General features: G+C 42.4%; 2 protein-coding genes across 2 annotated transcripts; one reads left to right on the forward strand and one right to left on the reverse strand.

Moving 5' to 3' along the window:
* Positions 1-2,341: 2,341 nt before the first annotated feature.
* On the forward strand, positions 2,342-28,929 carry LOC123389807 (nucleoporin p58/p45-like). The gene is made up of 12 exons (XM_045072406.1): positions 2,342-2,387; positions 6,983-7,145; positions 11,054-11,196; positions 12,671-12,706; positions 15,134-15,283; positions 18,685-18,795; positions 23,151-23,175; positions 24,294-24,359; positions 24,680-24,842; positions 25,619-25,691; positions 27,295-27,542; positions 28,767-28,929. Exons 1-11 carry the CDS (start codon positions 2,342-2,344, stop codon positions 27,327-27,329), a joined length of 1,011 nt encoding a protein of 336 aa, XP_044928341.1. The 3' UTR covers positions 27,330-27,542; positions 28,767-28,929.
* A 404-nt stretch (positions 28,930-29,333) lies between these two features.
* On the reverse strand, positions 29,334-40,827 carry LOC123389808 (ral guanine nucleotide dissociation stimulator-like). The gene is made up of 8 exons (XM_045072407.1): positions 40,693-40,827; positions 40,186-40,293; positions 38,594-38,787; positions 37,948-38,007; positions 36,813-37,012; positions 36,159-36,561; positions 30,075-30,165; positions 29,334-29,384 (listed from the first exon to the last, which is right to left on the reverse strand). Exons 2-8 carry the CDS (start codon positions 40,276-40,278, stop codon positions 29,334-29,336), a joined length of 1,092 nt encoding a protein of 363 aa, XP_044928342.1. The 5' UTR covers positions 40,279-40,293; positions 40,693-40,827.
* Positions 40,828-62,146: the final 21,319 nt, after the last annotated feature.

The raw sequence follows: 62,146 nt of genomic DNA on the forward strand, positions 1-62,146 counted from the left end.
TACGATGTGACGTTTACAGATGAGGGTATACAGTACTTGTATACATTGTACTTTCTTCCTCAAGTATGATATTTTCACAATTGGGAAAATCTATGGAGTAGGAAATTTGAACTTTTCCCCAAAATAATATACGATGCTTTTAAAAGTTCAAGAGTAGCATAAAACTTATAACAAAATGTGGTTATCTCATGCTTCATCGCTATTCCTACTTCCCCCAAAGCACTCATTTTGATTTTTGCCTTTTTCCTCTTTTTTTTTTTCACTTCTATATGTCTAAGTAACTTGTTATGGGACTCTTTCCTTTTTTTTTTTTTTTTCTGTTTTAGATAATCTTCATTTACTTCCTTCAGTGAAGGTCAGAATTTCAGTATCTTACAACATAGGTACCTGCTCCCAGACTTATACCTATAAAGGTATTCCTATAAAGGTATGCAGACACTTTACAGTGGAGAAGTTTGCTTAGTTAGCATGAATTCAGAGCAAGGGAAAAAATGATGTAGATAGGCTGTTCTCATTCAGCCAAAATCTTGATGCATCTGTAAATCCCATTGGGAGGAATCAACTGCAGGACAAGATAGTAGTGTTTCTGGGCCAGGGAAACCTCTGGAGGTAGCCCTGAAGGTTCATTATTATAGGGGTGTATCAAGTAAGCCTAATTTAGGCTTTATTGCCGAAAAAGTCTCCTTCTGAGGGTCCTGTTGTTTCTTTAACTACACCATTTGGCCAACTAAGTTCCTGTAAGTCATGGTCTAGACACCAAACTGTGTCTTTCTATGGAGTCCTTAAATGTTAGTTCTTTGATAAGTTTTGTTTGGTTGCATCTAGTTATAACTTCCTTTGTCACCCAAGTTCTAGGGGACACCTAAATTTTTCCTTCTTTGTGCCAACAAAAACAACTTACAATAGGGATGTGACTATTGTTATTGGATGACTTTAATGAAATGGCATTTTCTTAATTAAAGATGGTAGTTTTTTGCATCAAAATTAACAAACACAATAAAGCATTAAATAAACAATCATGATACTTTGAAATAATGAGGAATCAGAATCTCCTGCATTCCTTTCTCCCTAATGCTTGTTGTTTGAACACTCTTAAAAAAAAAAAAACCAAAACACTTACTTCCCCTACAAAATGTGTGAGAGTTGTCTGATACTATGATTCATGTGAGATAACATTAATATTTTAAAAGCAAATGTTGTTGCTTTTATAATTATGTTTACTATTTGCCACCTAATGAGACATCATAAGAGCAATTATATTTCTTAATTTGGTTGTTTCTTAAATAAACATAAGTCATTGAAAGAATAAGAATATTTCATTTGGGGCGCCTGGGTGGCTCAGTGGTTTGGGCTGCTGCCTTCAGCTCGGGTCATGATCTCAGGGTCCTGGGATCGAGCCCCGCATCGGGCTCTCTGCTCCGCAGGAAGCCTGCTTCCCTCCTTCTCTCTCTCTCTCTCTGTCTGCCTCTCTGCCTACTTGTGATCTCTGTCTGTTAAATAAATAAATAAAATCTTTAAAAAAAAAAGAATATTTCATTTAACTCCATTTCTTCACTTTTAGTTTTAGGTATATTATTGCAGAAGATGAAATCTATGGTCAGAATTCTTTCTGGAATCAAAGCTATCTAAATTCAAATCCCATTTCTGCTGTTCACTATCTGTGTGAGCAGATATTAAATTATTTAATTATTTAATTACCAAATTATTTACTAGTTATAATTTAATAATTACAAAATTATTTAATTTTTCTAACTCTCGTTTTACTTATTGGTAAGTAGTAGTACTTACCATCGTCTTCTCCACTAAGTTATTTGTGTTAGTTAAATGATGTAATGAAGAGAAATGCTCAAGCTTAGTGGCTGGCCTCAACGAATGTTCAATAAATAATAGGTGTGAGCACGTGTGTTTTAAGAATGCATCCCAGAATGCCTGGAGATGTCTGCGTGCTTGCTGATCCTCATCCTCCTCTTCAGCCCGGGGTTTAGGAATTTATATGGATCAGGCTGTGTTAATTGAGGAGAATGGGTGATGGAATAAACATTTGTTCTTATCAGAGTGACTGTACATTGTATGCAAGTGATCACACTCTGTATTCTTTTTTTTTTTTAAGATTTTATTTATTTATTTGACAGAGAGAGATTACAAGTAGGCAGAGAGGCAGGCAGAGAGAGAGCAGGAAGCAGGCTCCCCGCCGAGCAGAGAGCCCGATGCGGGACTCGGTCCCAGGACCCTGTGATCATGACCTGAGCCGAAGGCAGCCCCAATCACACTCTGTATTCTATACCTGCGGGTGAGGACGTACACCTGGCCCAGCAAAGTGCACGTAGCCAAGTTAGCCGATATGCCTCAGTCTCATACTTGGAGGGAGAAATATTATATTTCCAAAGGTTAGTATAACTCTCATTGTCTCCGGATTTGAGAGTTCGGAGGCTGGCTTGCTCCTCATTCTGTCATAAAGAAGATAACTCATCATTTTTCACTGTATCCTGAAGGTGTGACTTTCTCTCTGAATCCTTTAGATGAGCAAATATTGATGATTTGCCCAAGTGGTATCCATGTCTGATCTTTCTGTCTGTTCACACTGGTTATTAACATTGGTGGATACAGTGGTCAGTCGTGCTGTATTCTGCATAATCCCTTCATTGAACACTGGATTCTTATGGGGTGAAACGGGCAGTAGCTTTTTCTTCACAGTTACCCTTTAAGGCTGTTTTGTTGGTTCTCCTTTTACCTCTCAATAACTGTGTATGATTACTCTGGGTTTTAGAAAAAACTTTTAGAAGTCAAGAGTTTAGTTTAACATAAATATAAATTTGCCCCTCTAACCTATTCAAAGATTCTTTTTCCCTTTACTTCCCTGGTTTGATAACAGTGGGGTTGGATGTAGGGACAGGGTTGGGGGGAAACTGTTCTGCTACGTTTGTTTCACTTTCTCCGCATTTGTTTACTGGCCTTTTCTCCTTGAGAGCTGGGTCTCAGATTCTTGTGTGGCAGATGCCTGAATGCCCCTCTGTTTCCCTTGGGCACTCAACCAGTTAGTTAATCCTTCCCCCATCCCCTGGGACCTCCAGATCTTCTCAGTTCCAAAATAAGTGCAACTCTTCCCTGTTCATTTCTTATGAACTGTCTAGCTGTCACTTTCTGATATACTTGAGGCCTGGCTATTCCTTTTTGTGGGAGGCCACAATAAGGCTTGAGATGAGGACCAAACCAGGCCCCGACTTGTGCCTCCTTTAAAGGCTGAAGAGCCTAACAAAAGCCTTAGGTCGATAAAATCAAGTAGCATTGAGAAAGGGTCTGTGCTATGTGTTATGTGCTCGCCTACCTGACTTCCCACATGCTTGCTAAAATTGAGAACAATTCAGTTGGGGTCATAAGTTTGTGGCTGGTTCTTGCTGCCCTAGTACAGCCCATAAATTACTTTCAGGTTTGCTGTATCAATACAGAACAATTGTACCAGTGTCAGCCATTTGGTGTCACAAAGTCTGCTTATAGTTTATTGTGAAACTTATTATGGGAACTTGTGGTTGTTTAACTAGACACAGATGTATTGCTTCTCCTATTATCACTCTATATATGGCCTTAATGCTTTGAATAAACTTAGCACTGTTGGACATCCTCCTCAGCGCTCCTCCTGCCCCCATCTCTCTGCTTCTCGAGTTCTTTTCTTCATCCTCTTACCCTCACGTTCCTGGTCGATTTGTCACACCAGCCGTGACAACTTTTCCTCTAGATTCACTTGAAACTTCTCTGTATTCCAAGTCTGTCTCCCATGTCTCAATAACAAGACCTACCAGTAACTCTGTCTTCCCACATCTCCCTGCACATGTATACACAGTTGTGCTTAAGCTACTTTTAGAGGATTTCTATTCCTTGTAACCAAAAGAGGTCTAATCAAGCAGTGGGAAAACTGGTCAAAGAGAATTGAGGAAAATTTTGTGCATGCTATGGAATAGTCTTGTGAATGTATTTCTGCTCCATGACAGTGCATACTGAGTCCATCAGGTACCATGAATTGTTTTGTTAAAATGTGAGAACAATAAATGCAGATACTCCCTCTTTGGCTCGTATGATTTTGAGACTAGAACTCAACTGTGCTCTCTGCTAGCAGAATAAAATTAGATAATAGGATATTTTGTTTTTGCCTTTATCACTGTATAGTGATGCTATAGATAATCTGGACCTTGGTTCATCATGGCTATTTCCTGTTTCTTTAGTAACACATACAAAATCTATCTTTTAGTGTGGGTTCCTACTTAAACTGGTATATTAAGTTTAGCTATGAATAACAGAGATCCAACTATGATAACTTTTTTTTTTAATTTTTTATTTTTTTATAAACATGTATTTTTATCCCCAGGGCCAACTCTGATAACTTAACACAGAAGTTGATTTTTTTTCTTTCATTTAAAAGAAGTCTGAAGGGGGAGCTGGGTGACTTAGTTGGCTGAGCATCTGCCTTAAGTTCAGATTGTGATCCCAGGATCCTGGGATGGAGCTCCATGTCAGGCTTCCTGACCAGTGGCAGAGTCTGTTTCTCCTCTCTCTCTGTCCCTCCCCCTGATTGAGCACTCTCTCTCATTCTAAAATAAATTTTTTTTTACAAAATCTTTTTTTTTTAAGATTTCATTTATTTATTTGACAGACGGAGATCACAAGTAGGCAGAGAGGCAGGCAGAAAGAGAGAGGAGGAAGCCAGCTCCCTGCTGAGCAGAGAGCCCGATGAGGGGCTCGATCCCAAGACCCTGGGTTCATGACCTGAACCGAAGGCAGAGGCTTAACCCACTGTGCCACCCAGGTGCCCGGCGTTGTGATTTTGAACTCCACGTTGGATGTAGAGATTACTAAAAAAAATTTAAAAACAAATAAATAAAATTAGCTTCATGTAAGACTCTCTGTATTGCTTTTCCTTTCTTTTCTTTTTTATTCATTTCTTGGGAGATGAGTGAAAATTTTATCAGGAAACAGATCATTATTAGATCTATTCTTGGAAACTTCTGTTTTAGATTTAGGCTCCAATTTTTTAGTATGAAAAATTTCAAACCTGTAGGGAATTTCAGAGAGCAGTACAATGAACACCCATCTATCTTTCTTGTAGAGTCAGCAGTTATTAACATTTGGTCGCATTTTGACTGTTGATATATCTTTCTATAAATTTTGTTGTTGTTGGATCTTTTGAAACTTTAATAGGATTTTTATAAAAAGTTAGGACACTATGTAAAACTTTAAGGTCAATAGATCACCAGGAATAAATGCAAGACAGAGGTCAACTGATCATATATAGGCTTTAAATCATAATTTCTTTCTTGGTTATTTCAGAGGATCAGACCATATATATTGCGGATCCACTTAAATAGACTTAAGGTTCCAGCTTCTTTTCTATGTTAGAACTTCTCAAATGATGCTTCTCAGAGTTATCCTGATCTGAGCATACCACGGAAACAAGCTTCTTTAGCCATTTTAATGCAAGTTGAAATTAATTTTTTTTTACAATGCTATTGCCTTTTGGATTATTCAGTTTGCTTCTGACATTAGCAACATCACCATACAGCCAGTAACTCTGCAAAAGATGGTTTTCTTAGCATGATTCACATAATTTAAAAAACAAAGGGAAGGAATGTGGTTTGTTACATAATTTAGAATCTGAATCATTTGCTTCCTCCTTGGAAAGTGGTAATTCCCATAGAATGGATATACGGATTCAGGTCCCCCAATGTCAAAGAGGAATATGGGAAACATCCTTTGGAATAGAATGTGTTATTCTAAATAAGGACAGTTAAGCCAAATGACTGTGCTGCATGGTTTTGCCTGGATGCATAGACTTTAGGCTTAAATAGGCATGAAATTTAAATTTACATGAACATTTTACATCAAGCTTTCCATTTAATAACCACATTGCTGGCTTATAGAAACTGCTTTCTTTGGAGTTCTAGTTCTGTAGAATAAAGGAGGTAAAGTGTTTGCTTTTTGCTAATATGACAAGCAGAAGAATTTATATGAGAAAAGGTCTTTGAGGTCCAGTCTTACACTCGGTGTATCTGGAGTCATGTTATAGATTGTAATAGTCCGCTTTCCATCCCTGCAGCTCTCCTCTCTATGGCAGCTCAGGGGTTACTGCTGCACAAGTTAAACTACTCTGCTAGATGGAAGACAAAAATGTCATACTAAAACTTTTATGAAGTTAAAGGAATACTTTATCAATTTGAATGGCTCCCCCCAAACTCAAACTTTTATCTAACTCAAACTTCTCACTTTCTTTTATAAACTTATATTTTATTTATTTAGCTTTTTAAAAGTAGACTTCACACCCAACATGGGCTTGAATTCACAACCCTGAGATTCAAGAGTTGCATGCTTTACCAACCAATCCATCCAGGTGCCGTTGATAAACTTATTTTTAAAACTGTTTGATTTACAGAATGATTGAGAAGTTAATTCCGATATGGCCCACATCAGTTTCCCTTATTATGAATATATATTAGTCCCTACAACATTTTTACATGCAATTTTCTTCCAGCTAACCTTACATGTTTTATTAATCAACATATAAGCTGTATGTGCCAAGCATTTTTTTTACAATATTTTATTTATTTATTTAATTGACAGAGAGATCGTGAGAGAGAGCGCCGGCAGGGGGAGCGGCAGGCAGAAGGAGAGTGAGAAGTAGGCTCCCCGCTGAGCAAGGAGGCTGGTGCTGGGCTCCATCCCAGAACCCCGCTGTCCAACCCTTTCCCCCCCCCCCGCCCCCGCATCCCGCCCCCTCCTAGGTTGCCCTGCGCCGGCGTGATCCACTGCTCCCATCCCAGGTTGCCTTGCGCGGCGGGCTCGCTCCCGGTTACGTGCGCGCGGCGGGAGCCGGAACGTGCTCTCGGGTGGTTGCCCCGCCCACCTCGGCCTTGTTTGTTCAGCCTCTAGGTCTTGAATTTCCCGCCAGGTCGCGGCTGGGCAAGAGCGATGCTGCCTGGCCGGCCTTGGCTTTGAGGAGAGAGGAACGTCCAGAACCGCTGCAGCTTCCTTTCGGCGCTGAACCCCGCCCGCCATGTCCACGGGGTTCTCCTTCGGGACCGGCACGCTGGGCTCCACCACCGTAGCCCCCGGCGGGACCGGCGCAGGCGGCGGTTTCTCCTTCGGGACGGGGCATCTAGGTAACTGCGCTTCTGCGCCTTCCCGGCCTGGTCCTCTCCGTGAGATCCCGTGGGTGGGCCCGTCCCTCTCCCTTCGCGCTGGGTTCCTTTCTAGTGGGTCTGCGAAAGAGAAAGACAAACTTGACTTGCGCAGCGCCAGCCTCATAGTCCTGCCGTTCGGGTGCCTGGTCGGGAGGGTGGTCATAGGGTTGTGAGTCCCCAGAATCCACAATGGTTCACCCAGTGTCCCTGTCCAGTGGGGTCTGGCTGGGTGAAAGGGCCTGGGATTTCACGCTGAGCCCTAGCAGTGCGGCAGTCTGAGGCACAGAAGGAATGAACGACATTGTGGGTCATTCTGGGGTTTCAGAAAAAGACAATAGAAAAATTTTAAGGGGGACAATTAGAGTTTTATCGCTGATAATTCAGAATTCATTGCAGGATATACGGCTTTCGACATTCCACTGCTTTAATGATTTCGTGGTATTCTAAACGAGCTCACCTCTTGGTACCTCATGGAACCCTGTCCTTTTTTACTGCAGGTTTTTGTTTTAAATACGTGTTGCAGCATTTCTTGGTGGTCATTTTGAACAGTGTGCGTAGTAGTATTCGTGAGTGTTATGGTGGAATGACTCACACTGTCTTCTAGTTACACTGAAAACTGTAGGTAGCATATTTATCGTTTTTGTGCAACCTGCTAAATCACCGCTTCAGGCGATGACGAAATACAGCCAGCAGAGGTTTAGAAAGAGACAATAATAGTCAAAGGTCATTTTCATGGTGAGAGATTTAATTTTTAGAACTCCGACTTTTTAAGGTAAAAGGGGAGGAGTTCATTACATAAAGAAGTGTGCATACAAAATGTTACAAGGTATCTATCTCCTGAAGCTTGAGGGTTGTCATTGTAGAGTAAAAAGCCAAAAGTATCTTCCTTATATTAAAAAGGGGAGGTACAGGGGCGCCTGGGTGGCTCAGTGGCTTAAGCCTCTGCCTTCTGCTCAGGTCATGATCCCAGGATCCTGGGGTTGAGCTCCGCATGGGGCTCTCTGCTTAGCAAGGGGCATACCCCCGGCTTCTCTGCCTGCTTGAGAGCTCTCTCTCTCTCTCTGTCAAATAATAAATAAAATCTTAAAAAAAATTAAAAAAAAACATAATTTACCAAGAAAAATGGGGTAGGTACAGACTACACAGTCAAGGAAAAGTCTGGGAATTTCCCTTAATACCTCCTTTTCTCTCTGCACCCTTAATCAGCAAGGACTGCTAATTTTAATTACCTAGTTTCCATTTGCTTCACTCCAGTGCCACCGCCCTGTTGCAAGCTCTTGTCATTCATGGAACAGATATTTACTGAACACAGTTCCATATAATGGACTCTGTTTTAGATGGTGAAATAAATAAGGGTACTGGCTCTTTCTTCCAGGTTTTCAACCAGTAACCCTTCTCCGATTTGGCGAAAACTATTCCTATCATCTCCTACTTAGATTAGTTCAATGCTATCGCAATTGCTGTGTCAAAAATATCCTTTTTTTTTTTTTAAGATTTTAATTATTTATTTATTTATTTATTTGACAGACAGAGATCACAAGTAGGCAGAGAGGCAAGCAGAGAGAGAGGAGGAAGCAGGCTCCCTCCTGAGCAGAGAGCCCGATGAAGGACTCTATCTCAGGACCCTGGGATCATGACCTGAGCCGAAGGCAGAGGCTTTAACCCACTGAGCCACCCAGGCATCCCGATTTGGTCTCTTTAGGTAAATCATTTTAGGGAAGTTACTCTCCAAGCCTCAGTTCCCACATCTGGAACAGAGATGCTGATGAATAAAGTACTTAACATCATATCTGGCACTTGGGAAGTGCTCCCTAAATGTTACTTTCTAAGTCCACATTAGGGCATGCTGGAGAAGTTAAAACAATATTCCTGACCTGATGGAGTCAACAGTAACACATTCTGATGAGCCATTGGCAGATAATAGTGGGTTGAGGCAAAACTTGGTCCTGTTTGGGGTAGCTTTTAAATAAATTTCTCTCCTGTAGAGAAATTTCTCTTTTGCTTTCTTGAGTAAGAAGCTACCACTTTGATGTATTTCTTCGGTAATGTTTTCACATTTAATTATGAAACAGTGCCTTGTGTCTTCAGTTATCTTAAGTTGTCAAGAAATTTTAAATATTTAGTCTAAAAATACATAATTTCAGAAAAAATAAAAATAAAAAAAATTTCATTGTGCGTTTTTCTATATTAATGGAATAGCAGTAAAACCAAATGGGATCACTGAATTATTTGGGAGGGAGGACAGCATAACTACCATTTCCTTAATTTGAGGTCTTCAAAATTTGCCAATAACATATATTAAAGTACCTTTTTAGCTCAGTTGATTAAGTGTTCACAGTTTTGTGCTTTGTTGGTAATACCTTAAACCCTGTTTTGCCAACCTTCTGTACTTCACATACCCATGTTCCTAGAGATTATTTTAAAATCAATGATAAACTAAGACACCCGGCCCGCTCCATTTTTTTTGAAAGATTTTATTTATTTATTTGACAGAGAGAGATCACAAGTAGGCAGAGAGGCAGGCAGAGAGAGAGAGAGGAGGAAGCAGAATCCCCGCCCAGCAGAGTGCCCGATGCAGGACTCGATCCCAGGACCCTTTTTTTGACCCCCTACTCAGTGTTGATGACTGGTTTCAAGTTCTGTTCCTCTCACAGTGATTGGCTGGTGTAATACATTGTATAAAATGTGTTTAGTTGAATTTATTAAGTTCCTAATGATGACAGTAATAACATTTATTAAGTGAAGTTAATTCTCCATGCATAATCTCTCAATCTTTTGCAAAAAATCTGTTAAGTGGGCACAGTTATTAACATTTTGCATATGAGGAAACAGAGGATCAAGAAGGCTAAGTTATGTCACACATGTCCCAGGACATTGGAGAGTTGGCACTGGAACCCAGCCATAACACCGCTACCTCCTTAAATTGCAGTGTCCCAGACATAAGCTTTTTAAAACTGACCTTGACTTCTCTTGGGATTATGTCTGTTTGGAAGGGCAGGCAAGACAGAATAAAGATACCTATATAGGATGAATGGGAGCTCCCATTATGTTATGTGTTATAGTCTCTTTTAACTCTCTTGTACAATTTTTGGAGTGTTAGGTTGTTGAGACATTTTGTTCATTTTAATAATTTGGTCTCCCACTATAGTTAGCAAATATGAGCCCTTGAGTTTTGATAAGAACATTTGAAAGTTGTGAACTTTGTTCACATCAGTTGCTATCACCAGCTGTTCTTTTTGAGCTTTCAGAAACTCTGAAGAGAATTTCTGGTTATGAACACATAATCTGGATAGAGGGTAATTACTTTGTATTTTCCTCTTGTCAGATTATGTTTCTTTTCCTCTTCTCACCCCTACCCCAGTTCTTGATGCTGTTTTGGTGACAAGAAAAGTAACTGTATCCCCCTGTCCCTGCCTAAATCCACGAATATGGTGATAAATCATCAGAGAGGTGGCAAAGATCACTTAAAAGAACTTTTCTGAGTATGTTTTATTTTTCTTTATTTAGTAGTTGGGAAAGAACAAGTGTATTTAGAAATATGAACTATACGTGAGTCATTCATGAGGAAAATGATCCACATTCATAGGACTTCTCTGTGGCCATTTTAAAATACGCTGTCAATAAAACTTAGAAAAGGAGAATATGTGATACTGTTTATGATTTCCTTGGGATCTGAAATCTTTTGCATGTGACTTATATTTAAAGAGAACAGGAGACTATTTGAATTGGGTTGGTTAAAAATAAATTGTTAGTTCTTTTTGTATTCTATGGCAATATATTGAATATGTGAAAAGAAAGAAAATGTTTAACCTTGAAGAGTTAATTCTTATTTTTCTTTAGGAAATACTGGTTCCAGTAGACTTTATTTTGTGTTCTTTATAAATAAGCAACCCTTCAGTGGGTCTCAATTTTGGAACTCTTGGAAGCACTGCAACTCCTGCCACGACATCTGCTCCTTCAGGTGGTTTTGGAACCGGGCTCCTTGGATCGAAACCTACCACTGGGTTCACTCTGGGAGGAACAAATACAGGTAAGGAGGATTGTCACATTTCAGGGAGTAGCTATGGGATATTCTTTTTAAGGTTCTGGTTTATATCTCTGCCCTTTATAGGGATTGTCATTGGTGTTAGACCTAAAAAATGGTAAATATTAAGATGGAAAGATATATAGGGATGTGGACTTAAGGGCCAGTGGTAGGCCTCACATCGGTTATGATCTATTCTAGTGTAAATGAAAACACCCATTTAGGGGTTCTTGGATGGCTCAGTTGGTTAAGGGTCTAAGGGTCTAACTCTTGATTTCCACTCGGGTGGAAAATGAGACCTTCTTTGGGCTTTAAGCTCCTTGGGGAGTCTGCTTGAGATTCTGTCTCTGTTTCCCTATCCTCCTGATGCATACTGCACCCCCCTCCCCCAAGCTCTTTCTCAAAAATAAATAAATCTTCAAAAAAGAAGAGAAACAAATTTGAAGAAATGTGATTTTTTTAAAGAAAGATTTTATTTATTCATCAGAGAGAGCGAGAATAAGCAGGGGGAGCAGGAGGCAGAGGGAGAGGCAGGCTCGTCACTGAGCAAGGAGCCCATTGCAGAACTTGATCCCAGGACCCTGGGATCATGATCTGAGCTGAAGGCAGCTGCTTAACCAACTGAGCCACGCAGGCATCCCAAGATTTCTTTTCAAAATAACTTCTTTTTTGGTATACTTGACACAAAGAAGATCTACCTCTTTAAATATAAAGAATTAATTTAATTTTTACATGAGAGTATATAATGCAGTGTTTCACCTTAGTGAATATAAATCAAGTTTACCAATTTGGACGTTTTTTAATTTGCATATATGGGGCAGTCAGCATCCTTTCTTGCTATAACATTATAATTTACCTTCCTAAGAGACGTTTTAAGTTTTTATATTATTAAAAGAGTTGTTTCGATGGGAAAAGGGAAAAGGTCAAAGTTTCTGGTAGACATTTCGATAATAAAAATCTGTTTTTTAATACTTAAAAATATTTGGTTATTAAAAATATGTGTCAGTAATGCTGCCATTTCAAAAGCTTATTTCTTTATTTACTCTTTATTCTGTACCCACAGGGCCTCTTGGTCTCTGTTACCACTTTATGCATTGACATTCCAGCTTTGATTGCCACTTTTCACAGCCACACATAGAAAATGTAAGAACTGCAGGAATGCGGGAGCTTCCAGTGAGCTCCTTGAAACAACTTTGTGTGCCAGTGTTTGCTTAGAGTAGCTTTTTTTCTCCTTGCCTAATGTTGTTATAAGCAGTCATTGTTTGCATTTATAAATCTTGTTCCCTATATAATTATATATAGCCGTTAATATGAAAACCAGTGCTCTAGGAAGAACGTTTCTATTAGCGGTCATGGTAGAAGATACTGGTTGTTGTAGTATCATATCCTGAGGATGACTCTAAGTCTTGCCCTTGTAATAACCCCCCCAAAATGTCATCTGCCATTGATGATTAAATTTTATTTCTCTTTTTGTCCCCAGGAATAGCAGCAACTATAACTACAGGATTAACTCTGGGTAAGAATTTTTGAGAAAAGATCCCAGATCTGTGGTTTTCTTCTCTTCTCTTTCTTATTATCTCACAGAGCTGGAGTATAGAAGGAAGCATGTAAGGAACCTAATAGATCACAGACACTGACTCATTATACAGCCTTTCAGTACTGGAGTTTTTAAAAAAGTCAATGACTTTTTAATTCAGGAAAAACCTTTAAATAAAGAAATGGTTTTTTCTCTGGAGGTTTAGTTTACATTGTATTTTTATAGTCATTTGAACCCTTTTAGTGGAAAAAAAAAAAAAAGGCAACAAATTCTAGACCAGAAGTCTTAGAATTAAGTCCTGGTTGTAATTCCAAATCATTGTGAGGTCTTAGGTAGTCATGTAGTATCTGGCAGCTTTTGGTTATCTGTAAAACAAGGGTAGGACTGAAAGGTTTTTGTATTTCTTTTCAGCTCAAAAATGCCATGGTTCTCTGTAGCGATACGCCAAAGGGAATGTGAGTAAGTAGGATGACAGTTGTTAATGTCAAAGGAGGGAGAAGGGGTGTTGGGTTATGGACATTGGGGAGAGTATGTGCTTTGGTGAATGCTGTGAAGTGTGTAAACCTGGCGATTCACAGACCTGTACCCCTGGGGATAAAAATATATGTTAATAAAAAAAATTAATAATGTCAAAGGAAATGAATGAATGAAAGGACAGTGAGGAAACTCAGTCAAAGTTAAATTTATTAATTTAATTAACATTTGAAGTAAACCAAAGATTGGTGGACTTTGTTCATTTGGATGCTACTCACCTGTGACCAGCAGAAAGTGTAACCCATCTGTTCACTACCAGAGTTTTGGACAGGATTGGCTTTGGGGCAAGCAGTTCGATTCTCTTATTTTCTGAGATTTTAGAACCCATTTAGATTTTAGAGCACTGTACCCTGGCAGGAATTTCTGGTTGTTGTAAGGGCAATCCAGAAGTTTAATTTCTGGCAGCTGCTTCTCTCAGTGCCTTTAAGGAAAGCCAAAATGCAGGTCATTATGTATTTCCTCATTTAATAGTTTTGAGCAGCTACTACTTCCTAACTCTGTGGCCTTGGGTATACATAATGCTTTGAACATTTAGTATTAGCTGTTGGTGTGGTGATGATACTGGTGGTGCAGGTGATACTAATGTTGTCAAGAGCATGAGCATGAGTAAGGCATTCAGTGGGTGATGAGGTGAAGGTGACTGGCAGGTATAGTAACATGTTCTTGTATGACCTGATAAGTGCTCTAACATGTATGATAGGCACCAAGAGAAGTAGAGGAAGATAAGAGTAGAAGTTTATTTTGGGGGCAGGAAACATCATTCCTGATGGAGACGTGCAACTGCCCAGTCATAAGGGGACTCAGGGAAGTAGGAAAAGTGTTTGGTTAGAATTTAGGTTTCAGAAGTGGGAATGGTAGGGAGAGAGGGGGTGTGAAGAACAGATTGGAGGTAGATAGGAATGGTGGTTGTGTGCCACGCCTTTTGACTCTAGGGTAGAGATAGTATAGAGCTAATAAGAGCCTTCGGTCAGAGAGAATCACCAGGGTATTATTTATTGTTGGTGTTCTCGCTTCTTCCTTTTTAAAGTAACTGAAATAATTCCAAGAAAAGATTAAAGTTTAGAGGGACAGAAACAAATTAAGAGGTTATAATTGTTCTTGAGAGGCAGATGACCTGAGCTAAGGGTTTTGAGGATGCTTGTAATCTAGAGCTATTTCTGCAGTAGAAATAGCTACTAGCAGGTCATGGCTAGTAGAATGCAGGAGAGAGAAGGGATGTCAGGGGTGATTATGTTTTCTGGCTTGAGCAACTGAGTGGACCACGGCAGGGGGTTTAGGAAACATTTTGTGTAGGGAGGCATAGAGGCGGATAGTTAAGGGACATCCCGGTAGAGCTAACCAGTGGAGACTCGGGTAGGTGTAGATTTAGACCCATGTTGCCCTAACTGAGATTCTGTAGTTGGGAAGTATGGGAGCAGGCCTGGAGCCGTAGGCAGTATCATTTAAGAACTGAACAGAGGAAGGAGATGGACAAAAGCAGACTGGAAGGAGTAGCCAGAGTTGACAGAAGTACAGGAAGAGGAAACAGTAGAGAATGGTGGTTTAAATAGCGTTGGAGGGGAGGAATATTTTTCTGTTGAGTATAGAGCAAAGGAAGGGTAAGTGCTGTTGTAGGTACATCCAGGGGTAGAACTGATACTGGATTTCAATATGACCACATTGATGGGACTTTTTCTTGCTTTTCCTAAGATCATAGCATCCTCTTTTAATTATTCATCATGATTTGGCTCCAACTTCTATATTTTCCTTTTTCATACCTACACACCTATCCTTCTAGCTACAAAAGTAGGGTCACGAACTTTTAGGGATCCTGATTGATGTAAGACATATACATTCATGGTAAAATAGGATTTGTTTGTTTTTTTGACTCAGGAACGCCAGCTACTACATCTGCGTCTACAACAGGTTTCAGTTTAGGATTCAGTAAACCTGCCGCATCTGCCACACCATTTGCTCTCCCTATTACTTCTACCTCAGCTCGTGGTCTTACTCTTTCATCTGCTCTGACGTCAACTCCAGCAGGTGAGGCAGAATGGAAAAAGTCACGTTTTGTCGTTGAATTTTGGTTTTTTTGGCTAGTGAGTATAGGGATCCACGTTATTCAAGATAACTTCAGTTTTGGAAAGTTTTTATTTTAATCACTCAGCAATTAGGATCCTACAAAGATCATCATTGGCTTTAAAGCAGCAGGAGCCATCCTGGAAATTGATCTCTGTTTACAGAGCAAAGCAGGGACAGGGTGAGAGGTAAAATGTAAAACTATTAATATTCAGTTTGTTTTCAAGGAGCATATTGGTGACAAGAAAGGATAAAGAATTTGCATCAGCCTAGCCTGCCTTAGGATTCATTCCATTTTGAAGGCGAATTTGGCATCCTGGATTGAAAACTCTTTATTATTCTCTGGAATCCATTACCTTATACCATTCTAGTGTTACCTAGAACTCTTATTTGTGTCACTAGCGTTTGCCTTACGGTCTTATTTCTCTTTATTCTTAAGTATATGTAATTTTATCTTTAGCAAGTAGTTTTTTAGGAAAAACTAGAGTGAATTTTGTCTTGGACGTAGGGCTGTCTGTTTTCGTGGTGGTGGGGAATGTTTTGTATTTTCTCCAGTGTTCTTAGAAATGATGTTTCTTTTTGAAGCCTTACCGTTTTACTTTCTATAGCATCTACAAGATTTACCCTAAATAATTTGGGTGGATCAACAGCTACAACTACTACCCCATCAACAAGCCTTTCCTTAGGGGGAGCCTTAGCTGGTTTGGGAGGTTCATTCTTCCAGAGTTCAAATACAGCCACAGCAGGTCATTAATGGTATTCATTTTCCGAAATAGTAAATATTTATATTTAAATTGACTTTATCTGTATTTTGACCTTTGGAACAGACCACTTTGTCTCTTTAACCTGAATGTTTTTATTTAGTATGAAAACTGAATTATAAAATAATGGTTTTCATGCATATTTGGACATCTTAGCCATATTATAGAAAAAAAGTTTTCTGCTTCTCAGTATTGACTGACTATATAAAGAAACAAAGAAGGGCCTGTTTAAGGAGCCTATAAACTATTCTAGAGAAATTTATCAAGAAATGGTAGTTGTAGAGTCTTGGATCATTTGGTATCTAAGTTCGTTGCAAATCAACTTGACCTTTCAAGCCCTGGTTTTAAGAATGGCTTTCCATTTCAGGCATCAGGAAAGGGTATTAGCGTACTTCAAAGAAAAGGTTTTAGAACACAAGTATTAAATTTATTCTAGTCAAGCAAAATACTAAAGTATCAATTAAATTGGCATAGAATACTTCATATTTTCTTTCTTGGATTGATTTTTCATTTCTTTCTTATTTTGAAATTAGCTTCATGTTAAGGATTCTGTCGATGTTTTGAGTATTAAAATATACTATAAATATATTTATATATAAATATAAGTGAATAAATAATATAGGAAACATGATACTATATATAATGTAATATAATTCCATGTAGGAGTAAGAAGAGCTTTCCTCTGATTTGAAAACATTGTATAATTATCTCACATAGCAATATAATATCAATAATTTCTCATTAACAATTTATGTGTTAGGAAAAACATATTTTTTGGCATTGAAACATGTGAAAATCATAGCATTCCCAGTAATACATAGGTTCATGTATAATGGCTATTTAATATCAGAAGTTTTACTCAACACCTCCTAGGTGTCTAATACTTGGTCGTGTGGGAGAGATGAAGGAGTATGACCTAGTGTTTTCTATTAAACAGCTCTTTCATGTCCTCCGTTCAGGTACTAAATTTAGTGAAGAAACTCTGGGTCAGTGGAAGGGGAAAAAAGGAGTTGGTGAAGATAATCTGTAAAAATTTGTAGCATTCAGGTTTGCATTATCTTTCAGATACTTGTCTTTGTCACTGTAGTCTCACCTTGTAGGTATTCAAAATATCTCCTAATAACTGAATCACTGGATGACTGTAACATACATTTCTTTGTAGGATAAGTGTTTAAACATCTCTCCTAAAGAGTCCTATGAGAGCAAAACACAAAAATAACAGAAAGGGGAGGTGGAGGATTGTTTTTGTGTCTTTCTAAGGAGTTTTTAGGCCTCCTACAATTTTTCTTAGGCTCTAGACACACGTCAGTGCTTGATTTATGGTTGTGCTAACTAAACATACCCCTGTATTTTTTTTTTTAATGGACATTCATTTAGCTATATTTTTTTTCACACATTGTCAGTATTTAAATCCACTCTTCGTATATCCCCTGCTTTTATTCAGTGCCTCTACTGTTTCCTCTGTTTAAAGTAAATAGCATCTGTCCAAAAAGAACCACCAGTTATGTGAGCTTGGTAATGCATGGACTTAGATGATTTACCAATGCGTGGTCTTTAAAATTTTGCTACTTGATTTACAAGCATACCTTCATGACTTAAGATTAACTGTAGTTTAGCCCCTTCAATTCCTTTTGTCAGTGAGGTAGGATTTAAATAAATGAAGTCTATTTCTTTCATTAAATATTTCTTGAAAAAGCTTGGGAGTATGAAATTTGATGTTTGAACTGTAAGGCTTCTAACTCTCAGTTCTTTAGATTTCATGAATAATGAAACTATTTGCTTTATAATATTTATAAGATTGGCTGAAATCTTATAAATCATTACCGGATTATTTTATTATGTAATTTATTTATCTGTTACCAGCTTTCCTGAGGTATAATTGAGAAGTAAAAGTGTAAGATATTTAAAGTGTAGAGCATAGTGATTTCATATATACGTGCACATTGTAAATGCCCATCAAGTTAATTAACACATCCAATACTTGATAATTTAAAAAGTATCCAATTACAAAGCATGACTAGAGGACAAGAAGTATTCACCTGGAAATGTACAAACTAAAACTGCTTTCAGGAGGATTTAAAAAAAACAAGTAGTATGTTCACATTTATTGAATTAACAGATAAACTCTGGCCTTTTTAGTAAAGACAAATTAATAGACCCATAAACACAGAGAACTGATGGTTGCCCGAAAGGGTAGGGAGGACAGGCAAAATGGCTGACGGGGAGTTGGTACAACCTTCCAGTTATGGAATCAGTCACAGGGATGGATATAACCCGTGGTATTGTAATAAGGTTGTGTGGTGACAGATAGGGTAGTGACACTTGTGGTGAACACAGCATGTATAGAGTTTTCAAGTCACTGTTGTACACTAATGTGACATTGTGTGTCTACACTTTAAAAAATTACCTAAAACGTAAAGAAGTTAAAATTATATTATCCAGACTACATACACCATTAAATCCCAGCTTTAGACTTATTCCATGTTATTTGCTTAAACCAATTATGAAGAAAAATGGGATCCAGCTTGAAAGCATTTGAGAATTTTGTCCATTGAGGGAAAATCATTGTGAAGACTTTGTAAATTATATTTGGTTTATTTGTAGGACTTGGACAGAATACTTTAGGCTTGACTTTCGGAACCACAGTAGCTACTTCAACTGCAGGCAATGAAGGTCTTGGTGGTATAGATTTTCGTACCTCATCAGATAAAAAGAGTAAGTAATGTTCTATTCTAACAGGAACTTAAATTTCTATGTCAGTAAGATTTTTAGTTACATGTTCAGTAGTAAAGTTTTTACTTTTACATTTACTTTATATCTCACAAATTTTTTGTGTATTATGTGTTTAAGATTTTATTTCCCTAGAAAACTGAGTTTTGTTTATGCATACGGTTATGTAGCTATCAGTGTGTGTATTCATATATGTTCTTAAGTTGGGATCATGAACACATGTATGGTATATAAGTTGATACTTGAACAACATGCTTTGAACTGGTTAGGTCCACTTATATGTGAATTTTTTCCAGTAAAAGTGGAGTCCTGTAAATGTGTTTTCCTTACGATTTTCTTAATATTTTCTTTTCTCTATCTTACTTTATTGTAAGAATGCAGTATGTCGTACATATCACATACAAAGTGTGTGTGAATAGACTTTATATTGTCAGTAAACATTCTGGTCAGCAGGAAGCTATTAGTAAAGATTTTGGGGAGTCAAATTATGTGTAGATTTTCAACTGCCTGGGTGTTTAGGACCCTTAATCCCTGCATTGTTCAAAGGTCAACTGGATTGCTTTGTAACCTATTCTTTCTCATATGTTATATCACCAATATTTGTCAGTTCAGTAATTTTTAGGAGTGTTTTATTGCTGCTTAAGTCAGCTTTATGAATCGATGCATCATTAATCAGCCGTCCTTCCATTATTAGTGTTTGTATTCAGTTCGTATATTCTAGGAAGTATCAACATATTGAGCATCTTTATGGGGAGAGGCAATGTGGTATTGTAGCTTAAGGGGATAGACTTGAGCTGAAATCTGGCTTCAGATCCCCTCCACTGTTCATAAGCTCTATCACCTTGTTCAAGTTATTTATCCCTCTGTGTTTAGTTCCTTTATCTGTAAAGTGGGGGAAAAGAACAGTAACTACTTGACATTGTTGGCCCAAGGATTACAGTTTATAAGACTTCAGTAGAGCCAGGCACATAATGAATGCTCTCTATGTGTTTGTTTTTCTTATAAATTTTCATTCATATTTTTGATTATTTTTTAAAGACAAATACCTAGAAACTTAATCACTGGCTTAAAGAGAGGGAGATTTTTGGAGACTCTTCGTAAATATTGTAAAATTACTTTCTAGAAGGAGTTTCCCAATTGATTACCCACCAGCCAGTATGAAAATGCCGTTCTCACTGTGCTCTTGCAATGCTGGATATTCTTGTTAAAAAATTACCAATCCAGATTCATTTTGAAATATGTTTTAGTTTTGTTGATTCCCTGTGCATGATTTTTTTGTTTTGTCTTGCATTGTGTCTTCTGCCTCTGATGAAAGCATGTTTCTTGTATTGCATTGAATCCTCTGAAAAACTTAGAATGATTAACAGTTGAAGGTGTCCATATATCTGTGCAAGAATTTTTTATTTGGATGTAGACAATTCTAGGGTAAAGTACTGTTTTAAAAGCTAGCTATCCTAAAATCCTTTTAAACTTAGAAAATTTAGGATAACTTTGAATGAAAATTGATTTTTATTTTATTTTACTTTTTTTTTTTAATTTTATTTGATAGAGAATCAGAGACAGCTAGAGAGGGAATACAAGTGGGGAGTGGGAGAGGGAGAAGCAGGCTTCCTGCTGAGCCAGGAGACTGATGCAGGGCTTGATCCCAGGACCTTGGATCATGACCTGAGCTGAAGGCTGATGCTTAACAACTGAGCCACTCAGGCGCCCCGAAAATTGATTTTTAAACATAGGGGTTTGTCTCTTGGTTTTACTTAGTTTTCTTTGTAGCCGCATCAAAATTAGAAGAAATTATCTTAGATGTTTTAGCAGCTTTTTTTATTAATCAGCTGAAGCAGTCTGGTACCCTTGTACTACTTTGATTTTAATTATGAAACTGGTTCTCTATTTATTGCAATTGCTTTTAGGCTCCACATGAAAGACTTGATAGAGGCAAAGGAGTAAGAGAAATATAAGGAGTTAATCTCCCTTCGCCCCCCCCACCCCCGCGCCACTCCACCTTCTCCCATTGTCTTCTTCTTGTGTTGTGCCTCAGAGTTGAACCAAAGCGGTATATAGAATAAGTGCACATGACCTGATATAGCACATCCAGTTCCTTTTAACCTGCTATACATGTCCAGGGGTTCTTTATTAATCTAAAGGATTTCTCTGTTTCCCTAGCAGCTGCATCAGTTAGCCTGGACCTGCTGTATTGGGTTTGATAGATGAAGAGGGGTTGGAAGCAGTGGTCTATAAGTGGGGGCAGCATGGAGTAAGATCTAGAGAGAAGGATGATCTTTACTCTTTTGAAGAACTGCTGGAAAACCAGCGAGCCGCAGCATGGCAAGATCAGATTCCAGATGTCATAAAGGGAAGGGCCGTGTATGTCATCTTAAACAGTTTTGTAATTACACGGAGGACAGTTGAGACCCACTAGGGGTTTGATGTGAATAATAGGACATGAGATACGTGTTTGAAGAAGAGCATTCTGGCAGCCATGTGGAAGATAATGTGCAGGAGGGCAGGAACAGAGGTGGAGTGCTGACAGTGAGCTTTGACAGCAGTCCACAGGTATTACAGATGCCAAGCTAGATGGACTAGTCAGGGACCACGGTAGGCCAAAAACAGGCCTAAGTTTTCTATACGCAGGTTTGTGTGTATACAGACTTCTGTAAATATAATAAAAATGGAATATCAAAGAGAGAGCAAAATAGGATGCTAATGAATAAAAAAGTTGAAGTCTGGGAAAAAAATTAAATCCCTCCTTTATCTTACTGTGTCTCATCCAGTCAAAGGCTTGCATCTCTAGAACATGGATATCAATTTCAGAAATGTTAAACTATGAAAGAGAAATATCAACATACAAAGTAAGGAAAAATAAATTGTAGTTAGATTAAAAAGGTAAACAAAAGAAACCCTATGGACAAAGGCAAAAAGGTAAAGGACAGGTTGGAAGTAAAATACTAGCTGTTTAGATGCTTTTTTTTTCTTCACATTTTAACATCTGAAATTGAGATGTATCTTGAAATGAAGGTCTCATTTTAGAAATAGACACATAAAGTATATGTATGAGATAATTAATATGCTTAATGTTGAAATAGCTCTGAGAAGTCAGTGAGAAACATACCTCAGATATACCTCAAATAGCCTGAATAGACCATTCACTCAAGGAGAAATAGACTTGTCTAATTAATATTTGAAATGTTTTACTTAGTACTGTCAGAAATATGAATTTAGATGATAATGAAGTGGCATTTCTCACCTATGTACTGGCAGTGATTGTTTCAGAAAAATGTCCATTGTTGTTGAGTGTGTGACGGAAAAATTACTTATTCGTAGTAGGTGGGAAGATAAATTGGAACAGTTGTTTTAAAGATCAGTTTGATAATACGTAGGTTTTCCTTGATGTAATCTTTGACCTATAAATTCCTCTTTTTTTGGAATACAAATAAAGTCATGCACAAGTATTTGGAGATAAAGGCATTGACTGTAGAATCATTGTTTATATAGTAAATGCGTATATGTTAAGAAGAGGGTTGGGCATAAAGGTTCTGATACAGCTATGTCATCAGTATTCTGTGGTCATTTAAAACCATGTTAAGTGACATGAAAAAGACTTAATTTCAACATCCTGAGAAAATATGTGCACATAACTTATGTCATCCCGATCACGTTTAAAAATGTGTGTGTAAGTGCCAAAACAGGTTGAAAGAGGAACCATTAAGGTTCTCTAATGGGATGAAGTTTTGTGTGTTCCTGTATTTCCTTCATTAAGCAGGTCTTATTTTTCAGTGTGAAGTTAATTCTGGAAAAGCAGAAAGTGAGTCACTGCAGTTTGCTGACGGAGCATTTTTACTTTTCTACTTTTAGACATACACTAATAATGATAACCACTAAATAAGTGTTCATAAGAAAACTGTTGATCTATCTGCACACATTAAAAACATCATCTTAAAAAATTGCTGCTTTTATAAAATATTTAGAGACATCCGGGTAGTCTGACATATTTTAGTATTCTAAACTGATAGAATCTAAGAAAGCATCCAGTAGAACTTGCAGGAGGTCAACTGTGCTAAGCAAGAATATTTTTCATAGAAGATAGTTGAAAGAGGAAGAATCTCTCCCTTGAAAGAAAGAGATACAAATCAGCTACATAATTATCTGTTTATGTTTATACAAACATGTCCCCATAGTATGTTGTTTGGAGTTTGTGACAAGTGACCTCATATGATGTCTACGAGGCTGTCCGAAAAATGCTTAGAAGTTTCTATTTATACCTAAGTTTGTGTTAAATTAAAACTTGAATTTGGAATACATTGTTAAATGACCTGTTTTTACATAAAGCTTCTTGAATTTTCTAGGTGATAAAACAGGAACAAGACCAGAGTAGGTTTACAATTTAACTTTTAAAGTATTTTATTTGAAGAATTTTATTTGTTAATTTATAGGCAGGTGGTCTCATCGGAAGTAAAAAAAAACTATATAGACATTTAGAAGAAAAATTCTTTGAATCAGTTTTTGTCTAAAGTAAAATAATAAACCTATGCTCTGGAAAGATTTTGGCAGGTCAGGTCTTTAATTTTTAATCATTAGGAAAGTTTATAACCAATAATTTCTGGAATACTTTATGCTCAGTTTTAGGTATATATACCTTTTCTATATAAACTACTATACCAGTCCCATTTATTTTCTGATGATGAAGAGGGAGAAAAGCCTCTATCTATAATATACATCAGATCAGTTTGAAGATCACTATTTTTACTAGCACTTACATTTTCTCACCTAATTTGTATTACATTAGATAAAACATTTGTAAATAAATGATCAAGTTTATGCCTCCAAAATATCTTCTGTATACTTTAGCCCTATTTCATAAATGAGAAAGCTGTAGGAGACTGAGGTCTGCTTCAGGTTCTATCAAGGAAGTAGTAGCAGATCTGTGACTGAATTTTAACTCATAATTCCATTACACCATGCCACATTTCACCTCTTCCTATTCTCACTAAATATTTATGATTCCCTTAGTCTATCCCTAGGTTTTATTTTGTTGAAGAATAAATTGAAATTCTAAAAATCAAGTAAAATATAATGAGAATCTCATTATGAGAAGTTTGTAGACTTTCTTTAATGAATGCTTTAATATTTTTGAACGAAATAAAAGGTCAGTCATAGAGTTTTTGAGCCAGGGGAACATAGTTCAATATTTAATTTCTTGTATTTTCTAATTTTTTTTCTTGAACATTTGGTCAGATGCATTTATGTGTACTTCTGATAGGTGCCAGTCCTTTTAGAAGAGAAATCTCCCCGTCAGATGAATTGTTAAAGCTATTTTAAAGGTCAGGAAACAACATTTTTTTTTATAAAGAGATTTGAAATCAACCATAAGAGCTATAAATGGGGAATATTTGTTTTACCTCCTCCCCTTTAACACTTCCGTAGTGGAACTCAGCTGTCAGCTTTTTAGAACCTCAATGGATTTAATCTATCTGTGGCATTTTTCTCAGCGATAGTAAAGCACTGAAGGATGAAAATCTCCCTCCTGTCATCTGCCAGGATGTTGAAAACCTCCAGTAAGTGTGTCAAATGTAATTAGATATATCATGTTGAAGAATGTTAGAATCTATTTTAAGGGGAACATCTCTTCTTCCTCTTAAACATTTTAACATGGGTGTTGGTAAAAATTTTAATATTTTTATAAACAAAGCAGAATAATGGGAATTAAAATTCTTTTATTGTCAATCTGAAAAAAGCATGTGAACTGTGGATGAATTTTTAATATTTCCTTTTTAAAAAACACTAGGACTCTGACCAGCCTATAGGAAATATACTTTTTTCCTATAGGAAACCAAAGGTGTATTTTTTTGGAACTCAGTTTTATGTATCTTTTTAGGAAATTTGTGAAGGAACAGAAACAGGTACAAGAAGAAATTAGTAGAATGTCTTCAAAAGCCATGCTTAAAGTACAAGAAGATATTAAAACTCTGTCACTGGCTGCCAGTGGATTACAGAGGAACACCCTCAGTATTGACGAGTTGAAAACAGAAAATGCTCAGGTAAACTAACTTAAAGTAATTTTATTGTAGGGTTTTGTTTCATTTTATTTAAGTCTATAGGTTATAAGACTTGATACAGATGTACTGTAAGAAAACTGTATAGCATGTGTGCTTTTTAAAAAAAGATTTTATTTATTTGAGAGAGAGAGAAAGAAAGCATGAGAGGAGGGAGGGTCAAAGGGAGAAGCTGACCCCTTGCTGAGCAGGGAGTGAGTTGCAGGACTCAGTCTTGGGTTTCAGGATCATGACCTGAGCCAAAGGCAGTCGCTTGACCAACTGACACCCAGGAGCCCTAGCTTGAGTACTTTTAAGTTGCTATGATACTAGTAGTCACTAGTTTGTATTGAGTTCTGATTATTTATGAGGCAGTATTTTAAGCAATTTAGTTTTCATGACAGCTCTATGAGTTAGGCCGTCTTATCTTTGTTATATAAAGAAGAATATGGGCAGAGAGGTTGTTAATAAATGGAAGAGGTTGTCAATAAGTGGAAGAGCTGATACTCTTAACTAGTTTCTTTCCTAAGAGTACTTGCTGGCTAAATTGCTATATCATGCAAGCAAGGTAGAAAAATATGTTTTTAAAAATCTGTCATCCATTAAACAAAAGTTATATTAAGCTTTTTAACTATTAAAAATTCTGATGACTTGCCAGTCTTATGTCTTAGTTAAAAATGTTAATGAGGTTTATGTTTTTTTCCATTCATATGTACTTGTTTTTTCTTTCTATGGTATAATCTATGTCATTTTTTCTTGACACTCTTGCCTCCCTTGTGTAGTTTGAAGTCTTTCATTGTCTCCTCCTGGCTAAATGTTCCGTCTCTGTGTGCCCAGCTCCCCATCTGTTTAAAGGTGGGTGTTGCGTAGTCTTCTGTAACCTTCCTGAGTGCTAGATGAATGCCTTCTTCCATAGTTCTCTGTGACATCACACAAAATACCTGTCTTTAGTCCCTCTTAGCAATTTGCTATTCCATTGAGATGTGAGTATACCTGGTTCTTTACCTAACAACTTCAGGGATCCAGTTTTAAATTTATTCATGGGGACACCTGGTTGGCTCAGTTGGTTAAGAGGCTGCCTTCCACTCGGGTCATGATCCCAGAGTCCTGGGATTGAGTCCCACATCTGGCTCCTTGCTCAGCAGGAGGCCTGCTTCTTTTTCTGCCTCTGCCTGTGCTCACTCTCTCTGACAAAAAAAAAAAAAAAAAAAAAGAACAGAAAAAAAAATTTATTCCTGGATAAGTTAAGAGGGGCTTTACAGTTACTTAGTTTTTAGGATTTTGTAGTTGTTAGCTAGGCTCTTTCGCAGCTGTGCACATTCTGCTTATGTTTCCTTCCCAAACCCTGTTCCTAGTCTGTTTCTCCATCGAAGACTGGCTGTTACGCATATGGATACCAGTGTGTGATATGCATTTGGGGAATTGAATCTTTCCCTATAGTTTTAATCTCAAGTATTGTTTTATGATCCACTTTTTGTCACCATTTTTTTATTGAATGAAATAGTTTTAAAATGCATTTCTCATGCAATCTACTTACTTGACAAAAATCGTTTTTCTCAGTGATACAATATTCCAAGTTACTTGTCAGGTCCTTGCAGGAACATTTCCTGGAGTGCGGCACAACAGTGCAGAAGGGAAATCCTTTGTCCTCTTAATAAGGTGATGAGGAAACCAGGAATGAGAAAAATATAAAGAAAGAAATTCCATAGCAATCTTTTGCAAGAACTTGAAACCCACAACTTATCTTTAGTTTGTGAGGGGAAATTCATTACTTTTACAGCTAAGGGATAGCTTCCAGTTTTCAATAAATTTATCCTATACTTGATTTTTCATGAAATTTGAGATTTTAAAAAACACTATCATTGAATGAAGTCTGCAGTCCTAGACGTAAGACCGCCACCCACCATTGGCAGCCTCTTGAGCCTTTGCTCTGCTTTTCTGCAAGTGGCAGAGCCTCACATGTATTGCTTCTCACTAATAAATGAATGTGTACCCTTGGCCCTGAGATTGGAAAGGAACAGTGTCACTCAGGGTCCAAGTCTGGATGCAGGAGCACGTTGTGGAAGAAGACTGCTGTTTCCACTCCTGTTAAGGAGTTAAGCTATCCCTGTGAAAAGGGGGTTATGCAATCAGGATCTCAGAATAGTATTTGCAGGGTACCGTCAACTGTGCTGGTGTATTTCTGGGACTAGTATGTATCTGAATACAGGTTTTTATTGAAGTATTTTTTGAGACATGCACGAAGCCACTATTTATGCCAACGCCTGTTTTAAGTTTGCTACACAGTGTGGTAGGAACTTAGTTTGAGCAGAGGTTAAAATCAGAATTACATACCACTTGTGGATTACCTCTAGGTGAGTTTGGCAATGAAGCAGTGGCTATTCTGTTGTTGGGGCACAAGCTGTCAATCATTTTTCCTTTCAAATCATCTGGGAACCCCCTAATGCTCTCTCTCTAGATGTCCTGGAGCTTTTCATCAGAGACTTGCCCTAGAAAGGAGGAAAACTGATAAAGCTCAGACAGAGATTGAGAATGAAAATGGAACCACTGTAATAGATCTTCCAGGTACTTTATCCCTCGAAACGGACTGTTCAGGGACAGGCATATCACCTGCTGAGTGCAGCTTGATATCAGCGTCTCTGCCCCCATGGCCTGAGGAGCCTGGCCTGGACAACCCCGCCTTGGAGGAGAACACGGCCACTGACAGTATGTGCTCTTCACCTTGCTTTTGCTTTTCATCTGTTTTCAAATCAGATATTTCCTTTCTTCTCAGTACTCCCTATTACTTTCCCTCCATGGGGTGTTGTTGTTGTTGTTGTTGTTTTTCCTCTTCAACAAACAATTTTACTGAGATATGCTTCACGTATCACATATTCACCCTTTAAGTGTACAAGTCTAACAGTTTGCCGTTTAGAAACAGAAAGCGAGTCTTACCTTGAGGCTTATTCTTCCCCCTCCCCCTCTTCTGTTGTAGTCCACAAATTCACTGGTCATCAGCAGGCTTCTTTTGTTTGTTTGTTTTGAAGCCTATTGCTTCTCGACTAAGAAATCCACAGCATCAAGAAGAACGAAAATAATACCTCAGCCTTTGTGCTTATTCTGTGTCAGCACTGTGCCAGTCACTTTACATATATTAACTTATTAAATGCTTGTACCAATACTGGCTTTTTTTTAATGATGAGGAAACTTAGTCAGGGAGTCATTGGTCAAAGTCTGAGAGCCACGAAATGGCTAGATATGTATCTGACTCCCAAGGCCATATGTCTGACTATTGCTGTCCTCTGGTAGCAGCCACTGATCTGTCTACATGACCCACCAGGAAACACGCAGAAAACCTCTAGTCATAGATCTTGGGCATATCTTAGTAGTTGGCCCTTTGTCTTACTTTTAAATAGGTTTATCTCTTATGAAAATTCCAATTTTTCTAAAAATCCCAGTCTTCCCAGCCATGGCTATAACAATTCTTCTATCTCCTACTGCTCAGATCAAGACCCTCCTCTTCTTGCTTAATGTAGTTATTTTGTCAACCAATACGGTGATTGTATGTCACAGAGTTTGTCTTTTTTATTTCATATGTACTGCCTTGCACTGTTTACAGCTGTTTCATGGGTCAGAGTTTCTCTGATCAATTAGGACAAGATGATATTGTCTTTATGTTTCTTTATCAGATCACTATGTGGTCCCTAGTGATCTGATGCATAGTAGTTATTTGTTGATTATTCACCTTTCGAAGAGGAAGTGTTTTGCTAATCTTATCTATTGGTGTTTTGGTCATTCTGTTTTTCTTATCCCGTGGTATTGCTTTGTTATGAATCATCTATTAACATAAGGTCATCACTAATGATAGATGATAACTTACTTATGTGAAGATAATCAAAATATAAAACGTTTTTCTTTCTATTTTTCTCCCTCTCATTTTTAACTTGGCAGCTACGCAACAGCCGGTTAGTTTTCCAGAAGGCAAAATTACTACAATTGAAATTCACCGGTCTGATCCTTATATTCAGCTAGGAATTAGGATTGTGGGCGGAGGCTTAGCGCCACTGAACAACAGATACATTGTTATCCAGGAAGTCTGTCGGGATGGGGTGATCGCCAGCGATGGAAGACTTCTTGCTGGAGACCCAATTCTTCAGGTATCAATTTTTTAAATTATTTTGTTAACTTGCCTCTTTTTTTGCTCTTATTCATCAATTTAAAACTTGGGAAATTAGGGTACTGTGGAATCTGACTTATAAAAAGGTAAGTTTTACTGTTTTTTTTTTTAGTGCTAAACAGATCATAATTTATCAGTAATTTCTCCGATTTCCCCCAAACTCATGGAATGTATTTTTACCGCCATCTTAAATTGGATCCCGCATGTGCCTCTTTGTGTGGCTCTCCAGGCCAGCTGGATTCGTCCTGGCTTGGTCTCCATGGTTGTCTATTTCGGGGCCACCTTCACTGCTAAATTCTCTTGTTCCATTGGCTCTATCCCTAGTCCCAGGGTACCATCCATCAGTTTCCTTTGTTGTCTGATTCATCCTTCTCTACACGGATTTCTATAATCTAGAAAAGACAGGTCACACAGCACAAGTTACTTAAAACTTACAGCATTGAATTTAAGATAGAATTCGGGAATCATGACCACCTCTTGTTGGCTCTCAAATGCACTCTCATCCACAAACAGCCTGACTCTGCACTAATCCTTGGTGCTACCCTCTCCCTCTTCTCTTTAAAAAGAATGAGCTACTCCAACAAATGAACTTGCTTCGGGCAAGATAATATTATGTTAGAGGGCATACTGATGAGCATGAGATGTCCAGAAATCTACTGTTCATGTGAATTCTAGAGTGTGAAAATTGACCTGGATATATGACCCATGCAAGTGTATGTGGTACTTGAAGCTAAAAGAATGGATATTTAGGAGAGAAGAAATAGGCATGAATGATAAAAGATGTCTTCTAGGAACCCAAGCTCAAGGACTCTTGCCTCCTCCATTTCACTGCTGGGTCCTTCCGCACAGTCTGTTTGTATTCACCCCTTCTCTTTTCCCTGCCATCTCTCTGGTCTGAGCCCTCACTGCTTCATGTCTAACCCAGGAGAATCAAAACCCCTGCCTCCCTACTCTGCTCTGAAATCCGGTATGACATTGTCAGGTTAATTCACCTGTGACTCTGCTTTCCCTGGATAGATTGGACCAGAGAATCAAGTCCATACTGATTAATCTAATAGTCCAGGTCCTCTTTGAAGTCTTACACAACCTGTCCCCTCAGCCTTCACCCTTGCTTTTTCTTTCAGCTGTAGCCATCGGTGTATTACTGAAACATCATAGGCATGGTGGTCAGAGCTGAGGGTATAATTAAGAGCAAAAAGCAAGCCCTGCCCTCATAGAATGTATAATGTAGCAGAAAAGCCAGACATAGCAGTCTCCTTGCTTCCCTCCACGTTCCAGCCTGTCCCCATTGTGCTACAGCTTCCCCACCTTCATCCAGAAAGCCCTGCCCTGCCATTTTCACCCATTCAGACCTCTTCTCACACTAAGTGCTGAAGACATTCCTTCTCTTCACCACTGAATGCATAATTGGTCACAGAGAGTTATTCAAATGCAGTGTCTTCCTTTGGGGATGGCAGCCGCCGTTATTATGTACTATGGGACAGGCTTCTCACAGAGCTGTGCCTGGAGTCGATACCCAGGACAAACTTGCTGAGTCAATAAAAGAGTGGATTTGGTTATGATATCCTGTTGGGAATAGCTGTCTTCTTCATTAAAACAAAACTTAGAACCTCTAAGATTTTTAGTTCTTCAAGAGAAATGTCCAGAGGGGAAGACAGACAAACTAGGCTCCAAGAGCAGCAAGGATTGACCTTTCAACTGGGGTTCCTGGCTTTGGTTTCCACGCCCATCCGTATTCTGCCTCTTGTAGATTGTGATTTCCACTTCGACACTTGGGCCCAAAACCCCTCCTTCATTGCACTTGGCCTGGCTGACACAGACTGAACTTCCAGTGTTTTGTTCTTGACTAAATCCGAAGAGGCAATAGGAGAATACAGGAAACATAACTAATCCACCTTATGTAAAATCCATTTTCTGATCCTACCATATTTACCGCATTCCTGTGTTTGCTGTCCTTTTATGATATTAGTAGTATTCTGGTTGCATGAGGTTGGCACAGCTCTCTGGACACCTTACCCTGTATTCCTTCTACCCCAGCTCCTAAACTGATTCTCCGTGGAGGAACTCTTATAGCTGGTTTTGACATTTTGACACCTTTGTGGCCAAGACAAAAAGAACCAGATTGCCCTTTTTTCCAGCTTACACAGGGAGAGAGAGCAAGCACAGGCAGACAGAGTGGCAGGCAGAGGCCGAGGGAGAAGCAGGCTCCCTGCCGAAAACAGGTGACACAAGCAAAGCTTGAAGGAGCTGTGGTTCCAAAGTTGTGACTTCCCTGCTCTTGTAACGTTCACTCTCCGCTTCACCTCCATACAAGTGGGGAAAATCAATTTTTATTGAGAAGAACTCATTATCTCTGTAGTGCCCTTTTTATAAAGCATTCAGAGCATTTCAAACACATTATAACTTGTGTTCTTATAGTATCCCTGTGAAGTAAAGATGGTTATTATTAGAGAAAAATATTTTTCAATATGAGCATTAAAATAGGTAAAGTAGAGGGGCACCTGGGTGGCTCAGTCATTAAGCATCTGCCTTCGGTCAGGCATGATCCCAGGCTGCTGGTATCCAGTTTCACATCGGGGCTCTCTGCTCAGCCAGGAATCTGCTTCTCCCTCTCCCACTCCCTCTGCTTGTGTTCCTTCTCTTGCTCTCTGTCAAATAAATAAATACATACATAATAAATAAAATCTTTAAAAAAAGAAAACAGCTTTAAAATTTTTTTTTTTTCAAATAAGATAGAAAAAGTAGAAAATAATCCAGGCCAGACCTTCCGGTTCTATAACCTACCAGAGCATTTAATGATATGGGTATCTCCTACAATGATAGGGGTGAAACAAAGATGTGTAAGGTGTTTTATTTTGTTTTGTTTTTTTTTTTTTTGTTTTGTTTTAAGTAAGCACAAGAAAACACTCTGACATAAAGGAAACCAAGCAGTAACATAATCGAGCATCAGGAATTAAAGTAGGTTGATAGTCACTGGCAGGGGGCAGAGGAAGCAAGAGTGGTGAACTGCCCATCCTTGTAACCAGTGTGCCAGCTCATGGCTGTCTGGCACGTGATGGACGCATCAAGAGAGGTAAGATAGGGAGGGCTGGGAACAGTGAAACTCTCCCATCTTCTCCCTGCATGCCACTCATGTTTGAAAAAAGTAACAAATATTCCCCAAATTTTCTATTAAATATGATTTTTTAAAAATCTTCTAAAGTGTCCCTTCCATATATAAGTGTAAAACCTCTCTCTAAGGTTAGAAAAACGCCTAATGGGAAGGAAAATTGCTGCAGTTTGATGATGTTTTCGTTCTTTTTTTTTTTTAAGAATTTATTAATTTATCTGACAGACAGAGATTACAAGTAGGCAGAGAGGCAGTCGGGGGGTGGGTGGGGGGGAAGCAGGCTTCCGGCTGAGCAGAGCCCGATGCGGGCTCGATCCTAGGACCTGGGATCATGACCTGAGCTGCAGGCAGAGGCTTTAACCCACTGAGCCACCCAGGCGCCCTTTCCGTTATTTTCTAATGTTTATTTAGATCATTGCATTATTTTATGTTGGAAAAAACCCTCCAAAAAATAGAACACTCATCTTTTCCTTCCTAACCTTTTATATAATCCTCGTGGCCCTTTTTTTTTACTATATTACTTGGCAGGGCAACAAACACTTTTTTTTCTTCCTTAAGCAAAAGATGCTCAAATCACAAGTTTCATTTCTTTGTATAGACCCAAGGATCTCTTCTCTTTAAGTATTCTGATACATTCACGCTGAGCAAACTCTGTAGGACTATATCTATAAAACTGTGTAACTCTAAAACAGTTTATGTTAAAAATTCATTTCTAAGAGCAAAAGATCAAATAATTTTTGAGCAGGAAAGAACTACAGAAATCACTGAAGCCCAAAGAAGAGAAATGAACATGCCCAGGTCCTGCACATTAGCAAAACGAGGTCTAATGACTTGGACTTCCAGTCACATCACAGTGCCTCAAGCCACATTTTTTCCTATATATGATGAAAATATCTTAAAGTTTTCAGTTGTTTTGGAATGTTTTCCATGAATTGGATTTTTCCCTCGATATCGTAAGAATGACAGAGATGTGAAAAAATTACAAATAACAGGATGCATAGGGAAGATAATGACTTGGTAGCTCATCTCATTTTCTTGTTTATTCCTTTGGACAGGTGATATATTGCTGAATATCAATGGCATTGATTTGAACGATTGAAGTCACAGTGAGGACATGGCTATGCTAAAAGTCAGCGCCGCATCCCCTGCTATTGTCCTGAAAGCACTTGAGGTCCAGACTGTCGATGAGGCAGCCCAAGCTACTAAAGAGCAGCCAGGCACCTTCAGTGAGAATGAGTAGGACTGCAGCTGGTCCCAGTCGTGGGTCATGTGGCTTGGGCTTCCAAGGTACTGAGAGCATTTCAGCAGTTTCATATAATAATCGTAATGACAACATTTCTCATTATGGAACATAGTAAATTCATTTGTCCAGGGTGTGAGGGGGAAGGTCCTGGTCAGAGATGAAAGTGGCAATGGCATATCAAGTTATAGAAGAAAAGGGTAATTTTTTCCTTAGGTTATTATATTTTAAAAGATAAATTTAAGGGGCCTCTAGGTGGCTCAGTCGGTTAAGCATCCAACCCTGGATCTCAGCTCAGGTCTTGTTCTCCGGGCCATGAGTTTGTAAAAAAGATTTTTTGTAATTTTTAAAAAATTAAAACATTCTTAAAAAATAAACCCTTTACCTTATTAAAGGTAAATTTAATAGTAAGAACTAAGCTAAAAAGACTTGGTGTATCTGTTTATAAAAATGAATAAAGCCATTCTGTCCATGACTATTAAGAAGGTTCTCAAGTGGACCAGCCATGAGATTTAGATGTTCATGCTCTTGCTTTAGAAAAGCTGTCATTTGGGCGCCTGGGTGGCTCAGTGGGTTAAGCCGCTGCCTTCGGCTCAGGTCATGATCTCAGGGTGCTGGGATCGAGTCCCGCATCGGGCTCTCTGCTCAGCAGGGAGCCTGCTTCCCTTCCTCTCTCTCTGCCTGCCTCTCTGCCTACTTGTGATCTCTCTCTGTCAAATAAATAAATAAAATCTTTAAAAAAAAAAAAAAAAGAAAAAAGAAAAAAAAAAAGAAAAGCTGTCATTTACCACACATGTACATGCTTAGACTTCGTGTGCATTTTTCACCAGAAAAAACAGGTCAAAGTGTGGGGCCTTTTGAAAAGCTTTTCTAAAACCTCTTTCTTAATCTTGTTAACTCTCTCTAAAAAGCAGGATGTCAGAACTCAGTTTTCATTGTACATGAGAGACTCCTTCAGCCAAACCACTGGTGTCCGAGAGTAGGTCTTCTCACCACCTTCGGGACTGTAACCCACCAGGACATTCTGTAGTTGGTCATTGTCTGCTCATGAAAGTGTTTCAGCTCCTGATGAGTGTTGTATATACTTTGGTATTGAAGTTGGAAGAATGTGTATTACTGTCTTTGTTTCTAGATCACTTTAGAGGAATCCTAAAACTGAACTATGATGAAATTTTCTCATTCTGAGCCAAGTAGGAAAATGACTGATTTTTTTAAATAAAAATAAACAATAAGAATGCCAGTTTCTGAGGCATCTAGCTTCATTTGGATGTAATTTGTAATAACTAGCATTTGTATAGTGCTATGTGAGATATATATATATATTTTAAAAGTACTTTCACGTAAAGAATAGCAGAAAAATCCAGGATGAATGGAATTCATTTGTCTATCATCTAACTTACTGACTTGTCCTTGTGGTAGTGAAAAAGACCAAAAAGGCCTGAAACAGTAACAGAATTCGTATCTCAAGGCCCTGTAGGCATAGATTGGAATGGTTGCTATGAAACCATGGCCGTTCTACCTAATGGTGAGGGCTCAGCCAGCAGAGGGAACTCATTTATCCTCTTGAGTACTCAGCCTGATACACTGACGTGTCATTGAAACCCAGCATGTCAGAAAGGCCCGGTCCCACTGGGGGAGAAGTGGTCTCCTCAGCGGTGCAGGACCCGAGCGTGTGCACACCACTGCTGGTGGCCAGGCCGTGCTGGCGCTCCTTTAGTTCTTGTTACCTGGTGTTCTGGGTGTCCAGCTCCCCTAAGAAGTCCAGAAATGCTCACCGCTTTGATCAAGGACTCCCACTCCTAGCCGCATTTGGCCAGCCTGCCTTGTGGGAGCAGGCCTGTTTTTGGGCAGCACTGCCAGGTCGCAGGTGGACAAGGAGTCTGACTGATCTCGGACAGGAGCTGGCAGCCCAGGACCCAGGTTCCCACATGGGTTCCTTGGGATTTTGGTTTGGATGCGTACCCTGTCTTCTGACTTCTCTGCCTCCATGTCTGTCCCCAGGGCGGAGCATTTTCAGGTGAATCACAAAGAACAATGATATTTCAGATGAACAGTACACGGGATAATGAAATCTATTTGGGGGGTCTGCCTGTATCGAAAGGGTGTCTATCAGTTCAAGGTCACTATTCTGTGGACTCCTGGGGGTTGTGTGTTGTGTGCAGACAAGCATACACAACCAGGTATTGGGAGGGCCACTGCTCTGTGGGTACTGGCGGCTCTTTCCAGCACGTCGCACACCACATAGGGTAGCAGCTCTGCTCTTTCTCAAAAGGGAGGGTCGTTCTCTGCAGTTAGCTGGCGGTGTACCAGAGAAAAGAGTTATTTGTTTTGTGCTGTGCTGAATGTTTCATTGTTTCTTTTGGCAGAAGATTCAGAAAAATGAAAATACCTATATCGTCTCTAAAAAAGTTTGAAAAGAGGGGAATCACTCTTATGTTCTGCAGATACACACAGAAGGCCATATTGTAGTTTTCCAGGCACAGGAAAATCCAAGTTGAGGTGAAGTGGCCAAGAAGACAGAGAGAAGAGCAGTGGTTGCAGGGACTGGGGGAGGGACAGAGCAGTGAGCGATGAGGAGCGCGGGTGTCTCTGTGACGGAAACGTCATAGAATGACATGGTTGTGCAACACTCTGCATGGACCTAATGAGACCTCCATATCCCACTGCAAAGGATGCGAGTAAAATGTTATATAAACTCAAATTCTACTTTATTTAATAAATTAAATCTATGAAGTAATTATAGAGGTGAACACAGAACACAAATATGATAAAAAAGGAAATGATGGGGGAGGGGGATATATGCTCTGGGGGTCCAACCAACACGAGCTGCTGCTCAGGGGCCTAGCCTGCTTGCTCCACGGAGAGACAGGGGGTGGCAGCTTGTGGGCCCAGCCTGCTTGCTCCACGGAGGCAGGGGGCGGCAGCTTGTCGGCCCAGACTGCTTGCTCCACGGAGGTAGGCGGCAGCAGCTCAGGGACAGGAACCTGCTGGTCATCCAGTAAAGGCACAATGCCAAGTGGCTCTTCCGTGGCAGAGAAGTGAACGAGGGCCCTGACGACCATCTGCCCTGGTCCCAACGGGTCAGGTGGGGTCACTGGTCTCCCTAACCCACTGTGAGCTGCTGTAGCAGGGATGGTGGAGACCAGCTCAGGCTCCAGAGGTGCAGCGGGTGCCAGAGGGGCTGCTGGAACAACTTCCAGATTTTGCTCTGGGGCCGGTGCTGTAGCTCCAAGAAGAGAAAGCATCATCAGCTTGATTGACTTCCCTTTTGCCTTTCCCTTTCCCCACCACTCAGCGTGGCCTGCGTTCAAGACCCAGCCCCCAGAAGGTATCCCCGACGGAAGCCCATGAGGACAGGGATCTGAGACGACTCACTCTCTTCGGCCCAATTACAATCTACGGAGGCTTCCTCAGGGTGGCCCACCCTGCCTCCTCCTCAGGCCCACACCAGTTACCCCCAGTCCTCCTCACCCCCAGCCTCTGGCTCCATGGCCTCTCTGGGAGGGCATTGACTTTCTGGCAGCAGAAGCTGGGCACGGCTCTGCAGGTCCGAGCCCGGCACATAGACCTGCAGGTAGGCCAGCAGCGTATGCAAGCTGGGAAACTCCGGAGGCTGCACAAAATCCCCTGGATACTTTTCCACCCAGGTGTTTAGGATGGCATAGATGGCCCTGGGGACAGACATGGAGACAGAAAAGTCAGAGGACAAGGTATGCATCCAAACCAATATTCCAGGGAACCCCTGTAGGAACCTGGGCCCCTGGGCTTCCAGCTCCTGTTCGAGACCAGTTGGACTCCTTGTCCAATTGCGACCTGGCAGTCCTGCCCTAGACAGGCCTGCTCCCAGACGGCGGGCTGGCCAAAAGCCTCTAGGAGTGGGAGTCTGTGATCAATGGGATGATCATTTCTGGACTTCTTAGGGGAGCTGAACACACTCTCCTCAGTCTCTCTCCTTTGCCACGAGCCACTTCAATTCAACTGCATGTGCCCAGGGAGGGGTGGTGTCTGGCCTCTTAATTACCCTCACTGCACTCGCCTCTGCTCCGTGAAGATCCAACCGAGGAGGGTACAAAGGGACTCTGTCTCTAGCCAGGCCTTCCCAGGACCCTCCCCGTACCTCCACCATTACCTCCTCTGCCCGTTCACTAGGTGCCATGAGAGTGGGTCTGTTTCCACTGACACTCACGTCCCACAGGGTGTGGGATATCTGCTGCTCCCTGGGCTCTACTGGGTCACCACTCTCCCTGAGCCCCCTCTGAGCACCCAGCATGCAAGTGCCAACAGACTGCTGTGCGATGGTTCCTAAATCCTGCGTTCTGGGTCCCAGAATTGGGCAGAGAGAGGTTTGGGAGGTGGTAGGCATGGAGCATGACCCTCTCAGGGGTTGAAGCTGTCCTCCATGCCCCTCTGCTCTCCACAGTGCTCACACACCTACCCCAGCTCCCCAGGGCACCTTCCTAGTTTCCAGTAGAAGCTCTCAGACCTTTACCCTAAAGCAGGAATCACAGAGGTGTGCATGAAGGTCCATCAGCCCCTTGAACTCACAGGACCCTCACTACCCTGCTGGAGAGGGAAGGCCCTCCTGGAGCAGCCAAAGCTTACTCACATGTCTCGCTGCTCCTGGGGTCTCTTGACCTCTTCATACGTGGAGTAATAGCACCCGAATCTAGAGGAGGCCAGGGGGCATCACATGAGATGTCTGTGGATGTTGGCTCTCACCCTCTGACCCTCGACTAGCCTGCAGCCTGGGGGGGTGCTGTCTGTTCTGTGCCGGGATCCCATTCAGCTTCGAGATAATTGCCTCCATCTACTAGGGCTTCCTGAATGCTTGCTGAATGAAAGGGCCCCAACGAGCCCATCACGAACATCTGAGGGGGCCTGGCGCTGCTCACCCCAGGGATGACTGTTCTGGATTCATCCAGACACAGACCCCAGAAAGAATCTCAGATCTCCCTTTCAATGGCAAAGGAGCCCTGCTCAAGATCACAGTGAGAGTCAGGGATTAGGCAGAGGCTTCATCATGACGGGCATGGGAATGTTCAAAGAGCATGCCCACAGGCCCTCCAGCAGACTTTTCCACCGGCACAGGCTGCCAGGTACCCTTTCTGACACCTACCACTGAGTCCCTATAATACCTCTGCCCCAGTTAGGAGCAAGGGGAAGTTTGGGGAAGCTTGGGGACCTGCCAAAGTCTCACAACCAGGCATTGGCCTAATCCCACGGGGCAGTTAGCGGCAGGGGAGGGTGCTCACCTTGCACATAGTTGGTCCAGCACCTCCCCGGTGCTGGCAAAGGTGTCGTAGGTGTCCAGAAAGGTGTGGACACAGTGTAGATCTTGTCTGAGGATGGCAGGAACCAGGTGATCAATTGCGGCCTCCAGCTTGTCGGCCCGCTCTGCCATCAGCAGTGAGGTCCTCGTCCTCTTCCTGGTTGAACCATTTTTCCCCTGAGGTGAATCAGAGGAGACATGAGTCAGTGCTGTGGCCACCAGGAGGGTTGGGGCTTGGAGGGCAGAATGAGCCCCCAGATCTCAGGGACTTCTGCAAGAGGTGGGACAAGAGAGCCCAGAGTCCAAAAAAACAATCACTGACTCAGTGTCTCATTGGGTTCAGCCTAAGGCTCTTGGTTTTGCTTTAGGTCATGGTCTCCATGTCCTGAGACTGCTCTCCTCGTAGGGCTGTGTCAATAGGCCAGTGTCTGCTTGAGGATTCAGTCTCTCTGTCTGCTTCTCCCCACTCTCCCCCTGTCTCTCTCTCAAATCCATCAATCAGCCAATCAGTTAAGAAGCCTTTAAGGCAAAGAGAAAATGTTCTTGGTATCCATACAAAGAATTGAAAGAAATGATGTCTCAACTTGCTAGTATCTGAGGTCCCTTTGTGAGCGGAGTATGGATAGCACGTCCCTGCATGAGTGGCATGGATCCTGTGATTTCTGATAACATAGCCCATTCTTTTTATTTTTTTGAAAGACTTGTTATTTATTTATTTGACAGAGAGAGAGGTCACAAGTAGGCCGAGAGGCAGCCAGACATAAAGGGGGAAGCAGGCTCCCCACTGAGCAGAGGACCCCACGCCCCCGACGTGGGCCTCGATCCTAGGACTGAGAGACCCAGGACCCATGACCTGAGCTGCAGGCAGAGGCTGAAACCCCTGAGCCACCCGGCACCCAACATATCCCATTCTTGAGACGAGAACACAGAGATGTTTAAGGCGAGAGGGCTTAGGATAAGAAGGCACAGAGGCTGCTGGATGCAGCACTGTGCCTTGGCCAGAGAAGGGGATTACATCCAGTCCTGCCCCAGTAAAGGGCTCCATGGCTGTGATCAATGACTGGCCTTCTAGACTGCCATGCAGTGCAGTGCAGTGAGGCCCCTGTTCCTTTTCCTTTGTGTGGGGGGTCCCAACAATGTGTTCCATCAATACCAAAGCGCAGAGCAAGAGACAGAGTACCATGGGCCCCATGTCCATTTGGATCAAAGTCTCCCAATTCACTCTTACAAATAATGATTTGCAAGACTTGCAGAAGCTGAGGAAGGACTGTTGGGCCAGTGGGGGCACCTGGGAGCACGAGTTAGGAAAATGCCTAGGCCAGGGCAAAAGGAGTCTAAATCAACGGGATGAGACCTGGTCTAGTCTCTTTAATGATACTCCTATAAGTATTAGGACAATGGCTGTGCTTCTGTCCAAGGCGTGGGCAGGACCATGTGGGCCAGTTTGGGGAAGAGATGGGATTCAGATTCACGGGAGTACAGGACTCTAGGAGGCCTGGTTGGCTTCTAGGAAGTGGGGCCCTTGGTGCTGCATGGGTGCCCCAGAGGTCGGGTCTCCCCAGCACCTGCACTCACCCTGAGCCAGCGCCAGACTCTGTTGGCCCTGTGCGGCTTCTTGTCCTTGGAGGAAGGAGAGCAGGCCATCTCCTCGGTCACCTCCTGCACCATGTCCTCTGGAGCTTTCTATAGAGACAGTGCCCGGCAGCCAGGCAGGAGGCCTTAGAGCCCTGTCTGGAGGCTTTTTGCTGGTCTTTAGACCTAGGGCGCTCCATTCCAGACACACCACAGCCCAGGTGGCAGAGCCCTCCCCCAAGGAGAGAAACGTGGCCCAGCGTCAGGGCCTTGGATGTGCTCTGGCACAGCTCAGAGTCACCTCAGGAATCCCCTGTGCACCCTGCCCACCCTGACATTGGTGTGAACAAGAAGGGATCACCAGGGTATCCACTGTACTCACCCTCCTCCAGCCCATGGGCAGGAACCCCCACATATCCCTCCTCCCCTCAAACTCCAGAGGAAGGGATGGGGCTACCCTAGAATGGTTCAGAGGGGTGGGCATCGCCTAGTCTCCTCAGAAGTAAGTACCTTATGGCGTCTCCCTCGAAAGGACCTTCGGCATTGGGGGGGTGGTTTTAGCCAATGTCTGCAGCATGGGATCAAGTCATTTTCCTGGCGGTTCTGGTACCCAGAGCCCCGGAAACTAGGTACACAACAGGAAAACATTTTTTCTGTGTCTAGGTCCTGAGTCCAGTAACCCTGCTACTGGACTAGACTGGCTGCCTGGTTGCAGGGGTTCCAAGTTCTGAAGGCCTTTGTGATCCAGGCAGTGACATCACTTCCTGATATGCCCTATCGGGGCCCACTCCTGGTTGGACCCCTACACGAACAGTGCTCCCGTCTGCCATCTCCTCTTCCCCCTTCTGCGTGCAAGGACACAGTGACCCCAACACACCCCTCTCCACAGGCCCCCAGGGATGGTCTGGGAGCAGCCAGCGCCCCAGCTTGCAAACACACCTGGTTTCAGACACAAGTCTCTATTCTTACCTGGTTCAGACCCTAGAGAAGCCATTGTGGCAGACAGGGATGGTCTTCTTGCCAAATATGGATGATTCCAGCATGTCTTTCTATCAGATGTCCACAGGCATAGGTTGGATAATAGCTATGATGTTAGAGGAGTGCTGTCACATGTAGGAAATACCTCCCACCCAATTTCCTCCCTCCTGTTAACTTCTTGGAATCTGCTACTAATCAGATCCCACCCCACAGTCCATCCTGGGGTGTGTGTGTTTCTGTGCACCTGCACACAAGCTCCTGTGTGCACACATATGTTCATCGGTGCTCACATTCTGGAGTCCCAGAAGCGGACAGCCCCACTTACAGAGGGCTGGGTAATAGCTTCCCAAGGTCTTAGGCTTTGCATTTTCAATGCAACCCTAAAGAAGGGACTGGAGTCTTGGCCCTTGATGGTCAGAATGTACCCTTACCCCTAGAGACCGCCTGTCCCGGGATGCAGGCCATTCTCTCCTTTCCAAAGGGTGTGATGCAGATGGTGGTCCATCCAGTGGGTCGCCATGACCAGGGATCCTCCTCAGACAAAAACCTGGGCATGTCTCCTATCTAGGAGACCAATGATCACCCTCAGCCCGATAACATTTCCAGGCCAACAGCCACTTCCTTCCAGAAAAACTTTTCCAGAGCCCACAGTGAATGGCTAGGTTGCATCCAGGACCCCAACTTTGAGGACACTCAAAGAGCTGGGTTCAAGCCTGCTAAGCATCCCTACCAGTCTGATTCTGGGCAAGGCCCGGACCCTTCAGGGATCTTCACAGTCTCCCTTCGGGGGCTCCATTGGTTCCCCAACTCCTCTGTAGACATGTTTGTGTGACCCCTCCCCAGAGTGTGGTCTGGACTTGGTGATTCACTTTCATGTCACAGAACGTGGCCACGTGACCCAAAGGCCCTTCTGAGATTTCGTTCAAAAACTCATTGCCCAGCCCCATGTTGACTCGGATCCATGTTCTCTCTCCAATCTTCATACTGGAGCACAAGCTCCTAGGTTGAACCATGACCCAGACATATGCCCGTGGCCCAGCCCTGTGGGCCCACAGCAGACAGAAGTCAGGTCTTTGAGATGGGCTGTATCTGGCCCATGCCCCTGAGTGTGCTCAGGTTCTCGGTGAAGCAGTTCCTCCCTTGGTGTTGTCAGCAGCCCAGTTTAAGGAGAGACTCTGGCAGGAGCCCCCAGCAGAGCACTGCTGGATTCCTGATCCCCTGAGACCACGAGGCAGCATTTGTTGGTTCAGCCACTGAGTGTGGGGAAGTGCGGTCACACAGCCCTGGGAGAAGGGCACTGATACTGACCAACTTCCCGGGTACTGGCCCTCTTCCCCTCCTACTCTCTGGTCCTTCCTCAGCTTCTCTTGCCACCCTGGACCCCTTTCTAACCTCCAGTCCTCTGCTCCATGGTGCCCTCCGCCAGGTGGAATGCACTCGCATTTGTGCAGGGCTGTCTCCTTCTATTCCTCCCACAGGAATTCTCCGTGTCATCTCAGCACAGCCTTGTCATACCCCTCACCGGGTGGAGTTCGGGCCTTAGTTGTGTCCCTTGCTCTTTTGCTGTGGAGCAATCGCTTTTCCCGTTCACATTTTGGTTTCTTGTTTGTCCATCTTCTGCTCTAGACCCTGAGCTCTCACGAGGAGAACCCGCTGGGCTGATAAGCCCTGGCACCATCTGAGTGCGCAGTGCCCAGTGGCTGAATGAGCGGGAGACAGGATCCGTCCCAGCACAGACCAGCTCCGTTGTTTGAGCCTCACTGATTTTAGTCCTGTGTAAGCCTTTTGTTTTATTTTTTAAGTTAACTGTGCCTGTTGTGGGCCTCAAACTCATAGCCCTGTGATCGAGGATCCTAATGCCTGAGGAAGCCAGGTGCCTCTTTGGTCCTCTTTAAAGGTTTTAGGCTGATCACTATTCAAGTGAACTTGGTCATTTCAACATGCTGTACGGAGCTATATTACATTACGCTGAATGACCATGTAACTCCCCAGGTTTTGGTAGCCTGTCACCACAAAGGTCACCACCATGACAGTGCTGAGTGGATCTTCAGATTGGAGATTGAAATCCTTTCTGTGTTCTTCAGGAGCCCAGAGTCTCTCCACCATCGGCCTTCTCCCTCCTTGGGATGACATGCACCTCTGATGCCATCAGCACAAGAAGAAAGATGACAAGGAAATACACACAGGAGGGTGTTTCCGGCCAGGTCTTGAAGGCCTCAAGGTTCACTTTGATGCTCAATCTTTTATGTATTATTTTAGGATTTTATTTCTTTATTAGAGGGAAAACAGCACAAGCAGGGGGAGGGGTAGAGGGAGGAGAACCAGAGAGATGCTGATCTGAGGAGGACAGGGGGTGGCTGATATAGACCTGTGCAGGGAACAGCCGAGGCCGCCCAGAGCTGGCCTCCGTCATCTGGTGGGCCGGGAGTAAGGAGTAGCCTCAGATCCCTGTGCCCATGACCTGCTATCAGGGGAGACCCTCTAGGGATTGCTTCCTGGACTCAGAGAACATTGAATGGTGGGGAAATTTTCCTTGATTTAGGAGGGACATGAAAAGTCAATCATTGGGTTCATACTTTCTCTTCTTGGACCGACAGCCCCAATCTCAGAAGAAGATGCTGAACCACCTCAAGAGCTACCTCTAGCTCCCACTGTGGTGCCTGCAGCAGCTTCAGAGCCTGAGGGGCCTGGATGGGAACCAGTTGTGAGTATGATACAGCAATGGATACAGCTGAGGGGAGCCTGAAGGAGCCTACTGCAAAGTTTCTATGGACAACCAGGGGGCATGATTGAAAGACTTAGGGATCTACCCCCGTGGGGGACATTCCTGGCTTAAAAGTGTTCAAGCGGTGAAGCGGGGCGATATCCCAGGTGTGACAGCATGATTTCAGGATCCCGGGGGTCCCCAGAAGACCAGCTGGGGCCCAAATGCTTCCGAGTTCCCAGACATCAGTTAGGGAGGAAGGCTGAAAACCAGGAAGCTAGGTCCCGGCTTTCTGCTCTGGGAAGCAAGCTGGGCCCAGACACCACCTTATTCCATCCACAAAGTCTCACACATCTCGCCATTCTGGTTGCAATGAAGAAATGGACTGTACACCAGAATTTCGTACCTGTGGATTATGCCCAGGATTTAAGGTGCTAGAGAAACATTTTTTGACATAAGGATGGAGAAATGGTTCCTCCACAACAGCTACTGGAAGGACAACTGAAGGATTATTTCAGCACAGGAAGTCAGACTGCAGGAGTGAGTGGGAAACAAAGAGCCCGGTGGGTAAGTAGTTAGCCAACATGTCGGGAAATCTGAATCACCATTAACTGTAAAACACACGAAAAAGCCATTTCGGGAGATGTTAGTGACAAGTTGGAATGACATGATAATGCACATTTTTAGAACAACTGAAGGTACTTAGCATTAAAGGATTCTGAGATTCTCATTTTGTGCTCTAAGTGGGTAATAGACTCAGTTCAGACATAAGTTACATGTGCTTAAGAGTTTGGCTTTTTTAATGATTTCATTTATTTATTTATTTATTTATTTGTCAGCAGGAGTGTGAGAGCGCACAAGCAGGGGGAGCAGCAGGCAGAGGAAGAAGTGGGCTCTGGGCTGAGCAAGCAGCTTGATGCAGGACTCAATCCCAGGTCCCCAGTATCATGGCCTGAGCCGAAGGCAGATGCCTAAGAGGCTGAGCTACGTAGGCGTCCCTACATGGGCTTAAGAGTTTTAAAGGTGGGGCACCTGGGTGTCTCAGTTGGTTAAGGAACTGTCTTCGGCTCAAGTCATGATCCTGGAGTCCCAGGTCCCTCATCAGGCTCCCTGCTCGGCAGGGAGTCTGCTGTTCCCTCTGACCTCTCCCCTCTCATACTCTCTCTCTTGCTCTCTCATTCTGTGTCTGTCTAATAAATAAATAAAATCTTTTTTTAAAATGAGTTTTACAGATAACCCAAAAATCACAGAAATCGAGTATATGTTTTTTCAAACTAAAAGATAAAATAAGACAATAAAGAAAGTATGTCAACTCCTAGACAGGGAACAAATGAGAAGAAAGAAACATTAAAACTGCATGATCGGGACACCTGGGTGGCTCAGGGGGTTGAGCCTCTGTCTTCGGCTCAGGACATGGTCTCAGGGTCCTGGGATTGAGCCCCACATCGGGCTCTCTCTGCTCAGTGGGAAGCCAGCTTCCTTCTCCCCTTTCTGCCTGCCTCTCTGCCTACTTGTGATCTCTCTCTGTCAAATAAATAAATAAAATCATTTTTTTTTAAAAAATGCATGATTAGGGACTCCTGGGTGGCTCAGTTGGTTAAGCAGCTGCCTTCGGCTGGGGTCACGATCCCAGCATCCTGGGATTGAGTCCCACATCGGGCTCCTTGCTCAGCAGGAAGCCTGCTTCTCCCTCTGCCTCTGCCTGCCTCTGCTCACTCTCTCTGACAAAAAAAAAAAAAAAAAAAAAAAAAAAAAAAAGCATGATCAATAGAAAAGTAAAAATCATACGGTAGAAATAAGTCTACCTATATAAGCCATCACAACAAATGTGGGCAGTTAAACCATAAGTCAAATCATATATGAATGGACAGAACTTTTAAATTGAATTAGGAAATTAACAAAATCTGTTTCTCTGCTGTTTTTAAAAAAAGATCAAATGCAAGAGGACAGAAACCAGTGCACAGGCCCAAACTAAAACCAAAGCAGATGCACTGGGTTTTGCCTGGAGGTGGAAATACCCCAGGCTGATGGCCTTGGGAGACACGAGGGTGGGGGGGGGGCCAGCTAAGGGAGGACTAAATGGAAGAAGTGATGTGAGATTTGAGGCGGAAATGGTAAGAATGAGCCACCTGGGTGCCATACTTCAGGCAGAACATCCTAAGGTCCCGTAGGACCTTAGGATGATTGAGGAACAGAAAGGTTGGTGTCCTTTGACAGATGGTACAGGAAATAGATCATGAAGGATGTTGAAGGATATTTTCATTTTATTTTTAGTGCAGTGAGGAAACATCGGAGCATTTGTAGCAGATGAGTTCCATGATGTGTCTTTAAAAAGATCCTTCCAGCTACTGCGGGGAGAATGCAGTAGAGAGGGTTATAGAGAAGCAAGAGGGGAAGCGGGAAAGCCATTTGGTGGCCAGTACAGTTGTTCAAGTGAGAGGAGAGTGTGCCTTGATCCAGAGGGGTTGTAGGGGACACCAGGAGGCAGCGATGGGCTGGAAATATGTTTTGGCGGTTGAGCCAAAGGGACTTCTTGATTGACTGGACACAGAGTACGGGATGGGGAGGAATCAAGGCTGACGCTCTCCTTGGGGGCTTGAGCAACTGGGTCCATGTCAGTGCCATTCACCGAGATGGGGAAGGGTGAGGAGCAACAGCTTGGGGGGGTGGGTAGGGGTTGCAAATCAACAATTCTGATTGGGTCTGAGATGACTCTCAGCTGTAAAAGTGGAGTTATCAAGTAGGTAGTCCAGTGTTTTGGTGTGGAGATTGGTAGAGATTTCTGAACTGGAGATAAAAGTTTCAGAGTTGTCAGGATAAAGCTTGGACTGGGTTGACTCCCCTAAGTAGTGTGTGTGGGTAGAGAAAAGGTCCAGGGTGGAGACTCAAGGTAAGTGTTCCTGGAATTAGCAAATAAAAATAAAGGAGTGCCAACTGAATTTGAACTTCAGATAAACAAATAGTTTTATGAGACTGATGCACTGCCTACTGTGCTAACGAGGCACCTACAATAAATATTTTTAAAGGATATGTTACATGAAATACTGGGGACATACTTATGCCAGAAGAATCACTTATTATTTTTCTGAAATTCAGATTTAATGGGACATCGCATTTAATTTGACAATCCTACCTAGGGTACTACTTCCTTGTTTAGATGAGATGTAGAGAAGGATCAGGAGCAAAGAGAATGTTCCATTTAGTGTGACTATGTAACCTATCTTGCCAGAATGCAATGTCATAGAAAAAAAATTTATAATGCTCACATATTCTATGGGTCAGGGATTTGGACAGGGGATAGTGGACATGGCTTTCCTCTACTCCTTACTCTAATCCTGGGATTCTTGCCAGCGTGGTGTCTGGATTCCAATGGTGAGAAAGAAAATGCATGTGCATGTAATCAAAAGAGAGAGATTCAGATAGAGAGAGAGAGGGAGACAGACAGAGAAAGAGAGACTTTATCACTCAAATGTCCCGATTCCAGGTAACTTTGATTCATTCTATAAGAAGCTCCCCCATGCCTTGCCCTATGTTCTGGACTGTACAGTAGGGATAGGAGGAAAGCCCTTGTTCATTTTTCAAGCATTTATGGACCAGACCCTGTACAGGGCACTGGGAACACAAAGGGGCTTAGCCCTGGCCCCTGCTGTCCAAGCACTTACAGTATGGGTGGGTATGTGCTGGTGAAGACAGACATATCGGGAGAATCAGGCCTCGGCATCCCCATCAAACCCTATCCTGGCTTTTGGGGGAGAAGATGTGAAAATGTGAGCTATTTTTTAAAATAATCTAGCAGGTGACTTAGGATCAGACAGGCTGAAACAGATAGCAGGAACAGGCAGAACGTGGGGAGAGGGAGTGATTGTTCTGGGTTGGATTAGTTTGGAACGATTTTCTACAAGAGAAGCAGTTTGAGCTAGACCTTCCAGAGGAGGAGAATTTGATCACTTCCCTTAGCTCAATAACATCCTAGACATCCTCACATTAAATAAGTCTGATCTTCCACACCCAGAGCCCTAGTGACCTCATTTAGTTGACGTTGAAAGAGAACTCCTACCTTCAAAGTACATATTACGTATGTTTCCATTCAACTTTAAGCAAGTGTTTAAAAAGCTTCTTGATCTATGTTCTTCTATCGTCTCTTCTCTCATGGAGAGATTCCAGGAGTTAACTTATCTTTTCTTTTTAGTCGAGGTGCAATATTTATTCCAGCAGTTAACAGAACCGTTCACGTGTATTTGCTCAACAGCATCGTGGTGGGGAGAAGTGAAGGATGGTGGGCGGAGCCCGAAGCCCTTTAGGTCACAGAGTAGGATACAAAGGCCTCTCTAGGGACATGCACGTGTCCTGTCCCCTGAAGGAGTAGCCATGGAAAGGGGTGGCTCCTTACCATAAGAGATAATCTCACCAAAGGCCAGAAGACTCTCTGAAGACTGCCTCCAAACCAGAAGAGCCATCACCACTCACATGGCAGTCACTGTTTTCCACATTTTTATTCTTGGAAATTTCAGAAGGACAGAAGTGTTGAAAGCCTAGCATAATAAATATCAGTGAATTCTTTCTGCAGAATTAAACCATTGATAACTTTATGCTGTCTTTGCTTTCTCTTTCTACATGTCCTCATATAGCTTCTAGTATAGCAATTGATGACCCTTCTCTCCTAAATAATTCAACAAGTATCTTCTAACAATAAGAACATTACCCCACCAGAAAGCAGAAGAAAAAGTTTTTAAATTTCTCAGGATGATCTAGCATCCAGTTTGCCTCAATTCTCTGCATTATCCCCAAAATGTCTTTCTTAGCTGTCCCCTTTTTCTTCAAGCCCAGATCTAGCTGAACTTCTCTTATTATATCTGGTTGTAATGGGTCTTTAGACAATTTAAATACTGTGTCAAGACAATAAAGACAACCCATGGCTTCACTTTTTTCTGTGACACTGATAATTTTTGTTTTTGTTTTAAAAATCATCTGCATCAATGCTTAACTTGACCTTAGAAATTCAGCTGTAAGTGAACTTGGTTCATTAATTTTGACAACTGTATGCACTGATGTAACTGTCCCATCAAATCAAATAAAAAAAACAATCAAAATGCAGATTTCTGTTGGCCCAGAAAGATCCTTTGTGCCTCTCTGTAGTCATATCCCCTCTGCTCCTTGTTCCAGGCAAGCATTGATCTGCTTTCCATGATCAGATTGATTTTCTGGAGAGACGAGGCCAGTTTGTCTTGTAAAATGTCCCACAAGTCTAACTGTTTCCCTGTAGTGTCATTACCTCCACATTCTAGCTATCGACTTTCCTATACACTGGAAGTTAGGTCTAAAACCTTGGTTAAGTGCAGGTTAAACATATCAGGAACAAATACTCTGGGTGATACTGGATACTTCCTGCTGCTTCGAGTCGGGGGTACAACACCAGGGTGTGCATACTATTGAGTTTTCATCCTTGGTTGAGTTGTCAGCCACCAATACTGGCCTTTGTGATAGTATATTGTTCTCTTAAAATTGGCAAGTCACCAGTGGGGTGATACTTTGGTAATGTCCAAAGATCCTACTCCCCACAATCTTCTACCCAATGCTTGCAGCATTCATTGATGGCTCTTACCTGAATCAGTTTTTTCCATGCGGGAGTTGCAAAATGGTGACTTCCTAATTCTACCATTTTTTCTATCTTTGGAAGCTGTCATTCTTTAGTAAAGAAGATTTTTTTTTTTGACAGAGAGAAAAAAAAAACAGGAATTTATTTATTTGACAGAGAGAGAGCATAAACATGGGAGCAGTAGAGGGAGAGGAGGAAGCAGGCTCCCCACTGAGCAGGGAACCTGATGTGAGGCTCCATCCCAGGACCCTGGGATCATGACCTGAGTTGAACACAGACACATAACTGACTGAGCCACCCGGTTGTCTTGAAGAAGACTTCTCTGTAAGGAACCAGGGACTGCATCTCCTAAACAGGCAGAGTAAAGCCTAATTGCTTTACCCTTAGTTACAGTCCGGGACAATGTGATGGTGTGGGAAGGAAAGAAGGCAGGAGGCAGGGCGGGCGGGAGGGAAGGAAGGAAGGAAGGCGAGAAGGACACAAGTAAAGGCAGGAAGGAAGGAAACAAACCGGAACTGAAAGTGAAATACTGAACAAATACAATTCTGCCTGATGAATTGTCTTTTTGGATATGTAATAAAAGCATCCAAGACGACAATGCAAAGTGTTGTAATGGTACTGGTCATTCATTGTCGGGCTCCTTATCATCCCAACCTTCACGTAATGTGTAGGTACGAGGCTGGCACAGACACACTGCATTTCCCTCTCTAGTGACGTGGGTGGCGGGAGGGAGGGACATGGACTTTGGAACCAGGCGGCTCTGGGCTGAGTCCTGGCTCTGCCACTTGCTTGCTGGGTGGATTGAACCCCTTTGAGCCTTGGTTCTTTTCTCTGAAGGGAGAGTCATGTTGAGAATGAACAGAGGTACCATATGTGAAATTTCTGTCCCAGGGGGAGGGACTGATCCCTACCTTGGATCTTTTCAGTCCCCTGGAGAAGTAAGGCCACAGCAAGAGGAACTGCCTGAATTTTCAGAGCAAACAGAGAATTGGGGCTGTTCAGACACTCTTAAATGTGCCCATGAACACAAAGTCACAATTCGCTGCTGGCTTATTCTTCCTTCATGTACTTTTCCAGTGTTTGTTGAATGGTGTCTTTATTGAAGGAAGCACGCTAGAGACCAAGCACTTAAGGAGGCAACCCAGGTGTATGTTGGTGACCGTGGTGCTAACCTAACCTATCCTTGGGCACAGGTGCTTCTTCTATCCTGGGGCTCTGGTGCAAATTCCCGTTCAGTCTGTCCCAGGATTTCTGAAGCCAGAGAAAGCAAGCAGTGGAGGGAGGGAGGGGCCAGTGGGCTGGACTTCAAAGGAGAGAAGCAGGAGGGAAAGGAAGGCACAACTTCCATAAGCCATCACTGTGAGAGAGACCACTCTGACCATGAATGACAGAGCGACTGATGAATGAAGTAGGAAATGTGTGCATTGCATGACGCGGATCGGGGCTAGAGCTGACAAAAACAAACCCGACTGTGTGGCCAGGTGGGCAGACACCAGCCCAGCAGAGATGGGCTCTGAAATGTCATCCTGAAAAGAGACATGCCAAAGAGGTCATAGTTTTCCCCCATCTGAATTTCTCTCTCTCTCTCTGTTCCTGTCTTGATGAAAAGTTTGCAACTCTTACACTGTTACAGAGGGAACAATCCGACTTATCATGCCATAATTTATAGAGCTGACTAATGTTGTTTTTCTCCAAAATACTGGGATTTAATAGAATTATTTATTCTATATTTGGAATTATAAACGCATAAAATATACATGCCCCTAAGTGATGTAAAATGCAATCACTTTTTCAAATAATTAGAAGTTTTTTGATTTTTAAAATACATAGGAACATTGATTTTAGAGGTTCTGTGAGTAATAGGATTTCACAAAATCTATTGTGAAGCTATCGCTTAATGGGATTAAAAAAAAACACCTCAAGATATTTGAACTTAAATAATGCTGCATTGATCTCATACCAATTAAAGAAAGACACAAGATAGAATGCTATGTAGATTATTTTTAAAAGTACCTTACTAATATATTACAGGGGTATTTCTAATGGAATTATAATCTACTCAAACACCAGAAATTCTGTCGCTGAAATCTTGTCTTCAAGAGATCAACAGCTAAGCACTTAATATAACCACCTGAGCTGTTCAGAGGACCATATCAAATGTGGGTAATCCCAACTGCTTAATTAATATGGACCCTCTGCCCCCAGTACGAACTTTATAACAGGTTTGATACGCCCAAGGATCATAACATTTAAAGCACAAAATTTTAGACGAAGCCACCACAACCATCAACACCAGCTGTGCCAGGAGTAGAGGAAACCTTTGGCACCATTTTCAAGAAAAAACCCCAAATATATCTGAAGAACTTCAAATTTCCAAATTCTCTTTTCAGAAGGACTTATTGCTATGTCCCGAGGAACTCACTGTCCCAAATAAGATTGGGCAATGTCTCAGGAGTAATGTAATCCGTTTTGGGAAGCAGTCGTGAGGAAGCTGAGGGGTCCTTCCAAAGAGACCTTCTGCTCAACAGTGACTTAGAAATCCATTTACAATCTTTTCTTTGACATCAGTGAGAGACACAGCTGGTTGGCGGCTTTCACCTTGCTCTATTGGGATATCACCTGACCAAAGAATCCCCCCCCGCCGCCACTACCAAATTCTCAGGCTCTGAGGAGATACCCAGCAAAGGACTGTGTGTATACAGATGTGTGTGTGTGTGTGTGTGTGTGTGTGTGCGCGTGTGTGTGTGAAAAGACGCAGAACCTGAAGGCATCAAAAGGGCATGATGCTGTCTGTTGGAACTCATAATTTTATTTATTTATTTTTGCAAGAGACAGCGAGAATGAGAGAGCACACAAGTTGGGGGGAGGGACAGGGGGAGAAGCAGACTCCCCGTTCAGCAGGGAGCCCGATACGTGTCTTGATCTTAGGACCCTGAGATCATGACCTGAGCGGAAGGCAGACACTTAAGGTTTTTTGCTTTATTTTAAGCTTTTACTTATCTGTTTGTTTGCTGTTATAATTTTTTTTATTATGTTATGTTAGTCACCATACAGTACGTCATGGGTTTCTGATGCAGTGTTCCATGATTCATTGTTTGCGTATAACATCCAGTGCTCCTTGCAATCCGTGCCCTCCTTAATACCCATCACCGGGCCGACCCATCCCCCCACCCCCTCCCCTCTAAAACCCTTGGTTTGTTTCTCAGATCCCATAGTCTCTCCTAGTTCATCTTCCCTCTGATTTCCCCCTTTTCATTTTTCCCTTCCTTCTCCTAATGTCCTCCATGCTATTCCTTATGTGCCACAAATAAGTGAAACCGTATGATAATTGTCTTTCTCTGTTTGACTTATTTCACTGAGCACAATTTCCTCCAGTTTCATCCACACTGATGTAAATCAGTAATATTCCACTGCATATTTTTATTTATTTGTTTGTTTGTTTGTTTTTTCAAGAGAGGGCAAGAGCAAGAGAGAGGACAAGTGGGGAGGGAGGGACAGAGGGAGAAACGGTGTTAGGACTTATTAATCTGCGTGTGTTAGTCCTAACGCATTACTAACTTCTGGTTATTAGGACTTTTTTTCTCCCTCTGAGAATATTGGAGGCTCCGGATCTCCTCATTATATTGATGTAAGTCACTAACTTAGGTCTGTGAGGACATAAAGACAAAGCAGACATAGACCCTCCCTTTGAGGGGTTACAGAGTAAAACTTGTTCTCAACTTTGGTCACATATTGAAATCACCTGGGGAGCTTTAACAAAAGCTGGAGCCAGTTTCCCTCGCAGAGATTCTGACTTCATTAGTCTAGGATATGGCGTTGGCATTGAGATTTGAATGTCCCCATTGATTCTAGCGAGCATCCAAGGCTGAGAACCATTGCAATAAGGAAAGACAAAGCCTTCTGAAGCCCACAAGCTTCAGCATAATAAGAATTTTGAGCCTCTAGGGGTGATTATACTACTATAGGACTTTTGCAGAAGTATAATAAAGTTTAAGGTTACTGTTCTCTTTTATACACATATGTATCCATGTTTGCCGATGTGTGTCAGCATGTGTACGCACGTGGATTACATGAGTATCGCAGTTTTCTTAGGACAGATCCAGTGACATAGCAGTAATCCAAGTCACATCATCTCACTCACTTCCCCGCCACCTTATTTTCTTCCAGCTTAAACAACAGAAGTCTTCCCACTTTGGTAGCCGTAGTCTGGGATCAAGGGGATGGCTGGATCGGTTCCTTCCGAGGGCTGTGGGGGACAATCTCCTCCTTGTTTCTCTCCTGGCTTCAGTGACCTCAGCTGTTCCTGGCTTCTAGAAGGCTTGTTCTGTGTCTTCCCTGGTCCTCCCTCTGTGCCTGCCTCTGTGTGCAGGTGCCCTCCTTTTCATTTCCTCTTCGTCTTTTTTTACTGATGTATAGTTGACACAGAGTGATATGTTAGTTCAACATAGGGATTCAATGGACATTACACCATGCTCACCATAGGCAGAGGTCCCATCTGTCCCCATACAACACTATGACAGTACGGTTGACTCCATTCCCTACGTTGTACCTTTCGTGCTCGTGACTTACTCCCACCGTAACTAGAAGCCTGTATCTCCCGCTCCCCTTCAATGATTTTGCCCTCCTCCCACCCCCACACCGCCCCGTGGAGACAACCACCCCCTTTTTTTTTTTTTTTTTTTTTTTTTTTTTTTTTAATTTGTACAGCCAAGCACAGGCCAGAGTGGGCAGACAGAGGGAGAAGCAGGCTCCCTGCACCGATGTTCGATTCTCTGCATTTAACCAACTGAGCCACCCAGGCGTCCCCTGCTTTCTTTTTTGTTTGTTCACTTGTTTTGCTCTTTAGATGCTATACATAAATAAAATCGTATGGTATTTCTCGTTCTCTGTCTGACTTATTTCACTTAGCATAATGCCCTCTCGGTCCGTCACTGTTGTTGTAAATGGCAAGATTTCATTTTTTAAATGGCTGATATATACCACTTAATGTATGACTTCTTCTTTATCCGTTCATCTATCAGTGGACATTTAGGTTGTTCCCACATTGTGGCTCTTGCAAATAATGCTGTCATAAGCATAGGGGGGTGTACATGTTTTTGAACTAGTATTTTTGTCTTTTGGGGGTAAATACCCTGTAGTGCAATTACTGGACCATGTGGTATTTTTATTTTTATTTTTTAGAGGACCATGACTCCCTTTTAGTTCCTGCCCCCACACTGGCTCCCAATCTCTTACTAGTGTCAGTTACTCCTGAGCAAATCCCCAGGCTCCCTTTCTATGCATCTTAAGCACATTTTCATATCCATGACCGATATACCTACAACAGAGGGTTCAGGTTATCTAATTTTGTTTTTTAAAAATTTTAATAATTTGTTGTAGCCACACTTAAAAAAACCTTTATTTACTGTTTGTTTGTTTGTTTGTTTGTTTGTTGTGAGCAGGGTGAGGGGCAGAGGGGGAGGTAGAGAGAGAATCCCAAGCCTACTCCCCACAGAGCCTGAGACTAATCCCAAGACCCTGTGATCAGGACCTGAGCAGAAATCAAGAGCGGGTTGCTTAGCCAACTGAGTCACCCACACACCCCTAGAGCCGCACTTTTGACTGGCTCTTCAGTGCTATTTGCTGTTTGGTTCAGATAGTCTCTGCTTGACTTACTCTGTCTCCTACATGAACTGTCTCTTACATGGACTGTTTCTGGTTACCCTCCTTTGGACGTATTTGAAAACTCTTAGAGCAGTAACAAAACAACACAAGTGGTTAAACAAGCAAAATTAAAACTATGATTCAGAATCTCATTAAGATCTAGTGTAGAATTTAGCTTTGAATGCCCATGAAAACCAGAAACCTCTGTTTTTAACACGAGAACCACTTCTGACTCTATTAAAAAGTCAGGCCTTAGTGCAAAAAAAATTTGTAGAAATGTCCTGGAAAATGTGTATGGTTTCTATTGGAAACTATAAAAAAAAAAAAACAACACCATACAACAACAACAAAAACAAAACAAAACAAAAAACCCCACACATAAGCATGAGCATTTTTGAGTGGGAGGAAAAGAAAGACAAACAATTCATTAGACTGAAGGGAAAAGGAACAGGAAGGGGTGTGGCAGCGAGCAGAGGACACCGCAACACCCTTCAGATTCCCTTCCTTATTTTATCTGGAAACAAGGGTGGTCTCGCCTACATAAATCACTTGGGGTGACTAAGCTGAAAGTGGGGTGGGAGGCACCACCGGGTCTGTCCACCGTCACTGGTGGGATGAGCAAGTGATGCTTAGGGGGGAATCGAATCAGGAGATGCAATTTCATGCCATCGCGCTGTTCTCTTGTAAAGCGCCACCTGCTTCTGGAACACCCACCTGGCTGGGGGTGAAACGATCAGGTAGATTGTCCAGGACCGGCTGCAATTGTGTAAACTTTCCATCAGACACTTGTTCCATCTGAAATAATGTTTCTCCTCATACCCTGGCTTGCACTCTACCAGCTGCCTCGAGCTCTGCGGCCAGGGAGGGACTGGTTCAGAACCTGAGGAGGTGAAATGCTGAAGTTACCCTGGAGGTGACAGCAAGCACAACAGATGCTGGGATTGGAGAGGTTCTGAGAGAAAGTCTCAGGCTCAAGGCTGCTACTTTGCCTGAGGCTAGTTAGTGAGCGTGTAATACTATAGTTAATCAGGCTTATTATACTGGATATTCTGGGATTTTTTTTTTTTTTTAAGAATTTTTTTTCCTAAGAAACAGATCAAAGGAAAGAAAACCGCCAGCTTTCCTAGTCAGGTAGCTTGATTTCCCCGGTACTTTTTCTCTTCCATGAGATAACTGTATCACAACATTTGCGGGAGGCGGTGGGGGGCGGTTTCTGGGAATACACCCACCATACATCATAGGATACTCTATGGAGCGGGAGTTCCTAAAGCCTCTGCCTGCCGTCCGCTCCCACCTGTCCAGGGCTGTATTCACACAGGCAGAGGGCTTTCGAGGAATTCAACCAGGAAAATATGGGTCATTATCATTAAAGAGGTTGTTCCAAAACCTCATTTAGGCAATTTTTAACTTTGAACTTTTTCTAAACACTTACCAGGGGTGCTCCTAGAAAATAAAATTGTTTTTTTCTTGCTCCCTTCTAGGAAACCAGCCTGGCAGCAGTGGCAAAGTCGGGGCAGGGGGGAAGAGGGAGAAGTCAAAAGGCAAAACGTGCACAGGTAACCTGGAAATTATCTGCCTCTGAAATATCCTGCCTTGTTTTATCCCATGTCATCTGTTTAGCTCTCATGCCACCCCTGCCAGATGATGCTAAGCTCTGGGGGTTGGAGTGACAGCAAGCCGGTTATGAGGTCCCTGTTTTGGGCAGCTGGAACCTGACTGGTGAGGGCTTAGTGGTGTTCCAGAAAGGCCAGTCCTATTACCAAGGCCCTTTATCTTAGCATTCACGTTCAAGGTGTCAAGAGCGTCATCCAGATTTGTGATTTCATTAACATCCGGGGTTTGACCATGACTCATTGTTGAGCGCATGGCAGTGGGCATCTGGCGAGTTGGAATTGAACGTGACTTATTGTTGAGGGCACGGCAGTGGGCATCTGGCTAGTTTCATAGCAGCCAAGTGAGCTTCCCTCGTCAATTAGGACTGTCTTGAAACCGGCCAGTCTTGACGGGGGCAATTAATTCCTGGTCCAGAAGCAGCCCAGCATCCACACAGCTGGCTAACAGTCTGGTACTTGCTGAATGAACCGTGTACTTTCCGAACATCACCTCGCAAGTGCAGGGTTGTCTTCCTGGGAGTCCCCCAGCATTCAGAGATACGAAGAGAGCACATACAATGAGAAGGTCCTGGTGTAGGCAACAGGAAATCTCCAGGGAGAGGATACTTTACCCTGGTCAGTAAGCTAGTGTCCCAGTCGGAGGGCGGAGTGGAGTGGATGTGTGAGGAGGGGCAGTGAAGAGATAGGAGGATCCCAGTCTCAGGAGCGGGGGGGGGGAGTCTGATCTCTGTCCACTGTACCCTCCCTGAGGACAGATACCAGGTGTATTGTGCTCACAGCTGGATTCTCAACACTTAGCCCATTGTAAGTGCTCATGAAATGCTTGTTGAGTGAATGAAGAGCTTAGAGAAGGACAAGGAAGCATCTGCACCGGCATGATCAATGGGGAAAACAGCCAATATTCTCACAGAAGAAATGCTATGATACAGTGCAGCCCAACATTTCCACAAATCTCCCTTCTAGGAGAAGAGAAAAGAAAATTCTTGCCCCGGGGGATCTGGAGTAAAGTCTTGGGACAATAAAGCACACTTAGCAATATACACTGATAGTCTGGTTTATGACATAAAGCCATCACCTGTTTGTCCTGAGGTCCTTCGCATGGACACCTCTTGACCTAGCTCCTGGACTGCCCCCATGGGAGAGACCTTTGGATAACCCTTACCTTCTGGGAGTCCGTTAAGTATCTGTAGAGGCTTCGAGGTCTATTCCTGAGGGATTGTGGCCCCGAGAGCCAGAGCTGTCTCCCCACCCTCCATGTTCTTCTTTCCTGCTGAAGATCTTGGGATTACCTCTTCTCTCCAGAGATGTTGACCTCCTGCCTCAGAGGCATGGCCCCTACCTGGGGCAGCAACAAGAGGGATATCCCAACTCAGCACAGTGAGTCCAACAAGGGTACCAGGGATGCCCAACGACGCTAGAAGAGGTCGTTCAAGGGATGCAATCTGTGGAAATCAAGACAGCATCGGGAGGCATTTCTTAAGATGTGGACTTTCAAAATAGACTAACAGCAGTGTGAATTCTTCTTGGAAGCACTATAAAATGAGAATAGCCCCTCCTCTGCTTGGACCACATAAGCATGTGCTTATCTGTAAATGGGAGGGTGAACCAAATGCTCTTGTCGGCCTTTCTGAGAGTCCATGATTCTACAGCTCCGTGTTTATATGACACCTTTCAATATGTTATTGTGGCCCAGTTTCAAACAAGTCATCGTATATTCTTATTTTATAGCTGAGGAATATAGGCCACAGCATGTTGGACCATTTAGCCTTTGTCAGCTTTCTGTTATCCTCTGAGGAGATTCCAAAATCGGCGATGTTCTGGTTTCGGGCTTATAATTAGCTTCCAGAAAATGATGACAGATCATCCTGCTACATTAAAGCCCATCATTTTTCCCCTAAAACCTGACACAAAGTCCCTACACACCAGCAGCGATGACCCAGTTTATTTTTTTCTTATGTATGGAGAGTTCCTGAGGCGTGAGAAGAACAGGCTTGTAGTTAAACATGGGTGTCTGGAGCTCCTGCCCCTTGCTCTTTTCTAAAGAACACAGTTGCCTGTGGTGGGTGGGGGAGATGTCCCACCTGGCTGGAGCCTCAGCTCTTAGAGGTCACTAAACTCAGCTTTGCACCCCTGAATTCTGAGGGAGTTCAGAATTCACTATATGGGTAGTTACTGGCTGCAAGTGTCTTAGGAGACCTGACAGGTCAGTACAGGAGCTTCCAGTGATTTCTCTCTTTGTCTTGGGTACTCTCCCTCGTTTCAAAATATTTAAGGCCATCTGAATGGCCCTGGATTTTCTGAGGGAACCCTTGGATTTGGAGTTATCTCAGGCCCCCAAAGTAGTCAAGACCATTCACTATTCACTGTAATCCCAATTCTGGCAATCCCTCCTTACAACACACACACACACATAAACACACACACACACACACCACCACCACCACCACAACCACCAACTCCACATTCTCAAATTTTTAGATCTTTTCAGAACCGGTGCAAGGCCTTGACTTCTGGCAAGCACCAGGTTTCTCTCCAATGTTTCAAGTGCCACTCTTTAGCAAAAATCATAGAGGTGTCATCATTGTTGGTGTCTTGGCTAGAGGAAGGGAGGGTCCATTTTGAAGATGGAGTTTGATCAATATAGTGATTATTTAAAAAAGTTCTGGATCTTTAAAATACTGTGAATTGTACTTTTTCAGTAGCCATTGTCCTCCTATTGTATTTATTTAATATCGATCAGGTAATATCATATCATATATAAATAAACACAGAGGAAAAGAGCACAACCTGGTTTAAATCCTGATTCTGTCCATTTAGAAGTCAGCTAACTTTAGATAAGTAACCTAACTTCCCTGGAGCCTTCATTCTCCTCATCTGTAAAATTAGAAATAATTATATCCATCGTAAAGGGTGATAGTGAAGGTAAGAGCTAGCAAGTATAAAGCACCTAGATTTTGGCTAGCCTGTGATGGGTGCCTACGACATGGAAGTGTGGGTATGGGCAGTCAGGTTGTTTGCATGAGTGTCCTTCGTGGCTACACCTCTCCCATGGGTTAAGGTGCACCCACTGTCAATTTTCAGTTGCACTGGGGCCACCCAAGTTCTCAGAACTAGCAGTCCTCTGAATATCTGGCACCCAAGCTTGCTCTGCTGGCAATGGAGTCCTTGAGAAAGGCTGCTGTCCATGTTCCCTCCCATGGCATTGGAATCCAACCCTCTATGAAGGAACCCAACCCTATGGTCAAGTCCATTCTTAGCCCACCTGTCCAGCAGGCCTACCTATGCCTGAAGGAGATTGATGCCATGAGAAAAAGGCGAACAGAGGACCCCACCATAGATCTTGCTCCCTCTTCTGACCGTCTGATTGTACACCAGAGCCCCTTACAAGATAGCGGTGTTACTGGTTATGCTTGATCATTCGCCCTGTGAATAGTTTGTCGCATTCTTCATCAGATCCCGTGTTGAAGTTTGAGTAGGATCTATAGTACTGCTGATGGCCTGTACATATTAGGTGAAACTTACGAAATGCATCTCATCATTTTGGAAGAGTACTAGAAGGCACTTTACCTCAGTGACATGTAATAGTGAATGTGCGCGTGTCACATTTAACTTTCTACATTGTGAATTTGCATCATTCACTAGAGAAATGTGGTTCTTTGGGAAAGAAAAAACTGGGATTTTAACTAAAAGTTCCTGATTGAAGAAATATAGGAAACACACCATATTACAAAAGTATTTCGTATAAAATCCTAATAATGATACGTTGAAAATAAGCGTAGTACATGCATGAGTGGGTGATCCAAGGGCGAAAACCGTGATGACAGGTGGTTTATGTGGGTTGTCAGTGGGTTTTAGAGCTACTTAAATGGGGGTTGCGCGACATAAGGGTAGTTCCGCCGAAAGAAAGGGCGTGGGGATCATGTTTGGGTTGGCAAAGGAGTCATGTCCTGGGTTGAGTAAAGTCGATGTTTTATAAATGCAGTGCTCATCCCCAAGAGCTGCAAGTCCAGTGCTATTTTTTTTCTCGCTTTTGGCTCTATGGAGCGTTGAGAAATCTGAGAAGTGGGCAATTGTGGTGTGGTTGACATGTATGTGTGGCATGTGGAGTTGTGCTTCAAGGTAGCATGGTGGGGTGGTCTGGGGTTTGGAAATGCTGGATAAGGGTAAATTCAAAAATGAAGATGTTTGTGGTGACCAGCGAATCCGATATCCAGGTCAGAGAGAACGGAGTGGGGGGTGGGGTGTGTGGGTGGGGGTGGTGTGCGGAAACAAACTGAGATGCTCCCGGGGTCGCAAAGTTGTGTGGTCTGTGGCGGGCGGTTCTTGGCGTGTCCCGGCGGCTTTGGAATATTTGGATTGTAGGTGGGTCAGAGGGAGACGAGAAAGGAAACACACAAGTAGGGGGGATAGCAGGCAGAGGGTGAGAACCAGGCTCCCCAATGAGCGAGTGACCCAGTGTGATGAACTCACATCCGGTTTTTCGGAGTGGACCCTGGAATCATGACTTTAGCCGAAAGCAGTGGATTAACTTGCCGTGATCCCCGCCAGTGTCCCCAAAAGTTTATTTCTTGGTCTTACCTACATGCATGCTCATTGGCAAATGACAGGGAATCTGAACTCAAATTAAAGCCGACATGAGGAACACAGGCTAGAAGCATTCACTTACCTTCCATGTTTCCCTGTCAACTAAAGAGGGAAAAATGCAGACCATCTCTACAGGCTCGGCCGAGAGCTAACAATTTAACTGCATGCTCAGCCATAAGAAAACATAAAATTTCCTAGCTCAGTCACTCGTCACTAATTGCAATAGAACTAAAGTTCCATGGCCGATTAGATCCAAACAAAGTCAGATATACAGTACCATATCCTGTGTATAGATAGAAGAAAGTATTTGAGGAATAGTGTTAATGCTACAAGAAGCATTTGACTGATGCCATATTCAGAGCAAGGAAAGAGGCTGTTGTGGAAAGCAAATTGCTAGAACCCATCCCGAAGCAGGTCAGCAAACCAAAGAAGTTAAGAAAGTCCTCTCATGAGATGTATGTTAAACATTTCTCTAATTGTGAGGGGGCCTGGAAATTTTTTCCTAACAAACAGACACTGAGAAAAATCTTGTTAGATTTTCGTTTGTTGTTTTTCGTTCTTTTTTTTTTTAAGTGGTGTGTATGGGGCAGCCTGGGCATCTTGTTATTGCACCGCGACTCTTGTTTTTGCTAATGGTCATGTTGGGTGGTTAGATTAGCTTTATTAGGTTTCGCCTGCTTGCATGGGTCGTTTAGTTGTCGGTCCCTCCCTCTGGCCTCTGCCCCTTCCTCCAACCATGCACATGCACTCCTCTCTCTCCTAAAATGAGAAAAGAAAATCTTTTGTGAAAAATTGTGTTTTTTTTTCCTTTTTGAGAGTGTTTGTTGCTGATTTTGTACATCTGCA

The sequence above is a fragment of the Mustela putorius genome, unplaced genomic scaffold (genome assembly GCF_011764305.1).
Source record: "Mustela putorius furo isolate JIRA1106 unplaced genomic scaffold, ASM1176430v1.1 tig00004035_pilon_pilon_pilon, whole genome shotgun sequence".
Classification (NCBI taxonomy): Eukaryota; Metazoa; Chordata; class Mammalia; order Carnivora; family Mustelidae; genus Mustela; species Mustela putorius.

Coding starts and splice junctions, on each gene's coding strand:
- LOC123389808 (XM_045072407.1), bottom strand. CDS start 40,278: ATGGTGCAGGAGGTGACCGAGGAGATGGCCTGCTCTCCTTCCTCCAAG. Junction 38,008..38,593: donor CTGGACCAACTATGTGCAAG/GTGAGCACCCTC, acceptor GGCCTCCTCTAG/ATTCGGGTGCTATTACTCCA. Junction 37,013..37,947: donor CCCCAGGAGCAGCGAGACAT/GTGAGTAAGCTT, acceptor GTCTGTCCCCAG/GGCCATCTATGCCATCCTAA.
- LOC123389807 (XM_045072406.1), top strand. CDS start 2,342: ATGCCTCAGTCTCATACTTGGAGGGAGAAATATTATATTTCCAAAG. Junction 2,388..6,982: donor GAAATATTATATTTCCAAAG/GTTAGTATAACT, acceptor CTTGGCTTTGAG/GAGAGAGGAACGTCCAGAAC. Junction 15,284..18,684: donor TCTGACGTCAACTCCAGCAG/GTGAGGCAGAAT, acceptor GTTTATTTGTAG/GACTTGGACAGAATACTTTA.